Raw genomic sequence first — 72,089 nt, forward strand, 5'->3', positions numbered from 1 at the left:
ATCTTCTCTATTTATTTGCTGCATTGTATTCATTTTCAAAACTGAAATTTTCAGTTAAGTGGGAACAACCTTTATGTGGTGAAGCTCTCGTCACACTCCATTAACCCTCAAACTGTCTCTTTCAACCCAGAATCACACCAATTTCATATCAGTACTTCCCAAACTGTCCCATCATTTTATACCTCTCTGCTACTGTATTCTTGTAGTCGGTCTAACAAAACTAGGTTTGCTCATATTCAGATCATTATTTCACGACAGAAGTATATAATGAAGACTGTTTTTATTTCAGCCAAGCATTGATTAATAATTATCTTTACAATAACACAATTTTGTTTACCGATATGTAATATATACGAATGTCCCTATGTGTTTAGTGGGTAGGCTTCTCCCAGTGCTAACTCGCACTGCCTCTGATAAAATGGCAGACAATGTCCTCTGAGATGAAATCCTCTCAGCACACCATCGATTCCCGCGCAGTACGATAATTTCCTCTCGCCAGTGGAAAACATCATGGTGGTGCTTTCTGGGATTGCACAGATTCTCACTTTGCACGCTCAAGCACTCTGAGATTTCTTTGAAAGTGAGCGGAACATTGAGGGTACTCAGGAGTGAGTGCGGTAGCAAAAAGATGGTAAACACATTCAAAATTTCAGGTATCAGCTGGAGGTAGTTGTCTCCTCTGTTGGCTTCTGCTGCAGAGTTCGCAGGCACCTTGCCACATCACATCCATGGGTCTGATTTGTGGATGTAGCGACTGGGCTTTCTCGCTATTTCCTCGCTGACCTGCAACTAATGAGAACAAATGGAAGAAGATTGTTACATGCAATGAGCAGTGTACATGCATATTTTGCAAACAAACTTGATCCCTTTCTAAAATCAAGCATGTTGTGTGTTTAATAATATGTCATTCTGTGTGACTACTCAATCCACAACCTTCTTAAAATTTCTGTGCTCCTTAAATTCCAACCTCTTGCAAATTCAAGGATTTAATCATTCCATCAATGGTAAACATACTTCCACATGAACAGGCATAAAGGCTTTGGAATTTCTTCGCCAACCCTCTGTGTTTGATGTTTTTATATAGACCAATTAAATGTCAATATAGAAATGTATGAGTTTGTACGCTCATCTGAATGAAGTTGAGGATGAAAAGGATTCCAGGGTACAGATATCCAAATCACTCCAAGTACTAATGCAGATAACTAAAGGATCGCGAGTGTGGTGCTGGATAAGCACAGCCGGTCAGGCAGCATTCGAGGAGCAGGAGAATTGATGTTTCAAGCATAAGCTCTTCATCAGGAATGATTCTTTCCAGCACCACAAACTCAACTCTGATCTCCAGCATCTGCAGTCCTCATTTGCTCTCAGATTATTAAGACTCAAAGGATAGAATTGAAAATCAGGGATGCTATATCCATTTTATGCAGGACTTCGGTTTGGTCTCCCTCTGACTGCCAAAAAAGGATTTAACACACTGTAGAAGGTGCAGTAAACTGATATAAATAAAAAAAGACACATAAAAGATAAAAAGAATGATACTACATTGATCAGAAACACACATTTTAGCTATCAGGGAGGATTGTACAGTGTGGGTTTATTTTCCCTTTAAAGTTTTGAACATGAGAGGACAGATATAGGGAAAGTATATCCACTTCAGGGGGAAGATCATACACAGAGGCGCCATCTTTACTTGGTCTGCCTTGTCTGTGGTTCCAGATCCACAGCAATGTAGCAGACTCTTTAACTGGTCTCAAAGGAGAAGAAGAAATAGGTAATCAATGCTGGCATTGTTAGGTACAGCCACATACCAAGGAATAATTCCAAACAAATAGAAAATGGAGACAGTCCAGGAACAAGGTACTTGATCTGCCACCTTGATGCATTGCTTAAGGCATTGCTAAATAGTGTGAGAATATCTTACTGTGTCAAAGATGTTACATCAACACAAACCATTACTCCTGCAAACCCTAACACATTGTTTGTTTTGCCTGCAGCACTTTGCGCTGGCTGCACAGGACCAATTTCACAGAAGGTTGTGGTGGGATCTAACTAGGTAAGCATGGTAGTAATATTTCCAATGTTAAGCACTGCTCTTGTTTAGTTGTCAACGGTTAAACAACAAACCACCCTTAATACCCTACCAAGACTGCCCGGAACGGACTGGACAGTAATAGCAAGGCTCAATTCTGTACTCCAGTTACCAGGGTCAAGTGATAAGAGTTACATTAGTAGCAATAATAGCCATAGACTGAAACACAAAATCTCCACACTCCAGCATAGTATAAAGTGTGCATTGTTGGAAATGCTGTCCTTTTTGATCTGTCCACAAAGGATCTGATGAGTATTTTGGCCATTATTTATTTCTCAACTAAGGTCACTGAAACAAGAGCTCATTTTCATTGCCTTCCTGCTGTTTTTTGGAAACTTGCTGTGGACATACTGCCCACATTACAGGCATGACCACAATTAAAAAGTTTCCAATTGGCTGGAAAGCACTTTGGGATGTCTTGAGGTCAGGAAAGGTGCTACAGAAATGCAAGCTCTTTATGTCTTTTAGCTGTACGATTGCAGAGCTTTATGATATTTAAACTTAGTGCTATTAAGAGTGAACTTTGTATTGTCGGATTAGGGTCCAGATAAAAAAGATGCACATCCTTCCAAATTGAGACACGATGGAAGGGCTGACGTTTCTCTGCTCAAAACCAAATAAGCAACACTGTGACAAAAGTATTGAGTCATTGAAGTGAAATCCCATGGAGTAAAACTGGGGCAGTATGAAAACAAAGCTGGCTGTGGTCGATGGTGATTCGAGGAAGGAACTCAGTGCGGTTCCTCCTTTTCCTGATGTATATTAATAATCTGTGACTGCAGAGGTTGGGAGCCAGGCGACTGGAGAAATTCCTGTCAGCGACTCAAAAGGTTTTCTGGTCGTTAATTAGGTGACTGGAGAGATCCTGGTCATAAGAGTAAAAGCCCATGGGATACAAGGTGATGGGTTGAGTTGGATCCAAATTTGGCATAGTAACAGGAAAGAGCTGAAAATGTGTTGCTGGAAAAGCGCAGCAGGTCAGGCAGCATCCAAAGAGCAGGAGAATCGACGTTTCGGGCATGAGCCGTTCTTCAGGAAACCTGAAGAAGGGTTCATGCCCAAAATGCCGATTCTCCTGCTCTTTGGATGCTGCCTGACCTGCTGCGCTTTTCCAGCAACACATTTTCAGCTCCGATCTTCAGTATCTGCAGTCCTCACTTTCTCCTCCTTAGTAACAGGAAACACAAGGTTAATGGCTGACCTCGTGAGTGGAAAACTGTTTCAAGTGGTATAGCGCAGGGTTCGGTGTTGGGACCTCTGCTGTTTGTTTTACACATTAACATTTGGACTCGAATGGGAGGGAGCACAACTGAGACATTTGCGGGCAACACAGAAATTGGCCATGTAGTGGATAGTGTACAGGACAGTTGTAAGCTCAAATGATACAGCTGGGATGGTGCAGTGGGCAGGAATGTGGCCGGTGGAATTCTGTGTCGAGTGTGAAGTCAAACAGGAAAAAGAAATACATAATAAACAGGAATGCACTGAGATGGGGAGATGAAGGGAGGGATCTTGGTGTGCATGAGCAAAAGTCCCTGAAGTTACCAGAACTAGGCATATGGAATGCTCTCCTGGAAGGCAGAGGTATAGAATTTTAAAAAAAGGATATAATGGTATAACACACTGGTGAGGCCACAACTGGAGTATTGTGCACAGTTCTAGACACTCTGTGCCCCAATTCTCGACTGTCCCATGGAAGCAAACATCGTCTCAGCCTCCACTCCATCAAACCCTATCTGAACCCTACATTTTAATGTGATCAGCCTCAATTTTCAATTGATCTAAACACGCAAAGCCTTTCCTTTCAGGAATCTGCCTAGTGAACCATCCCTGAGCTGCTGCAGATGCAATGCATATTGCCCCCTGAAGGGCTTTCGTGGGGCAGTGGCAGTGTGCCTACCCACGAGAGCTCGGTTCAAGTCCTGCCTGCTCCAGAGGCGTGTAATAATGTCACAGAGCAGGTTGATTAGAAATATTTGTCCCTTTCTAAATACTGAGCCCCAAAGCTGTACTCAGTTATCGAGATGTGGTTTCGCCAATGTTCTGTATCTTTGCAGCATGATATTTCTTACATTTATACTCCAACCTTACAATAAAAGCCAAAGTTCCACTTGCATTCCCAATTACTTACTGTACCGGTGCATATTTGTAATTAATTTACATAGATGCCTCTGTACTGTCCCAATCTGTAGTCCGTATTTTAGTAATATTTTGTTTTCCTTACCAATGTAAACAGCCTCACATTGTATTTTAAAAGATGTTGCCAGTCCTGCTGAGTTGCAACTGTACCCTGTTCTTATCCCATATTACATTTCCTTCAAGAGCACCTTCCAAACCCACCCCTCAACACCCAATGGACCAGGGCAATATATACATGGCAAGACTCAAGCCACTCATCCTCTTCACTGGAGAAATATCATCACCCCCTGCCCTGTCCCTGGGTCAAAATGCTCTTTAATCTTATAGTTCAGTGCAGCTCACCATCACTTTCTCACAGGCAACTAAGAATGGGCATTAAATGCCCATTAGCTCCTGCTCCCCATCCCATGTATAAATAAAAATTAATTTCACCAGTCATTCCACCAAATTTTTGCCCAGTCATTCCACCAATGTATTTCCCTTTACAGGCTACATCCTCCTTACAACTTGTGGTATCTGCGGGGGATACGTTCCAAGACCTATCACGGACGCCTGAAACCAGTTAAATGGGTAATGTTCCTCCCCAGCTGCCCCCTGGTCCCAGGTTCTGGAATGTTCCATGTAATATGTTTGGGCTGTGGTAAACCGCGGGTAACCGAAACTGCGGTAACTGGACCCGTGGATACAGCAGTCGGCCTGTACTTATATTTGTGACAGCAGCAAATTTGGCGACAATAAACCCCATTATTTTATCTAAGTCTATTAATATTGATTGTAAATAACAGAGGTCTCTGCTCTGATTTCGGTAGTTACAGCTTCATAAGTCATAGAATCAGAGATTTACAACATGGAAACAGACCCTTCGGTCCAACCCATCTATGCCGACCAGATATCCTAACCTAATCTAATCTGATTTGCTAGTACTTGGCCCATATCCCTCTCAACCCTTCCTATTCATGTCCCCATCCAGATGCCTTTTAAATGCTGCAAAATGTACTAGCCTCCACCAATTCCTCTGGCAGCTCATTCCATACATGCACCACCCTCTGTGTGAAAAAGTTACCCCTTAGCTCCATTTTATATCTTTCCCTCTCACCCTAATCCTATGCCCTCTAGTTCCGGACTCCACCCACCTCAGGGAAACTACGTTGTCTATTCACTCTATCCATGCCCCTCATGATTTTATAAGCCTCTATAAGGTCACCCCTCAGCCTCCAACGCTTCAGGGAAAACAGCCCCGGCCTATTCAACATCTCTCTGTAGCTCAAATCCTCCAACCCTGGCAACACCCTTGCAAATCTTTTCTGAACCCTCAGTTTGCTGGTTTAAATCAAATGGACCTATTTATCCCAAATGCAGGATTGGCAAACTAACAGGAGGCAAAGTGGGACCAGCTAAACTGTGTAACTTGCAAATTCTGCTGTAGGGCGAGGAAAGAAGTCTTTTTCTCAGAATTGGGTATTTTACTGTGGTAATAGCTGGTCATAAAGAATCTCCCTGAAAATGCCTTTTCTTTTGAGTACCTCATTAGCATTTATTTATTTATTTATTCAAGGTTTATTAGATTATTGTAGATTCTTGGACTTAATGCTAAACCCCAAAGGTCTGAATCTCCTGTTTGGGACTAATCATACTGGCATAAAGAATAATCACTAACGTAGGGGGCAAACTAACAGGGTGAATTGGACAAAACATAATATATGATTTTCCATTATGAAGATATGATGATGTAGAAGGTCAATATGGATCAATCTTCTTTTCTTCAATCCTCCAGGCTGACGCTTTGGTAACTTTACATATATTTCAAACACACACACGATTCATGATGTTTCATACAATTAACTTGTGCCCGTACAATTTGCTAATTTGCCACAAATATGCCACCAAGATAAGGGATAGGAACAGACATTATGGGAAGGTATTTAATTTGGGGAGATAAAATTATACTGCTATCAGACAGGAGCTGTGGAGTATAAATTGGGAACAATTGTTCTGTGGGAAATGCACAACAGAAATGTGGAGGCTACTTACGGAGCACTTGTTGAGTGTGTTGGATAACTTTGTCCCACTGAGACAGGTGAGGAATGGTAAGGTGAAGGAGCCTTGGATGACAAGAGAAGAGGAGCTTTCGAGGAATACAGGGTAGCTAGGAAAGAACTCGAAAATGGACTAAGGAGAGCTAGGAGAGGGCGTGAAAAAGCCTTGGCGGCAAGGATTAGGGAAAACCCAAAGGCATTCTACACTTACGTGAGGAATAACAGGATGACCAGAGTTTAAAATCACACAACACTAGGTTATAGTCCAACAGGTTTTGTGTTGTGTGATTTTTAACTTTGTACACCCCAGTCCAACACCGGCATCTCCAAATCAGGATGACCAGAGAAAGGGTAGGGTTTATCAGGGATAGCGGAGGGAACTTGTGCCTGGAATCTGAAGAGGTAAGGAGGCCTTTAATGACACTAGTATTCACTAGACAGAGGGACCTTGTTGACAGTGAGAACACAGTGGACCAAATTAATAGGCTTGTACAGATTGATATTAAGGAACTGGATGTGCTAGAAATTCTGGGAAGCATCCCCAGGGTCGGACCAGATGTATCCAAGGTTACTACGGGAAGTGAGGAATGAGATTGCTGCACCTCTGGCGATGATCTTTGCATCCTCGCTCTTCACGGGAGTAGTACTGGATGATTTTGGGGGTGGGGAAGCAAATGTTGTTCCTTAGTTCAAGAAAGGAATCGGGAATTACAGACCAGTCAGTCAGTCTTACATCTGTGGTAAGCAAGGTATTGGAATGGATTCTGAGAGATAGGATTTATGGTTATTTGGAAAAAACAATTTGATTAAAGATGGTCATCGTGGCTTTGTAAGGGTCAGGTCATGCCTCACAAACCTTACTGAGTTCTTTGGAGGAGGAGACAAGTTGACGAAGGTCGACCAGTGGATATGGTGTATATAGATTTCAATAAGGCATTTGATAAGGTTCCCCACTGTAGGCTCATTCAGAAAGAGCGGAGGTATGGGATACAGGGAAATTTGGCTGTCTGGATACAGAATTAGCTGGCTGAAAGTGGTAATAAATGGAAAGTATTCTGCCTAGAGGTCAGTGACTAGTAGTGTCCCGCAGGAATCAGGTCTTGGGCCTCATCTCTTTGTAGTTTTTATAAATGACGTGGAAGGGTGAGTTGGTAATTTTGCTGATGACACAAAGGTCGGTGATGTTGTAGATCGTGTTACAGGCTACAACAAGACATTGACAGGATGCAGACCTGGGCTGAGAAGTGGCTGATGGAATTCAGCCTGGATAAATGCGAAGTAATTCATTTTGGAAGGTTGAATTTGAATGCTGAATACAGGGTTAAAGACAGGATTCTTGGTAGTGTGGAGGAACAGTGGGATCTTGGGGTCCACATACATATATCCCTCAAAGTTGATAGGGTTATTAAGAAGGTATTTCGTGTTTGGGTTTTCATTAACGGGGGATTGAGTTTAAGAGCCGTGAGGTTTTGCTGCAGCTCTATAAAACCCTGGTTAGACCACACTTGGAATATTGAATCCAATTCTGGTCGCCTTGTTATAGGAGAAATGTAGGTGCTTTAAAGAGAGTGCAGAGGAGATTTACCAGAATGCTGCCTGGACTAGAGGGCATGTCCTATGAAGAAAGGTTGAGTGAGCTCAGGCTCTTCACATTTGAGAGAAGGAAAGAGAGGTGACTTGATAGAGGTGTACAAGGTAATAAGAGGCATAGATAGAGTAGATAGCCAGAGACTTTTCCCCAGGGCAGAAATAGCTGCATCATAATTTTAAGGTGATTGGAGGAAGGTTTAGGGGAAATATCAGAGGTAGGTGCGTGGAATACACTGCCTGCAGTGATAGTAGAGTCAAACATATTAGGGTCATTTAAGTGACTCTTGGATAGGTACATGGATGACAGTAAATTGAGGGGTGTGTAGGCTAGGTTGATCTTAGATTAAGATAAATAATCGGCACAACATTGTGGGCTGAAGGGCCTGTACTGTGCTGTACTGTTCCATGTTCTAAAAGGCGAATTCTAATAATTGTAATCATAAAAATGTCAAACTTCAGCAGCACAGTTAATTAATGCAGGCTGGCTTATAAATATACTGTGCTACTGTAAACTTCACAACTTTAATAACTGCTCATAGACTGAAAGACATAGTGATAACTCTGTTCAGGATAAGCTACTAAAGGGGAAGAACAAACTTATCCAGGAATTGAAAGCAATTAGCTGTGCCTGGGAAAAAGGAGGAGACAAAGCTATATAAAGTAAACTATTTTAACAACTCCTTGATAAATAGCTACCCTATGCCACAAGGACAAACAGTTACCTTGCAGAACTTAAGGAGTTAATGATGGGAAAGCTGTGTCTTCAAACAGACAGTCAACACCAAATGTAACAAGGAACAAAGGAAGCTGCTTCTGATAAGAAGGCAAGCTGCAGACTAACACTACTTTGGAAGAAATAATCTAAAGGACCATCAATAATGTCATCACACCACAAACCTGCAGGATGAAAAACTGTACAGGAATTGAACTCTAGGATTCTTTGGGGGCAGAAGTCTAGAGAACACTGCACAAGGATTGAACCCTGGACACATCCAGAGAAATAGACACTGTCAGTGGGAATTACAGCTAATTTACACCATTAATTGGATAAGAGTTAAATTGGGTTGTGAGGCTTCACTTGCTTACTTGAGGGCTCTTATTTTGGTTGCTACATGCAATAAAGTTTAAATCATTGTTTCAGCACTTGGCTGTGAAATTCCTGAATAAATAGCCAGATTACAGGTTGCTTGTGGTAGTTTACCTACAACACTACATTCACTGACAGATCTCGGTGTTAACATTGCTTCAGGAGATCAGAGATAGAGACAGTCAGTCAAAATCAAGCTGAAGGACTCATTTCATGCTTTTCACAATATGTAGATCTGGTTCAAAATGACCTCCATTCCTTATTACATATTAAAAGGCCCTCAATTAAAGGGCTGATGCTGTCACCACCCCCCCCTCCCCCCACCCATTGCAAATTTCTTGGTGCAAAAACAGCAGTTTAAAATAACTAGAATCTCCATGGTTTACTGCTACAGCTTGTGATGTTGAAATAGCAGACAGGAAGTTCTCCAGGAGACTCCCGGAAGCATTTACAGGTTATATTTTCACGTACCGTTCTGTGCAGCCACACACGGTGAGTTTTTGATCCGCGATGATTACTGCTGCGGGCTGCTGCCAACTCTGCAGAGAGACAGCGGAGACTCGGCTGAGATTGAAGAACAGTCTGTTGCAAAGGTCTCCATTTCTTCATGTGCAACGTCTATATCACTACTGCTGCAGTCCCAAAAGGCTTTCCAATCAGCTCCCAGACTTGTCACTTCAGCAGTTTCATTGACCACTTCAGATGCTGGACTGTGGGTTAAAGCTGTTGATAATGTATTCGGTAACTCAGAGAGAACGGTTTCGCATTTTTGGTGACCCACTCCTTTCATTTCTATTTCGGTGCTGTCGGCTACACTAGGCTCAGATTTCCTCCAACTTGCTTGCCCGTTGAGAAGTTGCGTTGAATCTTCAGGGTAAGGTGCATCTTGATTTAGGACTGTACACCAATCATTGCTACTCATGCATTTGCTCCCCATTCTCAGAGATGGTAGGGTCATCTCTGTGTTGTCAGCCTCAAGTTGTTTGCCCCCGTATTGTTGAGTTATTTGGCACCTGCTATTTTTAAGGCAAGCGTTTGGCCTGTAGGTTTCGAGTGCTGTATTATGTGAAGTGACGTCAGCCCAGCTACCATTGCTGTCTTCATCAGTCAGCAGGGGGTGGGACCTCAATATACTCTCTAACAGCTCAGATTCACGTTCCTCGAACACAATATCGTCTGTTGCACTGCACCAGTTACTTAATTTTCTTGGCTGAGATCTTTCTTTATGACGTTGCCCCCTGTCAACTGTTGCAGTGAACCCAAAATGGAGATAGTGTGCATTCCATGCATGCACGTTACCAATCGACTCTGCAGGCCTCGCTACGGTGTACAGGTTAAGTCCACTGTGGAGCCATTCAACACTAGACTTAAAATCAAATCCTTTCTCCATCTCATGGTGCTGTTCAAAGCCGTCCCCAGAAGGACACCAGAAACGGAAAATGGACTCGGTGGTGGTTTCCAACTCAGCCACATTTTGGAATTCATTTTTGCTAAAAAAGTTCTGTGTCATCAGGTCTTTGGAATTGAAACAACAGAGGGCAGCGGCTGTTTCATCTTGTCCACTTGAGGTATCATTTACCTCAGTGGGATTTTCATTAGAACACCCACTTCCAACCGGCAACTTGGAGAGTTCTGCAGAAACTGCTGTGTTAGTTTTGCTCGCATACTTAACACTCCCAGGGTTTTCATTCAATTTTACCTCGAATTGGTAAACATTATCGGAATGACCAGCCACTGTGCTGAAGGCTTTTGTATCGGCCAGTTGGACAAAAGGATCACTTACAAAAGGCACATTATTCTGACTGGGAGGGGAGTCAGTAATGAAGTCTCTCTGTTTGCCCTCATCTAGACTTGAGCCAGCCCGGATTGGTCCATTCACCTCATGTGGGTCGTGTTCTACTTGTGTTGTGGAGAAATTGCTCGCTTTGCCAATGGATTGCACAAGCTCGCGGCCTGTTGTTACCAACGAGTCAGTAGCGAGATGCACGCCATTGATGATTTTCCAGTGCTCCCAGTACTTGGAGAGTGAGAATACAAAACTGATCCTGATCCCTGATAGCAAATCTGTGTCAGCATCATTCGAGACGGCCACTGTTCCACAGCCTTCTTTTCGGAGCAGGGAGCCACCTCCATGCGATGTCTGCCCAACAGCCATTACTTCCCCGTTGCTACTCGGAGGGAGAGCATGGATTCCCCGAACTGGCCTTTGACATTTCAGTGTGAATCTTGAGGCTAGAACACCGCGTACCACAGACAGAGGGTGATAGCTATCCGTACTGCTTGACACACAGACTGGTGAACTTTCAGCTCCTGCCGAGCTCTTGACATTCCCGGCCTGAGGGAAGAGCCCTGGCTGTTCAGAACTTTCTTCGCTGCCTGGTATTGGACTCCCCTGGCAGCTCCAGGCCATTGAAATCGAAGTCACCATACTCCCAGAGGTCCCATTCTTAATGCCTGGCTGCTTCCTCAATCCTCTACACAGAACAAAAGGTCCATCGGCCACATGGTGCTTGTTCCTCACTACACTTCGATCAGATGCATTGCTGCTTAAGCGTGCAGGTATGGCTGGAACTCGCTCAAGAGATGAACCATCTGCCTCACTCCTCGATGCAGGTCTGCAGTTTTGAACCAAGCCCACAGAACATGGATCGGCAACTGGATTTATTAACGGTGTCAAACGCGCCGATGGCACATGGGGGGTGCTGCAGGGTGAGGATAGTAGACCATCACTGTCCGCAGCAGAGAGAGATAGAGTTCCCTGCATCTGTTCAACCTGCGCAAACAATGGAGTTCCATCCAACAGAGCTGGAGCACGTGAAACCGAAGGGGGGGACTGGTTTAATTTGCTTGCAGTGTGGAGACTCATCGAAGGATTACTCCCTTGGCTGCTTGCAACACCACGTTCTAACTTGATCACAACATCTGCATGTGGGTGACGTGCTGTTGGGGCACGAGTGAGATGATGGGCGAATTTTTCATCGACTTCCTGAGTGTCCCCAAAGCTCAACAGAACTGAGCTGGCGACTGAGCAGGGCACCACCTCGGGCAGCTCAGTTTCCTGCAATTTGTCCTCTTCCGTCCTCTGAACCCTGGTCACCACCGGACTTTGAACATTCCTCGCTTGCTGGTTTGTTTGATAAACGGAGCTCGATTGGTTTACGTCCGCAGGATTTTGTTTACCGCCTGCAGAGGTGCTTTGGTATTCCTGGAAAGGAGTGCCAACCTCCGCAGTCTGCTGTCCAGGACTGAAAGGAATGTCTGAGGAGCCTCTGGCTTGTTTGGGCCCTGTAGAGCTGAGACCAAGCGTGCCGAACACTTGCTCCTTATTATTCGATACTGCTGCATTAAACGACGGTAGAGTTAAGTCTAGCTTCTGTTTTACTTCTGGACCAGATGGATCATTTGACAAAGAGGGAGCTGTGTTCTGTTCTGGACTGGTTACATCAGGAGACGAAGAAGTTAGAATTGCCACACTCGGTCCTTCATTGTCTTCTGGAATGATACCTAAAGAACGTAAAATGAATTCTAAGGTATCAGATTCTTTTGTCAAAACACTCTCAGAATTTGGTATTGAGTGGAGTTCCTCAACCACCTTTTCTGGGGATGCGTTACTTACCTTGTTACCATTTGTCATGTAGATATCAGAGGAGGGAAATCCATTTACTGTCTGGATTCCTGCAGATACCTCATTGCTGGCTTTACACTGGAGCCCTGCCTGATCAACTAGGTTTGATGGAGCACTGAACAGTTTAGACGATTCAATAGGCAAGGCAACGAGTTGTTCTGGAAAACCCTCCGAAGGTGGAACTGAAGCATCACCCTCTTGATCATTTGAGGTTGCATTTGAGATGTGGACACCCACACGAGAGGCAGCCTCCTGCCCTCCGCTGAATTCTTCAGCTCTCACTGCTAGAGTCAAGTTCCCTTGGAAGCTTTTCGAAGTTGCATTGGTGAGGTGGCTCTCCATGATAGGCTCTACTCGTGCACAATGGGGAGACAGTGGGCTGCATGCATTGTTCGCAGGTGGCAGGCTGCTGGATCCTTGGCTTGAACATCTCGGCCAGTGCAGTGTGTTGGCGGGTTTTGTCGTCGGAGACCTCATGGCACTCGGGACGGATACAGGCTTCTCTTGATCCACTGAGGTTGCACGTAGAGGTGATACCAGCGGTCCCTCAGTGTTGTCTGCGGATTGTGTGAGAAGTGCAGCTTTCTTGTTGTCAAAGGTCTCGGGTGAAGAGGAAGCTTCTGGACTTTGGCTGCGTTGAACTCTTGAATGAAGGCGAGTGACAGGGCTCGATGCATTCCACTTAACAAGTGGGGGAGATTCATCATGCTTAAATTGTCGTGCTGCTGCAGCGTTCTGCGAATTTGGCAATGCATCTGCACTCGCATCCCAAATATCCTGGTGATCAGCCTTCTGGGAAGACTGGTTGTCACAAGCTGACTGTACGGCATTGATATCAATTTGACCCAATTCAGAAGCTGGTTGAACATGGTTTGCAGAATCTTCCAGCTTTTGACGTTTCGAATTTCCATTCATTTTATTTCCATAAGAAGTTCGCAACATATCATACAAGGCTTTGATGTCTTTTTGACGTTGCTCATCATGCTGAGAGGTATTTATTGGAGGACTGGTTTGATTCATGTTTGATGTACTTGAGGCGTCCAGTGACTGAAATGAATGATTGTGCGCTCCATCTTGTTGATTTGGTCCAAAATAATTGGGATCGACAGGCCCAGAACTGAAAGGCTTGGGACTCTTTAAACAGTTAAATGAGTAATCTTGCACGTTACGCTCAACACCTACAGCCCCACGGCGAGTGTGGGGATACAAATTCCCTACACTATCTAGACAAATAAAGCTTTTCTCTTCACAGCCTTGCAGAGATGAGCTGATTTGTTCCATCGATGAGTGGCATTGGTAGTGTTTTAGCACATGGGGAGGTAAAACCTGTTGCTCACTTTGTTCGGGAAAAAGAGAATGGCCACCCACATTTCTGTTTTGCGTACACTGATATTTCAAGGATGAACTGCTGCTCAGATTCCTGCCATTTACATAACTAGCAGAGTTTGTGTTCTGTGCGGCGATCGGACAGGATTGCACTATTGCAGGATTTTGCTGGGGTGACACATTCACTTGACCTGCCCGTAAATTCGCGCACGCTATTCTTTTCCTTCTATCCATAACCTCAAACGCAAAAAGCAAGGCCTTCAACTCTCCAAATGTAAGTTCTTCAAGAAACCTTAGCACGTCATAACTCCTCCTCTTCCGAGAAGGCTGGGAATTCTTTTGAGAATACACACTGGACAGGTATTGCGCCCGGGAAGCAAATTCAGAATCTATCTGGTGATTTTGAGACGTTCTGTGACTAAAACTGTTGAAATGAGGATCTGTTGGCGGGTCAGAAGTGACCTGCCAACAATCTTGACCGGGAATCCGAGTACAAAGTCCACCTCCACCTGACGTCATGCTATGAGTACGGCCAAGTGTTGCTTCATGTCCATGGTTCGTAAAGTGCTTTCCAGTTGATGACTCTAGAGCTGAGATATTGTTCCTACTCAGCGCCTGCATTCCCTTTCCCTGCTGGCTTATCGCAAACATACGTCTGTCCGTGGGCACTTTGCAAACTTTAGTACGCACGTTATGAAATGGGCCCGAATCACAATAGCTGACATTGGAAGCCTGTTGATTTGCAGTATGCATGAAAGATCCAGGAGCCTGTTGATACTTGGCACTTGGGCAGTTATTCCAACAATTCTCCGTGGGCCGGGACACAAATACCGCCCTACTGTCTGACTGCCCAGGAAGTTGCTCTGAAAGAGGCCACCTCTTGTGGTTTGGGAGAGGTGGTGTCGCCCAAGAGGCGAGCGAGCTTGGAGTTCCAGGCTGTACACCAGCAGAAGCAGGGATTGGGGATGATGGGAAATTCTTGATGGCTGCATGGGTCTTTTGGTTCCAGCACACCGGCCCTCTCTGAGAAGGGACAAACTCCAACGGAGTTCGAACAGAGGCTGGATCTGACCACATTGATCGATCTTGCAAATAGTTAGATTGGCTCTCAGTTGGCCGGCACTGTGGATAGGCAGGTCGGAATCGACTTTTAGTTTGGGAACCCCCAATTAACGAACGATAGAATGTGGTGTCACTCAAAGGTGATGATAGTTCAGCTGAAGAAGAGGCAAGTTCGGTGATGTCTTCATTTGAGTTGCTTGCTGCCAATTCATTTGCAAAATAGTTAGGTCCGCCACAGACCTTCCAAGACTGGTGACTGGATGAGGATGATCCATTATTGGCACACCCAGATCTCCAAACAGTCTGGTGCGACAGTGGAGATGATGCCATGAGCTCATTCTGATTGTCAAAAGCCTGGTGAAAACAGTTATTTGGTACCCAGCTTTGCATCTTTTGCTGTTTTAACTTGCACCGGATCAGCTTGCTCTTTTTGTTCTGATCTGAAGGCTTCCTGTGAAGAAGAATAAATCAGAACGTTAATTAAGAGAGAAAAAGATAATCGGAAACGGAAACAGAAATGGCTGGATAAGCTCAGTGTCTGTGGAGAGAAATCAGACCCAAGGTTTCCTCAGAACAATCCTCATTAAAATATGGATCCTGCCACAACGACCAACGTTTTCACAGTTTTCGGTGTTGATTTGAGGTCAACATTCAGCACATGTTCATTTTCGTTCTGACCAATTACACTGTAGTTACAGGCTTTGGCCACAAGATGACAGTGTGAAGCAACTCCCATGAGCTTCCTCCCAGCTTGACCTTACTCAGCTCCAGGTACCTCACTATTTAAGGTATAAAGGGAGAGAGTTCATCAATCCTGAGCCAACTCACTATCGACGATACTTGTGCCGCCATCTCTCTCTACCGGACCCAACCAAGGCCATGGAATTTAAAAAAAAGGGCAGTAGCAGTATGGATACAAAATTAGCTGAGAGAGGGGTAGTGAACAGGGAGCAATTGGTGAATAGGTGTTTTTTTGGGGCTGGAGAAGGTTTGTAATGGAGTTCCCCAGGGATCGATACTGAATTGGGTTCTTGCTTTTCCTGATCTTGGTAAATAGGGGATAATTTCAAAGGTTGCAGATAACACTTGTTCAGGTGAAAATTGTAAACTGCAATCAAGGAAGTACAGAACTTCAAACAAAAGGATATTAACAATTTGATAGACTGGGTGCATAGGTGGCAGGTGCAGTTCAGTGTGGAGAACAGCAAGGTCATATATAGAATCATACAGTGCAAAGCCGTCCACATCAATCCTCCAGAGAGTATCCCACCCCTCCCCCAATCCTAATAACTCTGCCTTTACTGCCGAAACATCGATTCTCTTGTTCCTTGGATGCTGCCTGACCTGCTGTGCTTTTCCAGCACCACGCTCTCGACACTGATCTCCAATATCTGCAGTCCTCACTTTCGCCTTTACTGTGGCCAACCCACACAACCCTGGACACTATGGGCAATTTAGCATGGCCAATCCCACCTAACCTGCACATCATTGGACTGAGCACCCAGAGGAAACCCATGGAGACAATATACAAAGTTCACACAAGGTTAGAATCGAACCCAGGTCGCTGGCGCTGTGAGGCAGCAGCTTTAACCACAGACACCCTGCCACCCCGCACTTCTGATTCAAAACACACATGGGAGAGACAGTTTAACTTGCTTCAAACCACTCCAAAGCGATCTCTGCACGCAAGTCAAAGATCAAGGTTTGCACTGCACCAAGAACTTGCCTGACAAAGCAACCACAGCTCTACATCCTGTTTGTTACACAGAGCATTGTAATACACACACAAAAATTCACTGCTCAAAAAGACATTTATTATGGGCACCTTTGGTACATCTGCTATTTAGCTCCCAATTTCCATGATAATATTCACAGATTACTGATCTGACAAGATGTAGCCAGCTCCCAGCACGACATTATAAGAACAATAGGGGTTAATTTACATTAGCCTCTTCCAGTTTAGTCGATCATCTTTTGAGATAGTGTGAACCAGTGGAAGGATTTGCAGAAAGATTTACAGTCTGTGACACAAATGCTCCTTGCTGTGGCCAGAATCACCTCGAAGGAGCATGGTTAGTCCTCTTATGGAAACTGTTTCTGTAGGGTTGCACCAACTTTATCATGAGTAGGAGATGGCAGCCACATTAACCAGACCAGAACATCCCACCGGATCCCACTGACTTCAGAGCAAACCACACACTGGGCTTTGTTTCTTAAGAGACAGAATTTTAAGCAAATTATGAAATGGAGACCATTCAGCCTATCAAGTCTATTTACTTGCCTCCCATTGGGTTGGGGGAAGGGGGGTGGTGGTGAGAGAATCACCACATGTACAATTTCTGAATGGCCTCCTCTTGTGGTATATGAAAAGAGCTTAGTTCTGAACACCAGAGGCACCCAAAATCACAAAGTTACATAAAACACTATGCTCTGCTGCAAAGTCGGATTTGCAACGTAACACAATTAAACATACCATTTCACCAAGGAGGAGGAAATGTGCACTATTAATTACTGTGCATGATGCTGACCTTTTGAAGTTATAATTCATTAAATTAAACAGATTCAGAGTGGGAAATTAGCAGATAATGGCAGTGAGATCCCAAACACCAGTAATCAAGAGTTATCTTGAATAGCAGGGAGAAATGGTATGGCCACAGTGCTTTAAATTGGGTGAATATACAGTCCTGTATTCTGTATTCGTGAAGCTCTGCTAAAATCAGGTTAAATTAAATTGTTGTCTTGTCTGAAATTAGTGCATTCAATGCAGGAAAGGCTCCATTCATTAACATGCATTTCAGCTCACTGGTACAGATTGCTGTCCAGTGAATGCAATGATTAGCCATTCTATTGCAAGGTGGTCTATCTATTCACAAACCACTCTGCTGCCCCCATGTGCTGTTATGCCTTTTGTTATTCAATTCCTCTGCTTTCCACCCTTCTGGTTTTCCACTCTGCTCATTTTTTCTGCTTCCTGCTCAAAAAACCTGTTACACCTAAGCTTTCTATTTTTGACAATGGTTTAACTGATGTGAAACATTAACTCTTTTTTTTCCCCCTCCGTGGATAGTGCCAGACCTGCTGGGTTTCTCTGAGTTTATTATCTGATCATGGAGATGTACAGCATGGAAACAGACCCTTCGGTCCAACTCGTCCATGCTGACTAGATATCCGAAATTAATCTAGTCCAATTTGCCAGCATTTAGCCCATATCCTTCCCATTCATGTACCTATCCAAGATGCCTCCTAAATGCTGTAATTGTACCAGACCCCACCATTTCCTCAGGCAGCTTATTCCATACACACACTACCCTCTGCATGAAAAAGTTGCCCTTTCAGTCCTTTTAAATTTTTTTCCCTCTCATCTTAAACCCATGGCCAGTAGTTTGGACTCCTCTACCCTGGGAACAAAAGACCTTGACTATTCAGCCGATTAATGCCCTTATGATTATATAAACCTGAGAAGCTCCCTCCTCAGCCTCTGACACTTAGGGGGAAAATAACCCTGAAAATAATCAACCTCACCCGCACAACCCTGGCAACATTCCTTGCAAATCTATCCTGAACCCATTCAAGTTTAATACATCATTCCTATAGCAGGGAGACCAGAACTGAACACTGTATTCCAAACGTGGCCTCACCGTTGTCCTGTACAGTCGTAACATGACCTCCCAACTCCTATACTCAATGCACTGACCAATAAAGGCAAGCATTTGGGCGGCACGGTGGCTTGATAGTTAGCACTACTGCCTCACAGCACCAGGGTTCTGGGTTTGATTCCTGCCTGTCTCTGTGGAGTTTGCATATTCTCCCCATGTCTGTGTGGGTTTCCTCCCACAATCCAAAGATATGCAGGTCAGGTGAATTGGCCATGCTAAATTGTCCATAGTGATAGGTGCATTAGTCAGGGGTAAATATAAGGTAGAGGAGTGCGCTTCTCTTCGGAGGGATGGTGTGGACTTGTTGGACCGAAGGGCCTGTTTCCACACTGTAGAGAATCACCACCCTGTCTACCTGCAACTCCACTTTCAAGGAACTATGAACCTTATCTGTTTCTTATGGTCCCTGTCTGATTGCTTTCTGTTTTTCCTGTGACTTCAAAAGTCCAACCCGTCCATGCCAACCAGATATCCCAACCCAATCTAGTCCCACCTGCCAGCACCTGGCCCATATCCCTCCAAACCCTTCCTATTCATATACCCATCCAAATGCCTCTTAAATGTTGCAATTGTACCAGCCTCCACCACTTCCTCTGGCAGCTCATTCCATACATGTACCACCCTCTGTCTGAAAAAGTTGCCTCTTAGGTCTCTTTTATATCTTTCCCCTCTCACCCTAAACCTATGGCCTCTAGTTCTGGACTTCCCGAACCCAGGGAAAAGACTTTGCCTATTTATCCTATCCATGGCTCTCATAATTTTGTAAACCTCTATAGTTCCCTGGCCTGTCCTTACCGCCCTTCTTAAACAGTGCCACCACGTTTGCCAACCTCCAGTCTTCCAGCACCTCACCTGTGACTATCGATGATACAAATATCTCAGCAAGAGGCCCAGCAATCACTTCTTTAGCTTCCCACAGAGTTCTCAGGTACACCTGATCAGGTCCTGAGGATTTATCCACCTTTAACCATTTCAAGACATCCAGCACTTCCTCCTCTGTAATATGGACATTGTGTAAGATGTAACCATCTATTTCCCTACATTCTATATCTTCCATATCCTTTTCCACAGTAAATACTGATGCAAAATATTCATTTAGTATCTCCCCCATTTTCTGTGGCTCCACACAAAGGCCACCTTGCTGATCGTTGAGGGGCCCTATTCTCTCCCTAGTTACCCTTTTGCCCTTAATATATTTGTAAAAACCCTTTGGATTCTCCTTAATTCTATTTGCCAAAGCTATCTCATGTCCCCGTTTTGCCCCCCTGATTTCCCTCTTAAGTATACTCCTACTTCCTTTATACTCTTCTAAGGATTCACTCGATCTATCCTGTCTATACCTGACATATGCTTCCTTCTTTTTCTTAACCAAACCCTCAATTTCTTTTTCTGGATTAGTAGTGCTGGAAGAGCACAGAAGTTCAGGCAGCATCCGAGGAGCAGTAAGATCGATATTTCGGGCAAAAGCCCTTCATCAGGAATAAAGGCAGTGAGCCTGAAGCGTGGAGAGATAAGCTAGAGGAGGGTGGGGGTGGGGAGAAAGTAGCATAGAGTACAATGGGTGAGTGGGGGAGGGGATGAAGGTGATAGGTCGGGGGCAGGGGGAGGGTGGAGTGGATAGGTGGAAAAGGAGCTAGGCAGGTCGGACAAGTCTGGACAAGTCATGGGGACAGTGCTGAGCTGGAAGTTTGGAACTAGGGTGAGGTGGGGGAAGGGGAAATGAGGAAACTGTTGAAGTCTACATTGATGCCTTGGGGTTGAAGTATTCTGAGGCAGAAGATGAGGTGTTCTTCTCCAGGCTTCTGGTTGTGAGGGAGCGGCGGTGAAGGAGGCCCAGGACCTCCATGTGTGTGGTTGATTGGTGCGGGTGTCCCGGAGATGTTCCCTAAAGCGCTCTGCTAGGAGGCGTCCAGTCTCCCAGAGGAAACTGCATCGAGAGCAACGGATACAATAAATGATATTAGTGGATGTGCAGGTAAAACTTTGATGGATGTGGAAGGCTCCTTTAGGGCCTTGGATGGAGGTGAGGGAGGAGGTGAGGGCGCAGGTTTTGCAGTTCCTGTGGTGGCAGGAGAAGGTGCCAGGATGGGAGGGTGGGTCGTAGGGGGGCGTGGACCTGACCAGGTAGTCACGGAGGGAACGGTCTTTGCGGAAGGCAGAAAGGGGTGGGGAGGGAAATATATCCTTGGTGGTGGGGTCTTTTTGGAGATGGTGGAAATGTCAGCAGATGATTTGGTTAATGCAAAGTTTGTAGGGTGGATGTGATCATCAGGGGTGTTCTGTCCTTGTTATGGTTGGAGGGGTGGGGTCTGAGGGTGGAGGTGCGGGATGTGGACGAGCTGCATTGGAGGGCATCTTTAACCACGTACGAAGGGAAATTGCGGTCTCTCCCTACACCCACCCTCCTCTAGCTTATCTCTCCACGCTTCAGGCTCACTGCCTTTATTCCTTTTGCCCAAAACGTTGATTTTACTGCTCCTCGGATGCTGCCTGAACTGCTGTGCTCTTCCAGCACCACTAATCCATAATGAAGAAGGGCTCATGCCCGAAACGTTGATTCTCCTGCTCCTTGGATGCTGCCTGACCTGCTGTGCTTTTCCAGCAACACATTTTCAGCCCTCACTAATGCACCTAACCCATACATCCTTGAACACTATGGACAATTTAGCCAATTCACCTAACCTGCAGATCTTTGGATTGTGGGAGGAAACCCATGCAGACACAGGGAGAATGTGCAAACTCCCCACAGACAGTCACCAGAGGCTGGAATTGAACCAGAGTCCCTTACGCTGTGAGGCAGCGGTGTTAGCCCCTGATCCCATCCAAGCTGCTGGGAGGTTCTGTGCAAGTTGAATGTACCAAAACACTAAATTTCACAGTGAAAAAAATACTAGGGGAGCATTGGGCCTAGGCCCAGCCATCTCCAGCTGCTTCATCACTGATCTTCCCTCCTTTATAAAGGGCAGAAGTGGGGATGTTTGCCCATAGTTGCACAATGTTCAGCACCACCTGCACCTCCTCAGATACTAAAGCAGTCCATGCTCAAATTCAACAATATCTGGACAACACCCAGGCTTTGGCTGATAAGCGATTAGAAATATTCACACCACACAGATGCCAGGTCATCTGCATTGAGAGAACCTAACCATCTTCCATTGATATTCAATGACACTAACATCACTGAATCTCCCACCTACAAGATCCTAGGGGTTACCATTGATCAGAAACTGTACTGGATTAGCCATATCAAGATAGACGGCATGTTCATGATTTCTCCCAAGTCTTCTTTACCCATTGACCCACATATGATAATGGCACCTGGGAAAGAGGGAACTGATGCATATAAATAACAAAATAACAAATAATTGAGAGACAGAAATAAAAACAGAAATGGCAGCATCTGAGGAAAGAAATTACAGTTAGCTTTTCGTGTTGAGTGACCCTTTCTCAGAACACAGTGTCTGAGGTGGAAGTTGGGGTGAGGGTGGGAGGGGGCGTGGAGTATGCTGAATTTGTACTGCAGAGCTCAACTGATCCTATTAACTTTTAGACTTCAAATGACTTCAGTTGTGAAGTGATTTTTAATTCCAAAGGTCTGGTTACCTTGATTCTGAACCTAACATGATTAATGCGTTTTAACCATCCTATTGGTAAAGGTACACAGTGAATGCAACTGTAGGATGGTGCGCTACATAAGATTGAATGTTATATTGATAAATAGCGGTATTGTTACAAATATGCAAGGGAAGTGGTTCTTTGGGAACTGAGAAGATGAGTTTATCTTGGTAATCACGTGAGAACTGGAGAAAAAGAGAACAAACCGTGCAGATAAAACAAAGAATTGCAGATACTGGAAATCTGAAATTCAGCAGATCTATAGAGGGAGATAGACGGTTAATGATTTGAGTACAGGGACCCTTTGTCAGAATTGAAGTTACAAAGTATGCAAGATGATCAAAACCATGAGGAGGCAGCCTAGAGACAATGATTTGGAGATACCGGTGTTGGACTGGGGTGTACAAAATTAAAAATCACACAACACCAGGTTATAGCCCAACAGGTTTAATTGGAAACACTGGCTTTTGGAGCGCTGTTCCTCCATCAGGTGGTTGATGAAGGAGTAACCACCTGATGAAGGAGCAGCACTCCAAAAGCTAGTGCTTCCAATTAAACCTGTTGGGCTTTAACCTGGTGTTGTGTGATTTTTAACTTAGAGACAATGACCAAGGCTCAAGAAGGCAAGTCCAGACCCGTCCACAGCAGATCACGTGTAGCAAGCACTGAGTATTGTATAACATACTGTGTCCTGAGAAGACCAGTCAGGACTGGGGCTTTTCTGGCACAATGGCAGTGTCTCTGCCCCGAGGCTAAATGGTCTGGGTTCAAATCCTAGCTGCTCCAGACACATCTGAATAGTTTGATAAAAAATATCTATATGCCTGAAGGAATCAACTAAATTATTAGGGTTCTAGTGGCACTGATGTAGTATCCCTACCTCTGAGCCAGGACACCCAGGTTCAAGTCCCAACTACTCCAGAGTTTTAGAAAATATTGATAGTTTCCAAAAAAAAGGCTAGTTCATGACAAAGTAGACTTATCGACTACTTAAGAGACTGGGAGATGTGAACTGATCACTCTATCCACTCTGACTTTCACAAAGGCAGACCTTGTACACAAGGACATTTGAGTGTTGGTTCCTATAGGCATGATGTGCACCAGTGAGTTGAGTCTTACCCAGATTAGCTAACAAAATATGCTAGTTTTAGTGTGTGAAAAACAACTCACTCATCTCCTGACTCTCCAAAACCTGTCCATCATCTACAAGGCACAAGTCAGGAATGTGATGGAATACTCCCCACTTGCCTGGAGGAGTGCAGCTCCAACAACACTCAAGAAACTTGATTCAATCTGACCGGCTTGGCAGCCACCACCTTCAGCAATCTCTCCCTCCACTACCAACAATGGTAGAAGTGAGTGCCATCTTTAAAAATCACTGCTAGATCTCAAAGCGCCTTAGACAGCAGCTTCCAAACCACCTACCATCTAGGACAACAGACATATTGGAACATTTCCACAATCTGTGCAATCCCCACCAAGCCACACACCATCTAGAGTTGGCCCTAAAAAAAAAAATCGCCATTCCAACACTTCTCGCTGGGTTGAAATCCTAGAATTCCCTCTCTGACAACAGTATATATCTACACCACTTCAAAGGCTGGGGCTCATCAGCATCTTCGCGAGAGCAATAAATGATGGACAATAACTACTGTCCCAGCCAGCCACATCAAAATTCTGTGAATGAATAAGACAACCCTGATTCACTATGCTTCCTTGAAAGCAAAATATTCCTGACATTACCTCTAGAGACAAAGGTTGCATAGATAACATTAAAATTCAGCAAGAATTAGACGAAGGACTACTTTGTTATAACAGGGCTTGTATGAAAAACCGTCACAGAATCTTGCTTTCAAGAGGAGGCACCATGAGCTGACTAAACAGGGAATGTTCATAATCCCTCAGGTGTTCTTTATACATGGGGTTTCTAGGAACAAGATCAAAGGGCAACGTCTGTGTGTAGCCCTAAAAATCAATGAAATAAAACCGCTTGCCTTTATTGACCGGTCCATTGAGTATAGGAGTTGGGACGTGTTCTGCCAAAGGGTCCCTCAACCTGAAAGGTTCACTCTGATTTCTTTCCACAGATGCTGCCAGACCTGCTGAGGTTTTGGATGTCATGTTGTGGTTGTACAGGACATTCAGCGAGGCCCTTTTGGAATACTGCATCTAATTCTGGCCTCCCTGCTATAGGAAAGATGTTGTGAAACTTGAAAGGGTTCAGAAAAGATTTACAAGGATGTTGCCAGGGTTGGAGGGTTTGGGCTACAGGGAGGGGCTGAACAGGCTGGGGCTGTTTTCCCTGCAGCGTCAGAGGCTGAGGGGTGGCCTTATAGAGGTTTATAAAATCATGAGGGGTATGGATAGGGTGAATAGCCAAAGTCTTTTCCCTGGGGTGGGGGAGTCCAGAACTAGAGGACATAGGTTTAAGGTGAGAAGGGAAAGATTTAAAAAAAAAGGTTGAGGGGGCAACTTTTTCATGCAATGAGTGGTGCTTGAATGAGCTGCCAGAGGAAGTGGTGACAGCTGGTTCAATTACAATATTTAAAAGGCATCTGCTGGATGGATACATGAATAGGAAGGGTTTAAAAGGGATGTGGGTCAAATACTGGCAAATGGGACTAGATTAATTTTGGATATCTGGTCGGCATGGCCGAGTTGCACAGAAGGGTCTGTTTCCGTGCTGTACATCTCTATGACTCTACACTGCAATTCCAAATAAAAGTATTCAACTTAAGCAAAGCCAATTACATTATATCAGTGGAAGTGAAGAACTAGCAGATACTGTTGAATGGATTAAAAGATATGGCACTAATTAAACAGTGGGGAGTATTTCAGAAACAGTTTAAAAATGTACTAATAAAATGCATTCCTTTGAAAAGTAAAAATTCAGCAAAGAACAATTGACCCATGTTCTACTAAAAGAGGTTAAGATTAGTTTTAGATTAAAATAAGAGACTTGTAAATGCTGCAAAGATTAGGAGGAAGTCTGAGGATTGGAAACTAACAAGTGGCTATCAAAATGTAGATAAAAATGGGAACAATAAAATGAGAGTAAGCTAGCCAGGAATATATAAAAAAAAAGCTTTTACAAGGTAGAAATCATTTTGAAAGTAAACATTGGGTCAAAGGAATCAGGAACAGGAGAAATCATCCTGGGGAGTAAGGAAAAGTCAAGACACTAAACAAGTATTTTGTCTTTGCCATCACAATAGAAGACACAAGCAGAAGGTCACTCAAAAGCTGACATGAGTTTGGAAATTAAAGGTAATTAATATCAATCTGCAAATGAGAATCCCAAGAAACTAAAACCCAACAAATCCCCAAAGCCCTTCCTCCTAGGGTTTCTAAAAGAGCGAGCTGTAGGAATGGTGGAAGCCATGGTTATGATATTCCAGAATTCACTAAATTCTGAAATAGTACCAGCAAATTGGAAATTAACAAGTGGAACACCATTGTTGAAGGAGGGAGAGGAAAAATCAGAAATGTCAAACTCCGAAACTGGTGTCAGTCATTGGGGAAGGTAGTCTTCTTTAGGAAAAATATAGGATCCCCACAGCGTGGAAGAAGGCCATTCACCCCATCGAGTCCACACTGACCCTTTGTGCGCATTCCACCCAGACCCACCTCCTTATCCCCATAATCCTGCACATCCCTGTTCACATCTTTGGACTGAGAGAGGAAATTGGAGTATCTAGAGAAAACCCATGCAGAAAATGTGCAAACTCTACACAGACAGACAGACAATCACCTGAGGGTAAAATTGAACCTGGGTCCCTGGTCCTGAGGCAACAGTGCTAACCACCATGTTGCTCCTATAGTAGATATAGAATGATCAAACAAAATCAACATGACTTTACAAAAGTAATATTCTGTTTTGAGAAGATTCAAGAAGGTTCCACACGAAAGACTGCTGCATAAGATAAAGATGCAGGCTTTAGGGGTAGAGTATTAGCATGGATAGAGGATTGGTTGACTAACAGAAAACAAGGAGTGGGGATAAATGAGTGCTATTCTGTTTGGCAATCAGTGACTAGTGGTGTGCCTCAGGAATCTGTGTTGGGACCACAATTATTCACGGTGCATAGAGATGATTTGGAGTTGGGGACTACGTGTAGCATGCCAAAATTTACAGATGACACTAAGATGAGTGGCAGAGCAAAACGTGCAGAGGACTGTGGAACTTTCCAGAGAAACCACAGATACTTTAAGTGATTGGAGAAATGTCTGGCAGATGGAGTGCAATGTTAATAAATTTGAAGTCATCCATTTTGGTATGAATAACAGTAAAAAGGACTATTAGTCGAATGGTAAAAAGTTACAGCATGCTGCTGTGCAGAGGGACCTGGGTGTCCTTGCCCATGAATCACAGAAGGTTGGTCTGCAGGTACAACAGGAAATTGGGAAGGCAAATGGAATTTTGTCCTTCATTGCTTAAAGGGATTGAGATTAAAAGGAGGGAGGTTATGTTGTAGCTGTATGAGGCACTGGTGAGGCCACTCCTAGAGTACTGCGTGCAGTTTTGGTCTCCTTACTTGAGAAAGGATGTACTGGCACTGGAGTGGGTGCAGAGGAGGTTCACTAGGATGATTTTGGAGTTGAGGGGGTTAGTTTATGAGGAAAGACTGAGTAGACTGGGATTATATTCATTGGAATTTAGAAGAATGAGGGGGAATCTTATAGAAACATACAAAATTATGAAAGGAATAGATAAGATAGAAGTAACGACATGGACCGGTTGGACCGAAGGGTCTGTTTCCATGCTGTACATCTCTATGACTCTCTATGACTCTAGAGAGGATGTTTCCACTGGCGGGTGAAACTAGTACAAGAGGACATAGCCTCAAGATTAGGAGGAGCAGATTTAGGACTCAATTGAGAAGGAACTTCTTCACCCAGGGGGTTGTAAATGTATGGAATTCCCTGCCCAGTGAAGTAGTTGGCACGACTTCAGTAAATATTTTTATAGCTAAGATAGATTTTTTTTAAACAATAAAGGAATTAAGGGCTATGATGAGAGGGTGGGTAAGTAGAGCTGAGGCCATGCAAAGATCAGCCACGATCTTACTGAATGGCGGAGCAGGCTGGAAGGGCCGGATGGCCTACTCCTGTTCCTAGTTCTTTTGTTCTTATAACATGAGACTAGTCGGCTACATAAAGGCGATCTAGTCGATATAGTACATTCTGATTTCCAAGAAGCATTCACTTAAGCATCAAAGTAAAGAAAGATACAAGATAAGGGCTCATAGAGTTGGGAGTAAACTGTTAGCACAGGTAGAGGATTAGCAAATGGATAAGAAGCCAAGCATAGAGATGATTGGGTTTTTCTAAGTTGGCAGGCAGTAAATACTGGAGTGTGCAATGACCAGTGCTGGAGCCTCAGCTATTTACAGTCTGTGATAATAAGTTAGAGTCAAGGATAGCAAGTCTGCTGATAAAGGCATGGGGAATGTAAGTGATGAGGAAACAAAAGATTGACAAATAGATAAAGAAAGGCAAGTAACACGATTGCTCCCGGGATTGGGTGAATTGAGTAAATTGAGTGTGTACTCTTTGGAATTACGTGTGGACTCATCATAATATTCAAAATTCCAAAGAAGCTGAACAGGATAGACAATGAGAGATTGCTTCCTTAGTCGAGGAACTGGAATATGGGAACACAGTCTGACGATAAGAGGCTGCAACATTTGGCTTAATGTGGTCTTTAAGGTCTGATCAAAATAATTAGAAGAAGACACGTGCACTTTAATATTTTAGCTAATTTACTGGGTTAGAATAGTTAAATACATATATGAATTATGAATTGTTAGTTTATACAATTGATGTATATTCAGCTAAGTAGTTGGATTAAACTACCGAACCATTGAGTCTCACCATGCCTTTGGCTTTTTGGGAACTTTGGTGATGAAGGCACATGGAGCTCTGTGGCTGATACCATGGCACTGGCCTTGTGAACTCCAGCATTATAGTGAAAGTCCAGAGAGTGGGGCAAAGCCCCCTGCATTATTATTATTGTGAATCTAAAGTTAGGGGCTGGATCACCACTTCATAGAACTTTCAGTCCTTTTCCAGGAAACAAGTTGAAAAACACTTCCAGGTGGCCCCATGTTAACTTCAGTGTATTCTGTTTTCAAGCCAGCCAAGGTCATGCCGTTATCTCCCACCTCGAACAGGCTGTTTTTACACAGTATTTTCCCATTTTATTAATCACGTCCAATTAACACTTAATGCCATATCATTTTTAAGTCCCAACACAACAGAAGCTGATCATTTAGAACCAAGATGGGGAAAATTCTTCATTGATTGTCTTTTCCCTAGGATGGGGGATTTCAAGACCAGGGGGCACATTTTTAAGGTGAGAGGAGAGAGAATTAAAAAAACGAAATGAGGAGCAAATCATTTACACAGAGGGTGGTTCATGTGTGGAACGACTTTCCTGAGAAAGTGGTGGATGCGAGTACAATTACAACACTTAAAAAAACATTTGGATAAATTCATGAATAGAAAATGTTTGGAGGGTCTAGTTTAGTTTAGGATTATGGTTGGCATGGAGTAGTTGGACTGAAGTGTCTGTTTCCATGCTGTATGACTTTATGAGGTTGCCCATCTGTGGACTGCTTTCTTGAAGAGGGTTATGATTGCTCCTTCAAATTCTGAGATAGAACAGAATCTGTAGAGTGGAATCAGGCCATTTGGCCCATTAAGTGCACAACCATTCTCCAAAGAGCATCGCACCCAGACGCACTCCCCTAACCCTATGATCCTGCACTTCTCATGTCTAATCTACCTAGTCTGCACATCCCTGGACACTTTGGACAAGTTAGCATGGCCAATCTACCTGACTTGCACATCTTTGAACTGTGGGAGGAAACTGGAGCACTCAGAGGAAATCCAAGCAGACACAGGGAGAATGTATAACCTCCACACAAACAAACAGGTACTGAGGGGTGGAATTGAACCTGGTTCCTGGTGCTGCAAGGGAACAGTGCTAACCACTGAGTCACCGTGCCACCCAGCGATGAACTGATGTTTGGTCGCTTGGAGTAAATCAATGGATATGGGAAGCAGAGAGAAAATGGAGTCAAAGGTGAAGACCGGTCACAGTCATGCTGGACAGTGGAGTAGGCTCCACAAGCAATTAGATCAATTCCTGCTCCTATTTATGTTTGTAATCTGTGGATTGATCATGGAGTCCATCAACAGGGGTTCCAGGAACTGAGAGTGTTCAGAGGCTTGAAGGTATTTGGAAAGGTTCGTCAGACACAAATTAGGAGAATGCATTTAGCAGCGGCTGTGAGTGTCCGTGATGGTTGTTGAGGGGTTTCTGATTATTACTGGGATAGAATTCAGGCCCTGTGTCAGAAAATACATTAAAGTGCAGGATAATGCTTTCATTAGTGAACACATAGTTCCTCACTCTAACAGGAAATGGAGCGGGCAATAAATCCTAAAGTGTTTGGGCTCAGTGACTTTTGCAATCCATTGGAGCCCTCTCCCAATGCAAATTCCTCATGTTTTCACCCTGCCCCCACATCCCTTTGTTTCCAAACATAGTATAACATCTCAGTAAGGTCTGACTTGGAGAGCAAACCAGTGATATCAACACAGGTCCAACCATTCAATTCAACTAGCGATAGCAACAGAGAGGCTGGCCTGGGAGATGTAGTGTTGAGTCTTCAGTACAGGCAGAGAACTGTGGGAGAAGCTCCTAGTATCAGAGAAAAGACAGACAGAGACAGAAGCCAGGGAGTGGGAGGAATGGAGAATGAGAGGGTTGGAGGGGGAAAATGGAGAGAGGGGCTGGAGAGAAAGAAAATTCAGAGAGTTTTGAGAAGAAAAATCTGAGAGTTTGGGGCAGGAGTGCTTTTGTTCACTAAACAGAAGTCAGATTGTCAAACACACACCTGGGTTTGTAGACAGGCTAGATGGCAAACTAACAACAAAACTTGGCTCACTACACACTGCTTTTCACTCAGCTATTTGACACAAGATTGCTCCGTCATCTCAATGCAAATTACCAAGATGGAACGATGCCAGCTGGTGAGACTTCCGAACCCCACACCCACCCACCTCCCCCTCTCCAAAACCCCTCTCTAAACTCTGCTCAAAAATCATGGATCAGTGGTGACTGAGAGACATCCACTCCAATCATTCCTGGCCGCTGTGAGAAACTAAGCTCACTCACATTAATAATTTCAGTCCGAGACAAGATCTGAAGCAACAGTATCGTTTATTATACTCTTGCAAGAGGGGGTCTCTACTTGGTAGGCACCCCAAGTTTAACAAGTGCACAACTTTTGCACAATTCATTTCTCTTTCCCTCCTCCCCTGTTTACATTTCCCACTACTCTAAACCCGGCGCCCATTAACCTTGTTTATCTCATGCCTCATCCGGCCTTGTGCCTGATAAAGTGCAGGTTCTGCTTGGCCTTTTCACCACATCCCTCTGTGGCCTACTGTTAGCGTACATCCTCCTTCACTGCCAGCTGCTTCCGGGATTGCTGAAGCAACATTTCCTCCCATTCTTCGCCCACACTGAGCCTAATGACCTCTTGATTGTGGTCTTTTTTTTTTGTTTTTGCAGAAGGGGGAAACAGATGCTTATAACTGTTTGTACAAACATATCTAGCTTAACCTATAACGCCCTCTCCCCCTTTCATGATTCAGCCTTCTGACTTTTGCAGCCAACAACATTTGCAATTGCCCCTCACAGAAACTAACAACAAAACTTGGCTCATCAAACACTGCTTTTCGCTCAGCTATCCGTCATCTTTAACGCAAATTACCAAGATGGAACTATGGCACCTGGTGAGACATCCGAACACCTCCCCTCCCCAAAAACCCTCTCTAAACGCTGCTGAAAAATCATGGATCAGAGGTGACTGAGAGATACCCACTCCAATCATTCCTGGCCTCGAAACTGCTGTTCCCCCAAAAGTCCGATCGATCTCCACTAAAACACCACAGCCTGACCTCCCACAACAAGTTCCTCAAGCAGCAGTAGGAACACAGCCCAGAGAAACCTGCAGCCAGTCTAAACCCCTCTCCTCTAGACAACAGGATTCTCCAGGGGGCGAGAGATACCTATAAAGAAGCCCCGCTGGTTTGGCTGGGAGGTCAGCCCGAACTTAATACTGCATTGATTTTACTTGCGTGCATTGGTTTTAATTTGTGCACGACAACCCTTTAGCACTCGCCCTTTTACAAACTGACTCCATCAGTCGGTAACAAACTGCGCTCGTAACAGTGGGGCTTAATGTTTTTTTGTTGCAATCTCCCACAAACACACGGAAATACACACAGATCCCAGCCCCAGAGCCTCCGGTGACAAAGACATCTGTCACTCCTGCATTCAGAATCACTTTTGTCTTAAAAATATATTTTTAAAAAATAAAAAACAAAACGAGCCGACCAGTGCATTAAACTAAGGGAGAGCAATCTCAGGTTTACTGTAGTACAACACCTCAACCTATAGATACGGACCAGCACAGAGGGGAGCTGCAATTACTTTGAAACACTGGGGAGCTGTACCCTAATCCCACACTGCAGCACCTTCAAACCAGGAAGGCAAGTTATCTCGAAATTTAACAATTTCACTTGTAACTCCAGCTCTCTTGCCAATCTGAAGATTTTTTTTCACAAATCCGCTGCAACTTCTTTCATACAGTAGCTTCACTTGGCAATAGTTTATGGCAATTTACAAAACAAAAACACAACAAATAATGCAACTTTTATATGGATGTAACAATCAGCCCAATTCTTACCGGATCCTATTGCCTGTTCCATATGGTTTGGGAAATGTCTACTGCTTTGAAGCCTTTATTTCCCCGTCGTGACATCAGATGTCACATGACTGTGGCAAGCCAGAGAGATTTATTCAAACATCTCTCTTAAATGAAGACCTCGAGGGTTAGCATTTCCCAGTTGCCTTACAGACACAGTGCAGAAGGATCATCGTCACATTTCTACTCTTCTGTTGTTAGAATACTGAATGGACTCACAAACTCTTAACACTCACCTATACCTATGTTTTGGTTTTTGCTGCTGTTTACCTATTATTTACTTAACTATGCTATTTTACTCTGCGATTTGCCTGGATTGCCCGCAACACAAAGCTTTTCACTGTGCCTCAGTACATGTGACAATCAATTCAATTCAATTCACAGGAGCTGCCGGCTGCACCACTGGTTGGAGAGGGTCTGGCTGTAACCTCAATTCCACAAGCCTGCCTATCCCTGACAACGTTTCACTCTGTCCCCACCATGTTTTGTGAGAATCTATCCACCTTCGTCTTAAAATTATTCAATGGCTGCGCTGCCTTTTGAGGAAGATAATTTTATTTCAAAGATAGTTCCAGTTTCATAAGCGTTATGTGCACATTCAGCCTGTTGGGGGGCAGACGTGTGCCCTTTCGTGCAGTGTGTTTGATGGCGGGAGGGGGTATTGTACCATCTTCCCACTTCCACTCTACCCTTGTAGTTAACTCCTATCTGCAAAACATGCCCTGTCAACACCACCTCCTAGCAACCCCCTTGACATCTCCTAACATATGATGACTCTTCTCTGAAAGGGGCAGCATGGTGGCCTAGTGGTTAGCACTGCTGCCTCACAGCAGCAGGGACCCAGGTTCAATCCCAGCCTCGGGCAACTGGCTGTGCGGTGTTTACACATTCTCCCTGTATCTGTGTGGGTTTCCTCCCACAATGGGAAAAAGAGAGGGCTGGAGAACATTTTGGGCATGAGCCCTTCATCAGGAACCATGTGATTCATTCAGATGAAGAGCTTATGCCTGAACCATCAATTCTCCTGCTCCTCAGATGCTGCCTAACCTTCTGTGCTTTTCCAGCACCACTCTCTCGACTTTCTTCCCATAATCCAAAGATGTGCAGGTTAGGGTGAATTGGCCATGCTAAATTGCACATGGTGTTCAGGGGTGTGCAGGCTATGTGCATTAGTCATGGGTAAGTGTAGATTAATAGCATAGGGGAATGGGTCTGGATACGTTACTCTTTGGAGGGTCGGTGTCACTTGTTAAGCCAAATGGCCTGTTTCCACACTGTAGGGATTCTATGAAATGCTTGAATCTCTCCATCCAACAGACAGCTCTCCAGACTAATACTCATCAGCCCCACAGCTGCCTGAAGATTAGCAGCCATTAAGAATGCTGAATAGAAACAGGACCTTCCTGCAACTGGGTTAGTTCGAGAGGCAGCACATCTGATGTGAAAGAATAAAGGTGGAAAGAAATTGGAAGGGTGCGAGAAATTCACCTAAACGTTATTTCTCAGTAAAACCTACAGCAAGATGATTCCTTCTCAGGACAAGATTCTCCAGATATAGCATCATCACTAATGTGAAATTACACATGCCTAAGTGGTGCCATCCGAAGATCCCCGAGATGCCAACTAGCACCAGGGTACAATACTAACTCAGGTAAGTAAAACCACAATCTGATAAGTTGAAATCAGGCCCAAATCTTCAAATCTCACTGGACATGGTATCTTGACAAAACACATTGGTCAACTTGACTGTTAGCCAGCCTTAACTTTTCAGAGTAGAATCCTAAAGTCTAATTCTCTCTGGCTGAAGTTGAAGGAAATTAATTGTGAGAATCACCCAATTCTTAAGGCTCCAAATGAGGAGTCACATTTGTAAAGTGACCACATCCTGGTCTTTAAGTGGTCATTTTAAGGGCTTAATTTGATGGTGGCCTAAAAGGTCAAGCATGGGGCAACCCCCAGAGAACATAATTGCTGGAAAAGCTCGACAGATCTGACAGCGTCTGTGGAGAGAAAGCAGAGTTAATGTTTCAGGTCCAGTGACCTCTCGTCAGAACTGAGCTCTTTTTTGTTTCTGACATCCAGCACTCGCAGTTGGTTGGTTTCCTTTCAGCCTGGAGAACATTATTCAGGTCGAGTTGAGAATGCAACAGGATTTAGGTATAGCACCACTCCCCCACAATAAAATGCCCCTCTCCACCACCAAGCTGACCACCATAATGTGAGAGGCCTATGTGAATGCATTATCATGCATTAACATTATGATAGCATCTCACCTTGTTGATGCGTGGTTTCCCATTCTTCCACCCGCAGGATAAAAACAGGATGGCGGCAATTCCAAACAAGAAAGTGAGAGAGGTAACTGGTGACTCCAGCCCGCCATTTACTCCTCCAGTCCTGAGGTCTTGGCTACTAGGTGCCAACATCTCAGGGCATGCTCTGTGGGCAGTGGTGGCATTCCCTAACCCTTAACTCCCATCCACCAAGTCCTCCAGGATTCTATCCAGGATCCAGGCTTTTACAAAATTATGAGGGGCGTGGATAGGATAAACAGACAAAGTCTTTTCCCTGGGTTTGGGGAGTCCAGAACTAGAGGGCATAGCTTCAGGGTGAGGGGGGAGAGATATAAAAGAGACCTAAGGGGCAACTTTTTCATGCCGAGGGTGGTACATGTATGGAATGAGCTGCCAGAGGAAGTGGTGGAGGTTGGTACAATTGCAACATTTAAGAGGCATTTGGATGAGTATATGAATAGGAAGGGTTTGGAGGGATATGGGCCAGGTGCTGGCAAGTGGGACTAGATTGGGTTGCAATATCTGGTCGGCATGGATGGGTTGGACCGAAGGGTCTGTTTCTGTGTTGTACTTCTCTATGACTCTAGAGAAGTCTCATTGGTCTGGGGCAATTGACTGGAACCGGGCAGGCCTGCCAACACTTTAGTGAATTGACTGTAAAGATGGTACTATCATTAGGGATCCCAGGAGATCCTGGCAGTGGGGTCTGGGAGACCATGATGTGTGCCATGCCATTGGGGTTTGGTGTATATGAAATGCAGCAAGTTGGGGAAGTTGTCTGAGAAAACTCATATGGAGAAAAGCTCGCCAAGATTGACTCTTAGCCAGTTTTGGTAGAACCAAACCCACAATGTTCATTAGTTACTATAAATAGGGACTCTTTATGGTCTAAACACTTCACATATCTGACTTTCTGCCCCTTAGCGAGGTGTAGGATACAATCCAGCTTGTAGCATTCCCTCCTGATTTCTGAGTTCTGAGAAAGGACCCAAAACATTAGCTCTGCTTTCTCTCCACAGATGCTGCTCGACCTGCCAAGCTTTTCCAGCAATTTCTGCTTGTGTCTCTAATTTCCAGTGCCCATTGTTCTTTCCCTTTTTATTTGGCTACTCTTATTTGTTAAGGTTTCATTTTTAATTTTGTGGCGATTTCCTCATTCTGATGTTGAGACTGGAATAATTGCTCATTTCTCTTCTTCTCCTGAGGGGCAGGGACTGAATTATTTATAACTACAATTTTGCCATCGATGTCCTGTAAAAGGAAGTAGAGTAAGGTTTTAGTTATTCTTTACTGTTTTTATAAATGTTGGCCTGACCGGCTGTGTTTTTCCAGCACCCCACTCTCGACTCTGATCTCCAGCATCTGCAGTCCTCACTTTCTCCTAACTCTTTTACAACTATCAGAATCCAGTCTATCCTGGCTGCACATTCCATCTAAAATAAATAGAAAGAACTGCAGATTCTGGAATTCTTGAGTGCTGGAGAGACACAGCAGCTCTGGCAAACTTAGCTGTAACATTCCTAATGAAGGGCTTTTGCCCGAAAAGCTGATTTGCCTGCTCCTCAGATGCTTGTCTCTAATCTCTAGCATCTGCAGTAACCACTTCCACCTTGGTTGTAACATCCTCACCCCCTGCACCCTGTAAGGACCACATTCCATTCTCCCAGTTCTCTATCATATCTGTTCTGATGATACTACCATCTGTGGATGGGTGGGTGGGTGGGAGGGCGGGCCCAGAAAGGTCCATCTTTTTCCTAAACAGAGGATTCTCCAACACCATGGTTGACAGAGCCCTCAGCCATGTCCAACCCATCTCCTGCATTTTGGCTCTCAGCCCTTCTCTTCCCTCCTATGTCCACAATAGGGTCCCCCTGTCCTCACCTACCATCAGTATCAACATCCAAAGGACCATAAGCCACCATATCTACAGTAGGATGCCACCACCAGACACATAGTTCCCTCGCCTCCTTGACAGTCTTCCGCAAGGACTGTTCCCACTGGGACATTCTGGTCCACTCTTCCTCCATTCTCAACATCTCCCCAAGGCATTGTCACATTCAATCACAGAAAGTGCAATACTTGCCTGTTTACCTCTTCCCTCCTCACTATCTAAGGCCTAAGATATTCCTACCAGGTGAAGCAGTGATTTGCTTCACTCAATCTAGCCTATTGTATTCGCTGCTCACAATGTGACCTTCTGTACACTGGGCAGACCAAACACAGACTGGGTGACTACTTTGTAGAATATGTTGTCTGAAAAAATGACCCTGAGCTTTCACTTCAGCACACCACTGTGTTCCCTGATCAACATTTCTGTCTCAGGCCTGCTGTCGGGCTCCAGTGAGGATCAGTGCAAGCTGGAAGAGCAAAATCTCATCTTCCATCTCGGTATCTTAGAGCCTTCAGGATTCAATATTGGATTTAACAATTTCAGAATGTGATCACCCTGCTCCGTGTCTGTTACCCTCCCCCTGTGGCCCCAGGTCTTGCTCTGCATGGGTTACTCCAGTACAGGCAAACCCGTTTTCAGTTAATTTACACTTACACTTAACTTGTGTAGCATTTCTAGTTCCCTTGGCTTATCATCAGTTATCTCTTTGTTTGCTTATCCTTGTTTTGCCCTCTGTTTTTCTCTCTCTGGAGTCTGTTTCCATGGACTCTCTATTCAGCCTCTCTCCCAACCCCATCATCAGCATAAATCCAGCCAACTTTGTTTTAACTGGCACTTTAATAAACTGACCTTTTCGATAAACCGACAAAAATTATATGATTCAAATACTGGATGTTTACTGTATCGCAATCTCTGTGATGTGCGAGTAGTCAGTTGAGCGTGTCAATGAGAAAGCTCTCTGCCGGTAAGTTTTATTTGAGGCAAAGTTGTGTTATTATTTCAGTGATTTATGTTGTAAGTAAGGTATAAAATGAATATGCATACTACCGCATTACGTTTCTATTAACTTGGTGTGAGTTTTATATTGGTTAGGAGTTGGAAGGTCATGTTGCGGCATTAAGGACATTGTTTAGACCACTTCTGGAATATAGTGTGCAATTCTGGTCTCCTTGCTATAGGGAGAGGCTGAATAGGCTGGGGCTGTTTTCCCTGGAGCATTGGAGGCTGAGCGGTGACCTTTTAGAGGTTTATAAAATCATGAGGGGCATGGAGAGGATAAATAGACAAAGTTGTTTTCTTGGGGTGGGGGAGTCCAGAACTAGAAAGCATAGGTTTAAGGTGAGAGGGGTAAGATTTAAAAGGGACATAAGGGACAACTTTTTCATACAGAGGATGGTGTGCGTATGGAATGAGCTGTTAGAGGAGGTGGTAGAGGCTGATACGATTGCAATATTTAAAAGGCATCTGGATGGGTATATGAATAAGAAGGGTTTGGATGCATATGGGTCAAATACTGGTCAAGTGGGACTAGATTTCTTTGGAATGACTAGTCAGCGTGGATGAGTTGGACTGAAGGGTCTGTTTCCATGCCATACAAAATTCTATGACTCTTGATCAATCAGATTATTTGACCAATCAGACCCACTCTTGGTCCCACAGGTACCGATTAATCAAAAGTTTGTTGTCCCACCCTTTCCCAGTTATTTTCAGTTCCACCGAGGGTCACTAGATTCAAAATGTTAACTCTGATGTACTCTGTACAGATGCTCCCCGATCTGCAGTATTTTCCCCAGCACTTTGTATTTGTTACCCATTGCATGTAATTTAAGAAATTTGCACATCTTACAGCCTTTACCTATCCTACATTATCAGAGGACATATGACTGTGAAAAGCAATAGAGCACAAAGATATGTATCCAAACACTGATTGTCCTCTTCATAGTATTCCAGACCTTAGATTCCTTCTATTAAGATTACTTGCACAGATGCTGCCTTCTGAGCATCCCTGTATCAGCAACATTTCACTGCTTTGTCTCTTCTGTACATGGAGAAAATACCCATGAGGGTGAAAGTTCATGTGCTTTTTTTGTTTAAAATGGCCTGGGTAGTCCTGATTGTTTAACAGGCCAAGTACAGCTTCAACTGCAAACTGAGTGAAGAGGCTTAGACTGAGTAATCAAACTCTAGGACAAGGGAGTTCAGTGCATTGTTGAAAATCGCCACGAGGGAGGTTTAATGTTGGCAAGAAGCAATCAGTTCATTGTCACCTTCAAAGAATTTACATAGAATTTTACAGAAATTCATCTGCACAGATAAAAAGCTATTTGGCTCAACTATTTGTGATCCATGAACTAAGGATTCTGGGTGATCCAAGATGGAGGATGGGAAACATTTCTGGCTGTAACAGCTGCTCCTGTTCTGAGGTATTTTAGGTGTTGGAAGTGATTTCTTCAAATTCCAGGAGCAGCAATTACTGTTTTATATGTTGTTGCATTGTTGTGAATGAGCTGCCAGAGGAAGTGGTGGAGGCTGGTACAATTGCAACATTTAAAAGGCATCTGAATGGGTATATGAATAGGAAGGGTTTGGAGGGATATGGGCCAGGCGCTGGCAGGTGGGACTAGATTGGGTTGGGATATCTAGTTGGTATGGATGGGTTGGACTGAAGGGTCTGTTTCCGTATTGTACATCCCTAGACTCTATGACTCTATGACACCCACTCCTACCCCTACCCTTAGCCACATACCCCACATTCCTTTCTCCTGCATATCGGCATTAAGTTTCTTAAATCTATCCATGCTATCTCTTTTGACACTTCATGTGAGAGGTATCCTGGAGACTAGAACTATATAATGGAAATCAGAAACAAGAACAGAAATTGCTGGAAAAGCTCGGCGGTTTTGGGTTCGCCTGAAAGGTTAACTCTGTTTTCTCTCCACAGATGCTGCCAGACCTGCTGAGCTTTTACCAGCAATTTCTGTTCTTGTATACATTCTAAGAACCAAGCTCCCTTCAGTAGGAAATGGCTGTTTCACGTATAAAGAAATGTCAGTTTCAAGAGGAAACAGCCAGTTGGATGAGGGGACCCGACTGCATATTCACAAATGGCAGCATTATAATTCATGTACCAACCTGTAACTTTTTGTTTTGTTCACGGTATATTAATGCTGATTGCCTGTCCTTAATAATTCTTGAGAATGTGGGTTGTGAGCTGCCTTCTTAAACTACTGTTGTGTGAGTGCTGCAGATACAGCTTCAACCATTTTCCATTGCATTGGGAATGAATACAATCAGTGACAAGCTTCCCTCCTGGTACCTATTGACTCCAGGATTCCTTTACACTACAACTCAATGCTAAAATTCTCAATTCATCCACAAAATTCAACTCTTTAGTTCATCTTTGAATCAAGGCTAGATTGAGGTGTGGAATCCAATGGCCCATGTGGCTCTAAGCTGAGCATCAGGGAGCATGCCATTGCTGAATAATTGCCCCTTGATAGCACTGTCAATGACACCTTATGTCACTTTGTAGATGATCAAAAGTACAGGTAGTTCTCCTATAATGCTGCATTCCAGCGTAACCTTGCTTAATAAAAGATTGTTTAATATACATAATCGGGCTTGTGGGAAAAGTGGGGTTAGGGTCAGATCAGGAAAAAATATCACTCACAATCACTCAAAAAACACCTAAACGCCTAACACAAAGTACTGCACAATCCGAATGAAGGTATATTTCATATTTATCAATGAAACAAAAGTAAATTTAACACAGTACATTTAACAAATATTGTTCATGCAGAGACAGAGGGTTTTCATTTGTATAAGGTAGACTCCCTCATTCCTGTTAAGTGATCTGTATCACATATTCTCTCCTTATGCTCCAAAGGCTTTATAATATTGAGCTTCTCTTCCAGTGTTATATCCTACCTTCGCCACCCACAATTTTATCATCAGGGCATTTCTTGTGAACATTTTTGTCACGATGACCCTCCATTTTTTTAAAATCAAGGATCATTTAGGAATAGCGTACCTTTAACAGAAAGCTGCTCTCTGTACAGTATCCCCTCACAGAAAGCTGCTCTCTGTACAGTACCCCCCTCACAGAAAGCTGCTCTCTGTACAGTATCCCTCACAGAAAGCTGCTCTCTGTACAGTACCCCTCACAGAGAGCTGTTCTCTGTACGGTACCCCTCATAGAAAGATGCTCTCTGTACAGTCCCCCTCACAGAAAGCTGCTCTCTGTACAGTACCCCCCTCACAGAAAACTGTTCAAGTACGGTACCCCTCACAGAAAGCTGTTCTCTGTATAGTACCCCCCTCACAGAAAGCTGCTTTCTGTACTGTAACCCTCACAGAAAGCTGCTCTCTGTACAGTACCCCCCTCACAGAAAGCTGCTGTCTGTACAGTACAGTACAGCAGCTGTACAGAAAGCTGCTCTGTCGACAGCTGACACTGGCGCAATAGCCACTGCTGATATTGGTGTTTATGCAGAACAAAGCATGTGAAACACTCACCGCTGGAATTGTGCTATTGCCAACAGAGATAAGCATTCTCGAAATTCCTGTTCCACAATTATAAGCAAATCATGCTACTTGAGCACATATTATTGGAGAACTACCGGTAGTCTGAAGGAGTAGTAAGTAGAGATATACAGCACAGAAACTGACACTCCGATCCAATTTGTCCGTGCCGACCTGAAATCTTAAATTAACCTGGTCCCATTTGCCAGCATTTGGCCTGATCCCTCTAAACCTTTCCTATTCATGTACCCATCCAGGTGGCTTTTAAATGTTGTCGTTGTGCCAGCCTCCACCACTTCTTCTGGCAGCTCATTCCATACACATACCACCCTCTGTCTGAAAAAGTTCCACCTTAGGTCCATTTTACATCTTATTCCTCTCACCTTAACCTATGCCCCCTAGTTTGGACTCTCCCACGCTGGGGAAATGGCCTTGATTATTCACCCTATCCATGTCCCTCATGATTTTATCAACCTTTATTAGGTCACCCCTCAGCCTCCAACACTCCAGGTAAAACAGCCCCAGCCTATTCAGCCTCCCTCTTTAGTTCAAACATTCCAATCCTGACAACATTCTTGAAAGACTTTTCTGAACTCTTTCAAGTTTCACAACATCTTTCCTATAGCATGGAGACTAGAATTGAATGCAGCATAACAAAAGTGGCCTCAACAATGTCTTGTAATTGGCAGAGTTGGATTTGTCTTGCTTCTTGTGGAGAGGACATAACCTCAGCAATTTTCCACACTGTCAGGTCAATGGAGTATTGTAGCTAAACAAGTTTCTGCATAATTCAAGAGCCACTGACTATATGTATTGAAATGTGCAAACATAGTTGTAATATACTATTTTGCAAATAAGTGCCAGACAATGGAAAGGAAGTGACCAATTTAGTGAAGACATTAAGGTGCTAATTAATGAAAATAAAATGCACCAAAATGCAGCATTTGAATCAGTGCCAAGAAACTAGTGAGAAAGCATTGCAGAAAAGTGTGGGACTTTAAAAGGACCTTGAAAACCTCACTGTTGGAAAATAGCCAAACAGTTTGGTATGCTTGCCTGTATTGGTCAGAGTTAAAAATCACACAACACATAGTTCAACAGATCTATTTGGAAGTACAAGCTTTCAGAGCATTGCTGCTTCCTCAGATAACTCGTGGGGCAGGATCATAGGACACAGACTTTATAGTAAAAGATCAAAGTATCATACAACTGATACAAAGTATTGAACAAACCTAGATTGCTGTTAAGTCTTTAATCACTTATAATGGGGATACAGGTTTTGAGTGATTAAGCGGACTATAACCTGATAGTGTGTGATTTTTAACTTTGTCCACCCCAGTCCAATACCGGCACGTCCACATCATGTACTGGTCAGTGCACTGAGTAAAGGAGTTGGGAGATCGTGTTGTACAGGCCACCTTTGGAATATTGTGTGCAGTTCTGATCTCCCAGCTGTAGGAAGGATATTATGAAACTTGAAAGGGTTCAGGAAAGATTTACAAGGATGCTGTCAGGGGTTGGAGAGTTTGAGCTTTAGGGAGAAGCTGAATAGGCTGGGGCAATTTTCCCTGGAGCACCGGAGGTTGAGGGGTGATCTTATAGAGACTTATGAAATCATGAGAGGCATGGGTAGGATAAATAGACAAGGTTTTTTTCCCTGGGGCTGTTCAAAACTAGAGGGCATAGGTTTAGGGTGAGAGGGGAAAGATATATTTGGGACCTAAGGGGCAACTTTTTCACGCAGAAGGAGGTACGTGTATGGAATGAGCTGACAGAGGAAGTGGTGGAGTCTGAAACAATTACAACATTTAAAAGACATCTGGATGGGTATATGAAGTGCTGCAAATGGGACTAGATTTATTGAGGATAGCTGGTCAACATGGATGAATTGAATCAAAGAGCCTGTTTCCATGCTGTACATCTCTGTGACTCTATGACCTGTAAAATAAAAAAGACAAATGAACTGTAACCCTCAAGCACTGATAAAGCGATCATTCTGATCAGAGTGATAATAAAAATTTTTATAATGATTTTGTGGACATACAATTGACAATGTTAGCTTCTTGCTCTTTCTCTCTCTCTCTCTCACACTCTCTGTGCTACAGAATTGAACTCGAGACCTAAAACAGCCAATACTCACACATACATAAACACAGAGACACAGGTCATCTATTGTTGGACACAGGAAAGGTCTTGCTTAATACTAACTCCCCTTGAAGATTGAGACAAAAACATTCTAAAGAAATAGTATAAGAATGTGACTATAGTTTTGAAAACAATATTATTTGGCTGATTAGTCAAAAAGGTTTAAAGGTGGATTTAAATAGTTAGTATAAATTTAACATAGAACAGTCATAACATAAGTGTTCTAAAGACTCACTATTAGCATATTGGAAACCAAGCCACTGCTATTACAAGAAGCATCATAAAAGTTAAAGGTTTTGAAATAAACACATCAAACTCACCAAATTATCTGATTTTCAGACCCAAATGGATGGAAACCACAGGCCAGGTTTCTATACTTAGCAAGAATTATTATTTATTGGAACAAATTACCACAGGTAAACAGTTATAGAGTCATAGAGATGTACAGCACAGAAACAGACCCTTCGGTCCAACTCCTCCATGCTGACCAGATATCGTAACCTAATCTAGACCCATTTACCAGCACTCGGCCAATATCCCTCCAAAGCCTCCCTATTCATATACCCACCCAAATGCCTCTTAAAAGTTGCAATTGTACTCGCCTCCACCACTTCCTCTGGCAGCTCATTCCATACACGTACCACCCTCTGTGTAAAAAGGTTGTCCCTTAGGTCCCTTTTATATCTTTCCCCTCTCACCTCAAACTTTGTTATAAACCATCAGCATATATCACTACAAATTAAAACTTGCCTCCCCTTGTAAATGCCCCCTTACACTCGCAGAGACAGGTAGGGGAAAACAACTAAAAACCAAAAGAACCGCAAAAACTATAAATCAGAAACTGAACCTGAAATTGCTGGAAAAGCTCAGCAAGTCTGGCAGCATCTGCTGAGAGAAATCAGAGTTAACTTTTTTAGGTTGAGTAACTCTGCTTCAGGACTGGGCTAAACAACTTAAGAATAGATTAGATTAGATTACTTACAGTGTGGAAACAGGCCCTTCGGCCCAACAAGTCCACACCGACCCGCCGAAGCGCAACCCACCCATACCCCTACATTTACCCCCTACCTAACACTATGGGCAATTTAGCATGGCCAATTCACCTGACCCGCACATCTTTGGACTGTGGGAGGAAACTGGAGCACCCGGAGGAAACCCACGCAGACACGGGGAGAACGTGCAAACTCCACACAGTCAGTCGCCTGTGGCGGGAATTGAACCCGGGTCTCTGGCACTGTGAGGCAGCAGTGCTAACCACTGTGCCACCGTGCCGCCCACAAATAGAAGGAAAACTAGGAAAGCGGTTCAAATTTTTGTTCACCAGGAAGTTCCTTTCTGCTGAATTGGTTCTTGCTGATCAGTAACTTTCCTTTTCCAAATACCTCCATAGGTTTACAAGAGGCATAAGGTAACTGTTTCAGTTATTATGGCTTCACAGCATCAGGGACTCAGGTTCAATTCCAACCTCAGGTGACTGTCTGTACGGAGTTTGCACATCCTCCTCCCCATCTGTGTGGGTTTCCTTCAGGTGCTCCAGTTTCCTTCCACAATCCAAAGATGAACAGGTTTAGGTGGATTGGCCATGCTAAATTGTCCCATTTTGTGCAGGGATATGCAGACCGGGTGGATTATCCATGGGAAATGCAGGGTTACAGGGAAAGGGTAGGGGTCGGAATGGAATGCCCTTTGGAGTTTCAGTGCAGACTCGATGGGCTGAATGGTCTCTTTCTGCTCTGTAGGGTTTAGATGATTCAATGACATTAATTAAAAATCTCAGCCTTCAGCGACCTCTGAAGGTAAGATGAACACGAGACTTGCCCACATTCAACAAAGAGACAGCTCATGGGCTGGCAGAGAGCTGGTCACCTCTGTTTATTGTCTTGCCAGCCCCAGGCTATTCAGTTGGCTATGAACGAGTCACATGGTTATTGGCAGGTTCTGGTCACCAATCCATAAACCAATCAACATCTCGCTGCCAACCAAAGCTCCATCTGAACACAGAATCTCTCAGCTCCAGTTCTAGAGCTGAGGGATTCTTCCCTAATTTTCTAGAGTCAGATACATTAGGGACATTTAAGCAACTCTTGGATAAGCACCTGGAAGATAGTACAATGAAGGGTATGCAGTTTGGTTTGATCTTAGAGTAGGATAAAAGGACGGCACAATATTGAGGGCTGAAGGGCCTGTACTGTGCTGTACTGTTATATGTTTTACATTCAGTTCCTTTGCAAACCAAACTTGAATTACTGCTTGTTTAAGTAGCTGTTTAAATAGTGTTTTCCATGAGTAACAGGTTACTTACTTTCAAACCATATCACAGAAAACTGTCGGGGCCAGTTCATCAGAGATGTTCAAGAGGGAGCTGGACGTGACCCTTGCGGCTAAAGGGATCAAGGGGTATGGAGAGAAAGTGGGAGTGGGATACTGAGATTGTATGATCAGCCATGATCATATTGAATGGTGGTGCTGGCTCAAAGGGGTGATTGGCCTACCTTTGTTCCTGTTTCCTATGTTTCTATATCAAATCATTGGTTTTAAAACAGTTCTAATTTTCGCCCATAATTTTTTTTAAACAGCACAAACATAAAAGGGCATGGTCTTTACAGTATCTTTGCCTACATAGCTATCACTTGGTATTAAGGGAATATAGCGTTGAGTTTTTACATTCCTTAAAGTAGTCACTATCTGCAAAAGTGAAGTGATTGTCTTTGAGCATCGTATCTTCTATAATTCAGCATTCGTTCCTACAACATAATCAGAAATGGTTCTCATAATAAATATTCATATGCAATTGTAAAAGTTGTCACCCTATAATTGTATATTCAGGAGCCCTCATCTGGATAACAATATCTTAGAATTCGTTAGTTGGGATTATAATGTTGACAAAGTTTAAACAGAATCGTTTCTGCTACAATATATTTTCGATGCATTCTACCCTGAGATTGATTTGAAAGCTGCTTTGGGGGCAGGAGGGGAAGAGAACATTTCATTTCCAGGACCAGTCTACAGCTGATAAAGCTGACTATCTAATCCTTCTGATGATGTGAAGATGCTCTTCATTGAGGCTTGAAGCTGACAATCAGTTTGACTGAAATTGTTGGAGAAACTCTGCAGGTCTGACAACATCTAGATTAGATTAGATTACTTACAGTGTGGAAACAGGCCCTTCGGCCCAACAAGTCCACACCGACCCACCGAAGCGAAACCCACCCATACCCCTACATTTACCCCTTACCTAACACTACGGGCAATTTAGCATGGCCAATTCACCTGACCTGCACATCTTTGGACTGTGGGAGGAAACCCACGCAGACACAGGGAGAACGTGCAAACTCCACACAGTTAGTCGCCTGAGACGGGAATTGAACCTGGATCTCTGGCGCTGTGAGGCAGCAGTGCTAACCACTGTGCCACCGTGCCGCCCATCTGCAGAGAGAAAGCAGACTTCATAGATTGGATCCAGTGACCTGTCTTCAGAACTTACTGGGGAGGTTTACCTTGCTGTGGGGAATGAAGATAGTAGAATAATTAATAATACCAGAATTAAGCTTTCTTTTGAGATGAAAATAGAAGCAGACCACTTGTATAGACTGTTGGTATTTCCTGGAGTGGTGTTACATGGGTGACAGCAGCTCTCTATTTTCTTATAAAAAGTTAGCCATATGAAACTTGGCTGTACAGAGGTTCATGTGAAATAAGATTTGACTTGTGACAATGCAGTAATCTTTAGAATGCAAATCACTCAAACAGGGCCCAGACATTCTTCTGCAGCTCAACAGGCGGAAGAGCCCTTGCTGGCAATTTTATTTGTAACAGATACATTTCCCTTCCCTGTGATGCCAATATAAACTTCCTGATGCACTTCGCTTCATGTCAAAACAAAGCTCTTTCCTGTGGCCAGTCTCAGTAAATCAGGGAATTAAGTAAGTACACAATGGGAGAGTGGGAACAAGGGAAGGAGATACTTTGGAAGGACAGCAGACTTATGTAAGAGCCAACCACTGAGAGCAGTGAATTTTAACTTCTATCTTTCCCCTGCAGGTGAACTTCATGGGCTAGATTTGCACAGATGTGACTCTGCATGTCTTTAAGTACGGCAGGTAGGCTTCTGAATGAGTTTTCTTTCCATTAGCATGGCAAGACTTCCCATCATCATCATATGGCTTACTTGTTCTTGAAGTATCACTTACTGGACCAATGAGTGGGGTGGGAGGATGGGAAATGTATAAGCAGTGCAGTATGAATAGGAGAGAGAGGTGAAAGAGTGTGAGGTGTGAGGGATGGAGGACCTGACAGCATTTAGTACCAAAGTGACACGGTCCCAGGTATGCCTTTTAACTTGCCCACCTTGTCCTTCCCTGTGGCAGTATGTGGGGTCAGCAAGCCCAAGCCCACATCTCAAGACTGAAAATAATACGTGCAGAAGCCAAGTCCATGGTGTCGGGAGATTTCCCTAATTTGTTAGCGCAAATCCAACCCTCGAGGTGCTGTGCTATCCTTTCAACAAGTTGCTGGGAAGCTCCCCCTGTTGTCTGGGCCAACATCTAACGCAGGAGCAAAGGTGGCATGTTGTTTTGGGATCTTCCTGTGCACACATTTCCTATAACAGTGGCCATTCTTCAGAAGTAATTAATTGGGTGTAGAGACCTTGGGGATGACCTGAAATTTTTTTTGTCCATCTTTTGTAAAAAAATGTCTTTTCATTTACAGGATGTGGGCATTGCTGGGTGAGCATTTATAGCCCAGACAGCAGTTAAGAGTCAACTACGTTGCTGTGGGTCTAGGGTCACATGCAGGCCAGACCAGGTAAGGAGGATGGATTTGGTCTCTGAAGGGTATTAGTGGTCAGATGGGTTTTTCCTGATAATCGCCAATAATTTGTGGTCATTGTTTGACTCTAATGCCAAGTCTGTTATTGAATTAAGAATTCCACTATCTGCCCAGGGATTCAAACTCAGCTCCCTACAGTATTACTGGGTCTCTGGTTTAATAGTCTCGTGTTAATTACACTCAGCCATCGCCTCCATGTCTCAATGCTTTCTTATAAAAACAGACATCTTGAGTAATATCTCTTTGTGTAATTATGATACATCTTCAATACGTCATAGAGTCATAGAATCATACAACATGGAAATAAATCCTTCGGTCCAACCAGTCCATGCCAACCATATTCCCATAAACTAAACTAGTCCCATCTGCCAGTGCTTGGTCCATGTCCCTTCAAACGTTTCATATGCATGTATGTATCCAAATGTCTTTTAAATGTTGTAACTGTATTTTCATCCACACTTCCTCAAAGGTCTGAGCAATGAAAGTAAGCATGCTGAATGCTTCCTCATCATACAGTCTACCTGCATTGCAAATTTCAAAGAATTATCTATCTGAACCCTTGGGTCACTCTGTTTGACAACACTACCCAGGGTCTTAACATTAATTGGAGAAGTCCTGCCCTTGTTTGTCTTATCAAAATGCAATACCTTGTATTTATCCAAATTAAACTCTATCTGTCACTCCTCCTCAGCCCATTGACCCAATTGATCGAGATCTCTTTGTAACCTTAGGTAACCTTCTTCATTGTCTACTACATGACCAAAATTTGGCACCATCCACAAACTCACTAACCATGCCTCCTATATGCTCATCCAAATCATTTATATAAGTGACAAGCAAACGTGGACCCAGTACAGATCCCTGTGGAATGCCGCTAAGTCACAGGTCTCCAATCCGAAAACACCCCTCCACCACCACCCTCGGTCTCCTACCAAGTGTGATTTGTGCCCAATCTTCTTGATTCTTTTCTTCACACATTAAACCATAAGAACCTCTCTGTTATACAAGTGATCCTTTGGTGGCACAAAACTGGAGTATGCTTTTCAGTAGGTCCTCATCAGGACAGAGCTGAAAATGTGTTGCTGGTTAAAGCGCAGCAGGTCAGGCAGCACCCAAGGAACAGGAAATTCGATGTTTCGGGCAAAAGCCTTTCATCAGGAACTCATCAGGACAGTCCACAAGACAAAATGGATGTGTTAAAAAGAGATTCTGTGGGCTTGGCAAGAGAAAATACATTGGACACTATTACGTAAATGTCGAGACACAGACATCCTGTGGTTTCTGTGGTGCAAAGACGTCTGGTTTGAATACAACTGTCTTTTTGAATGATGAGCGCCATAATCACATAGTGAGTCATCAACATCATCATTTCAGATAAGGATGACTCCCTTCCATCCTCAGGGTGAGTCTGTAGGTGGCTGTACAGACCAATATGGCTTCTGTAGGCTCTGATACACTTTTGTGGCAAAAGGTGGTTGTGGGAAGGGGTTGGTGTGGCACTGGTTTGGCAGCATGCTCCTTTTGTTGTTTTCCCCTCTGCTTCTGCTTTTTCCCGATGGCAAGTCTCGAGGTGCTCCTCCCTGGGTGCTCCTCCTCCACTTTGTATGGTCAGGTGTCCGTGGGAATGCCACACTTGGCCAGGGCGTCCTTGAGGGTATCCCTGAAGTGCTTCCTCTGTCCCACCTGGGGCTCGCCTGCCGTTTTGGAGCTGCCAGCAGAGCACCCGCTTGAGGAGTTTCGTGTGGGTCATGGGGATGATGTGCCCAGCCCATCGCAGCTGATCAGAGCGGTCCGTGCCTCGATGCTGGGGATGTTGGCCTGGTTGAGGACTCTGGTGTTGTTGCATTGTCTTAATGCATTCACAGGATCTTGAGCAGGCAGCATTGGTGTATACTACAATGGCACCTTGAAGTCCCTGCTGTAAAGACTCCATGTCTCAGAGCCATACAGGAGGTGGGAACCCCCATCCCAGCTCTGGAATCAACGAGCTTGGTGTTGGAACATAGTCCCGATCCAAGGGATCATTGTGGTGTGAAGCCTTACTTCTGTTGCTGGTGTGGGAATAACAAACACTATGGTTCTCTTCATTTTAACCATTGTCTTTAACTCAGTTTGTGTTGCTGATGCGTACTTTGGTGCAGTTGGAAAAAGAACCCTTCAAATATCGCGGGGGATTCGATCGTCCAGGAACCCTGAACCTTAAAGCCTCCAATCAGGAGCTGAACACGAAAACATTTCCTTAGTCATACCCACACTTATAACATTCGATCAGTAAACGGAAACATACAGAAATTGTCAGGAAAGCTGTTTTTCATTGGAAATGCTGCTTGCTGTGCCTGAATAGGTAACACTCTCATTCTGAGCATTACATTGTGGATTCCAAATCCGAGATTCCGCTGTATAATACAGCCTGACGCTAGTGGTGAACTGAGGGAGTGATACACTGTCGGATGTGCTGTTCTTTAGGTTGACAATTTGAACCAATGCTCTCTCTTTCCTCTCACGAGGGCACAAAGGTTTATGTGGTACTGTTGCAGAATTGTTACGGTGCAGAAGGAGGCCATTTGGCCCATCTTCTTAGTCTGTTCTCCCAATAACCATCTCATTTCATGTCAATCTCCCACCTTCTCCCAGGAACCATGCACAATCTTTTTCAGAGAGCCATTTCACCAAGTCTCTACCCACCTCTGCCTGATAAATATTTAAAGATTCGGCATCCGCTGCCTTTTGAAGGAAGGAATTCCAAAGATTCTCAACTCACAGCGAGAAAAAGAGGTTTTCCTCATTCCTGTCTTAAATGGGTAGGAGCTTGTTTTAAATTTTGACCCCCTCGTTCCAGATTCTAGATCAATCAGTCGATAGTTTTAGATTGTCCCACAAGAAGAAGCATCTTCAGAGAGTCGGTGCCGACTTGATGGGCTGAATGGCCTGCTTCCAAACTGTAGGGAGTCTATGAGTCAGTCTCAGAGGAGCTTGAGCTTTTCGCACTGGGTCCAGCAAGCCATTCCGCAAATCCTGTCTACCCTCCAAGGATCTAGCCTAACTTCTCTTGTACACAAGTGAGTCTGCTCTATTAAATTCATTTAATCCAGATGAGGAAATGTGAGAGCAGACACAGATCTTTTCCTTAATAAGTAGGTTTATTCTCGGAATGCTGCGTTACAGACCTTTCCATCCTACTTACCAAGTGCCTTTCTACCTGTGCTCAAAATACAGAATCAAACTGTATCCTCTGCTTATTTATCCTTAACCTTAAAACTATGATTCATATACAATTAATACACACCTCCCCTCAAATTCCTAATTCCTGTCACTGACCTGAAACCATGTGCATGTGTAAAGTTATCAAGCTCACAACTTAGTATTCTTTTAAATGTTTATTGTAACATACAAACTTCAGGGGACTGTTCTCTTCAATTCTGATCAGTACACACTTTACTAATCTTTCCCCTTCAAATAATGACCTCATTCTCTTTTAAAAGCTGTGAGTGAAACCTCTTCCAATCTCGGACAATGTAACACATCACTTCATTTTTAAAAAAAGACACACTGACCTTGTATAATCCCCATCACTGCTCTGGTACATGTCAATAGACCTTGGAATGTTCTGAAACAGCACAGCTGTACCTTGTGATAGATTTTCTCCTGTTTCCCAGTATGTTCACCATAAAGCTATGGTTTTTAAGTAAGACTTGAATCTTGCATCAGTTCTACATCTTGGGTTTGGGAATGGTTGTACTGGTGGTTTTGATGGGGAAACTTCTGTGCCTATCAGCATCCTTGGGCTGATGAATGAGTTTTACCTTCTAATGTGATTTAACGGTCAGCATTTGGAAAGGACATGGGGGCCAATTCATAGAATCCTTACAGTATAGAAGTAGGCCATTTGGCCCATTGAATCCACACCGACCCTCCAAAGAGCATCCCAGACAGACCCACCCTATCTCTGTAACCCACATTTACCACGGCAAATCAATCTAGCCTCCACATCCCTGGACACATTGGCATGGCCAATCCACCTGACCTGCATATTTTTCAACTGTGGAATGAACCCATGCAGAATGTGCAAACTCCACACAGACAGTCACCTGATGCTGGAATCAAACCGGGGTCCCTGGCTCTGTGAGACAGCAGTACTAACCACGGAGCCACATGCTGTCCAGAGGTGTATTGTAATCATAGTCATCATTCCACAGAATCCCTATCCTGTGGAAACAGGCCATTCGTCCCAACAAGCTCACACCAACTCTCCAAAGAGCATCCTACCCAAACTCATCCCCCAACCCTATCCTATCCTATTCCAGCAACAGCCATGACTAATTCAGCTAACCTACACATCCCTGGACATGGTGGGCAATATAGCATGGCCAATCCACCTAACATGCACATCTTTGGATTGTGGGAGGAAACCAGAGCACCCAGAAGAAACCCACGTGGAGACAGGGAGAATGTGCAAACTCCACACGGACAGTTACCTAAGGATGGAATTGAACCCAGGTCCCTGGTGCTATGAGGCAGCAATGCTCCGAGTTCCATAAGTCCCAGTAAACAGTTTGGACCACGGGGTCCAGTGGTCAAGACAGTTACTTGAATCTGGCCCCGTGTGATCTGACAGTACCAGTTATTTCTTGCTTAATGTATGAAGTCAACCCCTGGTGTCTTGTGCCCCTGTTGTGTGTCAAACTTGGGAGATGAAACTCAGCTGATTTCAGCAATGATCAATTTACAAACTGCAGTCGCTTTGAACTTACAAATGTTGCCTCTGGTTAAGTTGAAGGAATTCTGCTGAAAGGCTGGTAACATTCCCAGGAAGTATCCTGAGCCCGCCTGAAGACTGAGCCCCTCCTGATGCCGGATCCCAGTAAAGTCACAGGCCTTCCAGCCGGAAATTCTGTGTGTGAGCCTGTGCAGCTAAATATAGAGAAACCCCAGGAAAGCCACATAGCTGTGTTAGCCAGCTGCTAAACCTTCCTGTGCCCCAAGCCTTTCTCACTTCCTTTTTATTATCAGAGTCGGAAATCCTCCAGCACACAAATAGGGAGATCTGTACTCTCTCTCCCTGTCTTATCTTTGTTTTTTCAGGTATTTATCTAAATGCTTCAAGTCCTCGTCACCGAGCCCCCTTTGAAGGATTCTGAAGTCCACTCCCTACAGCTCTCTGTCATTTTACCCCCCCACCGCCCCTCACCCCACCTGGCCATGGCAGGTGATGGTCTAGTGGTATTAGCTCTAGACTACTAATTCTGAGAACCAGATAATTTTCTGGGACGCAGGTTCGAATCCCACCACAACAGTTGGTGGAATTTGAATTCAATAAATAAGTCTGGCATTAAGATTCTACTAATGACTATAAAATCATTGTTGGGAAAACTGACCTGGTTCACTAATGTCCTTTAGGGATGGAAACCACCATCCTTTCCTGGTCTGGACCGCATGTGATTCCAGACCCACAGCAATGTAGTTGACTGTTAACTGCCCCCTGGGCAATTAGTGATGGGCATTAGATGCTGGCCTAGCCAGTGATGCCCTCATCCATGAATGAATATTAAAAAACACATTCCTTTAAACTAAGTTCAGTTCTGAGGAAGGGTCACTGGACCTGAATGTTAACTCTGATTACTCTTCACTGATGCTGCCAGACCTGCTGAGCTTTTCCAGCAACTTTTGGTTTTGTACCTTAAAACCTAACATTTTTTGTCATCTCATTGAAGTTTATAAGATTCTGACTGTCTTGACAAGGTGAATATGGATGTCATATTTCATTTAATAATGTCGCTGTGAAGCGCTTTGTGATGATTTATTACCACAAAAGGGGTTATATGAACATAAATGTGTTTATTGGTAATAGTGCATCTGCTTCCATCACCCTTTGATGCTCTGCATTCCAGATCACCATGACTCGACTTACAGTATTTCATTCTAATCTTAAGTCTGTGCTGGCTGCCTACTCTCCCTGCTATCAGTGGAGAACAGTTTTATACTATTCATTCCATGAATGCCCTTCAAGAGAATCCAGTGTCCCAGCCTCTTGCCCTGCAGAACTCCATGAAAACCTTTTCTGATTGTGACTGTCTCTATTTGATCTCCCCGAGTTACCTCCCTTCACTCCAAGGCAAAGAATTGACAAGCTGCTGTGAATTTACAGCAATTTGTGTGTTTGTTTTCAATTTGTAGTCTTAAGGCATTGGGATTGTTCTGCCTTGTACTAATTAAATTTCAGAAAGACACAAGTGTAAGAACAAAAGAGAGCACTAGAAAGGGCAAATTCGTCTAAGGGTCCCCATTGGTTATCAAGAAATGCAGAAAACAAAAGTCAGTCGACATAGAAGAGAAGGGACAGATTTATTATCTTCCTTAAACTCTTTGCATAGAACTCCTTAATCATGGAAAAACGATAAAATAATTAGAATTGAGAAGCTGGCTTTGATTAATATCAAGGTTGAAGCTGAGAGGAACTAAGATTTTTCATGGCTACATTAGTAAAACAGACAACATAATAGTTTGGGAGAAGATTTGTAGCTCAGGTGCTCGTTGTTGTGGTTCTGTTCACCGAGCTGGGAATTTGTGTTGCAGACGTTTCGTCCCCTGTCTAGGTGACATCCTCAGTGCTTGGGAGCCTCCTGTGAAGCACTTCTGTGATCTTTCCTCTGGCATTTATAGTGGTTTGTACTTGCTGCTTCCGGTTGTCAGTTCTTGCTGTCCTCTGCAGTGGCCGGTATATTGGGTCCAGTTCGATGTGCTTATTGATTGAATCTGTGGATGAGTGCCATGCCCCTAGGAATTCCCTGGCTGTTCTCTGTTTGGCTTGTCCTATAATAGCAGTGCTGTCCCAGTCAAATTCATGTTGCTTGTCATCTGAGTGTGTGGCTACGAAGGATAGCTGGTCGTGTCGTTTCGTGGCTAGTTGGTGTTCATGGATGCGGATCGTTAGCTATCTTCCTGTTTGTCCTATGTAGTGTTTTGTGCAGTCCTTGCATGGGATTTTGTACACTACATTGGTTTTGCTCATGCTGGGTATCGGGTCCTTTGTCCTGGTGAGTTGTTGTCTGAGAGTGGCTGTTGGTTTGTGAGCTGTTATGAGTCCTAGTGGTCTCAGTAGTCTGGCTGTCAGTTCGGAAATGTTTTTGATGTATGGTAGTGTGGCTAGTCCTTTGGGTTGTGGCATGTCCTCATTCCGTTGCCAATATAATAGTAGTGAGTAAGGCTTCATTAGGAGTATTACATCTTTAGCAAGTGTGATACAGCTCAGTTGTTTCTGTAAAGTAATCTGTTGGGAAGTAAATTCAACTTACATCTACATAGACTTGCATTCAGAGGATGATGTGATTGAAGTTTTTAAGATTCGGACTGCTCTTGGCAAGATGGATGTGGAAACTATATTTCCTCTTGTGGGTGAGCTCAGAACTAGGAAGCACTGTTTCAACATCAGGTTCGTAATCTTAGGACAGAGAGGAGGAGAAGCCTCACTTTTCAGGAGGCTGTGCAATTTTGGAACTCTGCCTCGGAAGGTGGTGGATGCTGGGTTCATTGAGCAGTTAGAAGACAGAGGAGGATGTATTCCTAGTCAGCAAAAAAACCCAGGTTTGTCAGCAATGTGGAATTAGATAGATACATAGATGAACTATAATCTTGTTGATGGTGAAGCAGGCTTGAAGGGCTGAATGGTCTACATTTGCTCCTATTTTGTATGTTCCTATGTCTTGTCTGCCAACTCGCGATACAAATTAAACTGGCAGATCCACTCCTGCCTGAAAATTATTTTTACTCTGGATTGTCCTTTGAAGGAACTTAAAACTTATGGTGAAATGGTCACTGTTCCCTAAATGTTTCCTGTATTATGCTTGATGTTCTAACCTGCCTCATTCTAAAGAACAAGATTTTTCTCATTCGGCTAAAAACATCTTGCTGTTGGGAATTTTCCTGAACATACTATAGGAACTCTTCTGCTGCCCCACCACCTGCTGTATATTTGGATAATGAAAGACCCCCAAATCAATCATTCTTTCCCCTCTGTGCAATTGCCAATTAAATCTGTTCCTCTACAGCTACAGGCTGCACCGAGCAAGGGAATTGCACTGGTTTTGTTCCTCAGTTCAAGCCAAATGGAGTTTAATTCAGATAAATGGGAGGTGTTGCAAATCAGAGCAGGACTTATACACCTAATGGTAAGGTCCTGAGGCATGTTACTGAACAAAGAGACCTTTGGAGTGCGGATACACAGCTCCTTGAAAGTGGAGTCTCAGGTAGATAGGATTGTGAAGAAGGCGTTTGGTATGCTTTCTTTTATTGGACAGAGCATTGAGTTGGGAGGTCATGCCGCAGCTGTACAGGACATTGGTTAGGCCACTTTTGGAATATTGTATGCAATTCTGGTCTCCCTGCTAGCAGGAGGATGGTGTGAAACTTGAAAGTATTCAAAAAAGATTTACAAAGATGTTGCCAGGGTTGGAGGATTTGAGCTAGAGGGAGAGGTTGAATAGGCTGGGGCTGTTTTCCCTGGAGTGTCGGAGGCTGAGGGGTGACCTTATAAAGGTTTATAAAATCATGAGGGGCATGGATAGTTTAAATAGCCAGGGGTGGGTGAGTCCAGAACTAGAGGGCATAGGTTTAGGGTGAGAGGGGCAAAATTTGAAAGGGATCTAAAAGGCAACTTTTTCACTCAGAGGGTGGTGTGTGTATATACTGAGCTGCCAGAGGAAATGGTGGAGGCTGGTACAATTACAACATTTAAAAGGCATGTGGATGGGTACGTGAATAGGAAGGATTCAGAGGGATATGGGTGAAGTGTTGGCAAATGGGACTAGATTAGGTTAGGATATCTGGTCAGCATAGACCAGTTGGACCGGAGGGTCTGTTTCCATGCTGTACATCTCTATGTCTCTATATAGTTTCTGCCCACAATCACTATGTCTCTCCATCACTGTAATGTCCTCCTTAATCAATACTGACACCCATTCCGCTTTCCTTCCTTTTCTGTATTTTCTGAAAATCTTCACAATGGCTCTGTGGTTACCACTGCTCAGGGTTACGATTTGATTCCTCCCTCAGATGACTGTCTGTGTGGAGTTTGCACATTCTCCCCATGTCTGTGTGGGTTTCCACTGGATCTTGCCAGGGTCCAAAGATGTGCAGGTTCAGTAGATTGGCCACACTAAATGGTCTGTGGTGTAGGCATGACACCCATGAATGGGGTGGATCTGGTTGGGATTGCCTTTGGAGGGTCAGTGCAGATTTGCTGGGCTGAGTAGCCACTTTCCACACTGGAGGGATTTGATGATTAAATCTTGTATCCAAGAATAAAAGAGTAAAATGCATGCCTATTTTTGAGTCAGGTCTCTGTACCGTAGCATCGTATTTCCACATAGCAATGTACACCTTTTACTAATCTGATCCAGCATTCTCATAGTAACTACAGTGCAACATAATGGTAAAAATGTGAAGATTTGAAATTACTGCATTGGATGCAATGGTTCAGAATGTTCTGGTCAATGTGTTACTTGTGCACAATGTCATGTCTTAACCTGAAAGAAAATAGACGTTGGAATTAAACTGTAAGATATATAAACACAGTTAGGCCATTCTGCCCATCAATTCTGCTCTGCCATTCAGGCATGGCTGATATGCTTCTCACTCCCGCCGTCGCCCTGTAACCCTTAATCCATTTACTCATCAAGAACCTACCAACTCAGTCTTAAATGCACTCATTGCCACAGAAGGCTGTGGAGGCCAAGTCAATGAGTTCCACTGATTCACCACCCCCGGGCTAAAGAAATTCCTCCTCATCTCATTTCTAAAGTTAAGATTAGAATGGCACTGGAAAAACACAGCAGGTCAGGCAACATCCGAATGGCAGGAAAATTGACATTTTGGGCAAAAGCCCAATTCCTGATGAAGGGCTTTTGTCCAAAACGTCGATTTCCTGCTCCTCAAATGCTGCCTGACCTGCTGGGCGTTTCCAACACCACTCTAATCTTGACTCTGATCTCCACATATGCAGTACCCATTTCTGCCTCACTTCTAAAGTATTGTCTCTTCTCTGAGACTGTGCTCTCAGGTCATAGCTTCTCCTATTCGTGGAAACATCTCCATGTCCACTCTATTCATGCCTCTTAGTTTTCTCCAAGTTTAAATCAGATCCTGTATCATCCTTCTGAACTCTCTGGAGTACAGACCCAGAGTCATCAACTGTTCCTCATATGACAAACCCTTCATCCCCAGGATCATTCTTGTAAATGTCTTTAGGACCCCCATCCAATGCCAGCATATCCATCCTTATATATAGGGCCCAAAACTGCTCACAATATTCCAAATGCAGTCTGACCAGAGCCTCAGCAGTACATCTCTGCCCTTGGATTTTAGCCTTCTTGAAATGAATGCTAACATTGTAGTTGCTTTCCTAACTGTCAACTGAACCCGCAGGTTACTCCTGAAAGAATTCTGAACTTGGACTCACAAGTCCCTTTGTCCTACAGATTTCTGAAGCCTTTCCCCGTTTAGAAAATAGTCTACACTTTTATTCTTCCTAACTAAGTGCGTAACGTCACACTTTCCCCATATTGTATTCCATCTGTCACTTGTTTGCCCACAATCCTAACTTGTCCAAGTTCTTCTGCAGCCTCCCCACTTCCTCAACACTACTTGTCCCTCCACTTATCGTTGTGTCTTCTGCAAATTTAGCAGAAATGCCCTCAGTTTCTTCCTCCAGATCATCAGTGTATAGCATCACTAGTTATGGTGTCAACACTGACCCCTCGGAACTCTACTAGTCACTGGCTACCACACTTTATCCCTACCCTCTGCCTTCTGCCAGCCAGCCCAACCTTTACCAATGTCGGTACCTTGCCTCTTATACCATAGGCTCTTACTCAGCAGCCTCCCGTACAAAACCTTATCAAAGGCCTTCTGTAAATCTAAATAGATGATTCCCACAGGCTCTTCTTTGTCTAACTTGTTCATTACATCCTCAAAGAATTCTAACAGATTTGTTAGGCATGACCTCCCTTGATGAAGCTGTACTGACTCTGCCCTATTTTGCCCAATGCTCCGCAATCTCAGCATTAATAATGAACTCTAAAATCTTACCGAAGTCAGGCTAACCAGCCTATAGTTTCCTGTCTTCTGCTTCCATCACATGTTAAACAGTGGTGTTAAATTATGCATTTTCCAGTCCTCTGGGACCCTCCCTAACGCCAGTGAGATTCCTGAAAGATCACCCACAATGCCTCTACAATCTCCTCAGCTATCTCCTTCAGAACTCTGAGGTGCAGTCCATCTGGTTCAGGTGATTTATCCACTTTCAGACCTTTCATCTTCACCAGTACTTTTGGTGACTTCCACCATGAAGACTGATGCAAAGTACCTATTCAGTTCCTCTGCCATTTCTTTATTCCCCATTACTTCAATTTCCAGCTGTCCAATTTTCACTCTTGATTCTCTCTTACCTTTTATATATCGAAGAAAAACTCGAGCAATCTTTCTACTTACAACGTTGGTTGCTACATGGACCATGACAACCAGACCTTTTTTTTCCCCACTCCGAGTTCCTCTGCAGTCTAGATGAGATATCCTGAACCCAGGCACCAGACAGGCAACACGGTCTTTGGGACTCTCGAACCTGGCTGCAGAGAAAGTATTTAATCCTCTGACTGTACTCACCCTGATTGCTACTCAATTTCTCTTTTCTGCTCCCTCTTGAGTGGCTCTCTGTACCATGGTGCTATGGTCAGTTTGCTTATTTTCCCTATAAACCCCACTCTCACCCACACAACCGGCAAGAATCTCAAACCAGTTAGACAAGCCTAATAGCTGAGGGACCTTCAGCACTACCTCCTGGATTCCTCTACCTGCCTTGCTTGAAGTCACACCCTCCTGTCCCTGACCACTGACCATATTTGAAGTAGTTAATCTAAGTGGAATGACTGCCTCCTGAAACACCGAGTCCAGGTAACTCTCCTCCTTCCCCGATATGTTGTAGTGTTTGAAGCTCAGACTCCAGCTCATCAACTCTGAGCCAGAGTTCCTCAAGCAACCACCACTTGTGACAGATGAGGTTATTGTGAACCACAGTGGGGTCCCCCAGCTCCCACAGCATGCAGTTATAACACACCTCCTGGTCTGGCATAGAACATAGAACATAACAGTGCAGTACAGGTCCTTTGGCCCTTGATGTTGCGCCAAACCGTGAAACCAATCTGAAGACCATCTAACCTACACTATTCCATTATCATCCATATGTCTATCCATTGACCATTTAAATGCCTTTAAAATTGGCTTGTTTTGTAAATACTTATTTCTTAATTTGATTTGTAAAAATGCCATACTGGTCTTTTAGTTTGTAGCATGTAAGTGTTTCCCCAGTTTACCTTCGATCTGAACATAACCTGTAATAAATAGTCAAATTAACTGCTATTGTCAGGAGTGTGGTGCTGGAAAAGCACAGCAGGTCAGGCTGCATCCGAGGAGCAGGAGAATCAACATTTCAGGCAAAAGCTCTTCATCAGGAATGAGGCTTGTGGGCCAAGGGGACTGAGAGATATACATGAGAAGAGGTGGGGCTGGGGGGTGGGGGGGAAGGTACCTGAGGGTGCGATATCTGGATGGAGGTGGGGGTAAAGGTGATAGGTGGAGGGATGGTGGAGTGGATAGGTTGGAAAGAAAATTGACAGATGGGACGTGTCATGAGGGCGGTGTTGAGCTGGAAGGTTGGAGCTGGGGTAAGGTGGGTGGGGGAGGGGAATTGAGGAAACTAGTGAAATTCACTGGGGTGTCAGCACCACACATTTGACTATAATCTCCAGCATCTGCAGTACACACTTTTGTCAAATTAGCAGCTATTACCAACCAATGAGCTTAAGGTTTACCTGCGATGTCACTCTTTTGTGCTGGGCCCCGATCCTGGGCTTCAATTTATCCGGTTTTTAAAAAATAACAAAGTATGAACCAAAAGAAGAAGCAAAAATGCACCTTTTCCCCTCTGCGCTTAACTCCCACGCTGCTCCAAATTCCCTGAATACATCTTCATTCCGGGTGTGGCTCACCCCTAATGTGATCTCTCCTTCCTGACTGCGTGCAGTTGATTTATCATACACATTCAGCATGCCCTCTCTTAGACAGAGCTGATGGGATTCACACTTGTTAAACTACAACAGTAATCGACATCGACTGAGGGTCTATTCAGGCCTTGTGTGATTAACTGCCCCTCAGTCAGATGAGTCAGCTACCTTACCAACCTTTCAACCACACTACGACATTTTACACTTTTAAAACAGGGAAAGAAAAGCAAGATTTACCCTCGTTGGTTCCAAATTACCTGACCTATATCTTCATTCTGGATGTGACCCCTCTTTCCTGCCTGTGTGCAGCTTGGAAGATGTCACAAAAAAATACAGGTGGGGTGTGCATGGGGAAGCCCGTTTAAAAATAGTTGCTTTGGTCTGGAAAAATACATTTCCCGAGATGGGTATTGTTAGACTAGAGATGACATGATTCTAACAAAGCCCCAAGCAGAATTGTTATCTTTGTGCTGATTCATCCCTTCCCCTCAGTGTGGTAGCCTCAGTGACTTGGGGGGGGGGGAGGGGTGATGTGTGCGACTGAGCTATGGGGAGGGAATATCCCTGGCAGGTTGAAAGCTCCTGAGTCTAGTCCCAGAAGTGCAGGTGTGCGTGTGTGGATGTTGAAGTTAACACAAGCTAGAATGCCTGGCTTGCTTATCCAGCCATGAAGAATTTCCTGTCAGTGGGAACAGGTTGACTTTTCTCTCTTGACTTTTGATTAGACTCATCCCATGTCGCTTCTAATTTGACAGAAATTCTACTTAAATCTGAAATCCAGACTCACAACAAGTCATCTGCATCTGATCATGTGCCAACTGTTTACCTTTTCAAATCTCTCCCTGTCTTTCCTTGATACACTACTCCTTGGGGACTATAGTTCTACAGATGCAAAACAGCCTCCAGCAGTAACACTGTTACAGCAACGGCTGTTACAGAGCCAGTCCTTCGTTCACACAAAAAAAAATGCTGTCACTCCTCACCCAGTGTCATTAGAGAGTAAGGGAGTTCAAGATTAGAGGGCACAGGTTTAAAATGAGAGGGGACCTGAGAAGCAAGTTTTTCACACAGAGGGTGGTGCACATCTAGAACGAGCTGCCAGAGGAAGTGGTAGATGTGGATACAATTACAACATTTGAAAGACATTTGAACAGGTACACAAATAGGTTTAGAGAGAGACACAGGAGAAAGTGAGGACTGCAGATGCTGGAGATCAGAGTTGAGGGTGTGTGGTGCTGGAGAAGCACAGCAGGTCATGCAGCATCTGAGGAGCTGGATGGACGAGTTGGGCTGAAGGGTCTGTTTCCATGCTGTATACCTCAATGACCTTATGACTGGAGGTCCTCTGAGACCTCAGGTTTGAAGTTCAGTTATATCCAGGATAGAGGTGGCACTAGCAAGTTTCCCAGCCCCACACATTGTTGTGGACATGCGGCTGGGGTATACTATTTAGCACAGTGAGGAGGAGAAATTACTTCACCCAGGGAGTGGTGAGCCTGTGGAATTCTCAACCACAGAAGCTGCAATATAAAAAGTCTTTTCTTTACCCACCTGATATAGTGCTTTCAACATTGCACCTCGAGAGGTGTGGATCAGCCTTGGAAGATGTAGATTGCAGATTCTCCAAAAAGGTGCTGGGTTTTTGGTAACTCCAACAGTTTAATGTTCTGGTTCTCTGTAAATCCAACTCACCTAACCGGTTGCTTTTAGTGACTTGAATCAAGAAAATTTAAAATAACAACCACAAAACACAGAGCTTGAAACCTCAAATGCAAGTACTATAATTATCACTCCAGGGATCCAGATGTGAACCTTGATGTAGGGCTATCTCTTGGGTTTGTTTTACAATCTAATTGTGACACATACATGATTTGTACAGATGATTTGTACACAATTCTGATCATGGGATATATTGATTCATTTTAACTTTAAAATGTCATGACCAGTTTCCTGTTTAGTGTCAAGCTATAGGCAGCACAATGACTCAGTGGTTAGCGCTGCTGCCTCACAGCACCAGGAACCTAGGTTCGATTCCACCCTGGTCTATGTGGAGTTTGCACATTCTTCCCGTGCCTGGGTGGGTTTTCTCTGAGTGCTCCAGTTTCTTCTCACAGTCTAAAAATGCACAAGTTAGGTGGATTGGCTGTGCTAAATTCCCCATAGTGTCCGTGGATGTGCAGGCTAGGTGAGTTAGCCGTGGGAAATTCAAGGTTACAGGGACCGGGTGGGTCTGGGTTGGATGCCATTCAGACAGTCAGTGCAGACTCGATGGACCAAATGGCTGGCTTCCACACAGAATGGATTCTACGATTCTATCCACACGCTTCTTTCTCAGTATGTTAAGAGCCAGGGGGTGTTGCAAATGGCTTCATGCTTCCTTTCACACTTGTTATTGGAATGAATCCTACTTCTTGCTTCAAGCCTAGTCAACACTGGATCCTAAGTGAACAACTTACATTTGCTGAATTTGTCCGCATCTCTGGTACTTTCAACATCTTCAATTTGCATTCAAGAAGGAACTCCATATCAACACATTTCTCATCCTCCACTCTATATTTGGTTGTTTTTAGTCAAAGTTATTTCAAATATTCATTTTCATAGATTCCCAGATTTGAATTAAAATCAATCAGTCTGCCTCGGTAGTTAATAAACCTATTAATTTGTAAAGACCAGCTTATCCCATAGAATTCCCTACAATTTGGAAACAGGCCATTTGGTCCAACAAGTCCATACTGAACCTCTGAAGAGTATCCACGCAGACCCATTCCCCTACATTTCTCCTGATTAATGCACCTAGCCTGCACATCCCTCAACACTATGGGCAAATTAGCATGGCCAATTCATCCTAGCCTGCACATCTTTGGATTGTGGGTTAGGAAACCCACGCAGACATGGGAAGAATGTGCAAACTCCACACAGACAGTAACTCGAGGCTGGAATCGAACCTGAGTCACTGGTGCTGTGAGGCAGCAGTGCTAACCATTGAGCCACTTTGCCATCCTAACCACATGACCTTTGTCTGGGTTAGTCAGGAACAAAAGGAGACAGAGACAAGGATTCATCTTGTTTCTAAGTTTGTTCTAAATCATTCCTATTAATTTGGCACAAGATAGCATGTGACCTTCTAATTTCTTTTTTTTTCAAAAATAAACTTTATTCATAAAATATCTTTTTATACACACTTAGTTACTAAAGCAGTTCGGTTCTGCACATTAGCATATGAAGAAACAAACGAACATTGGAGTTTGTCTAACAAACAAACCAAAGGCATTTCTGACATGTACGACACTATATTTACAACTATTTGAAACATCGGGAGGGTCCAATAACTGAATGGACTCCCATTAACTTCAGCTGAAAGACCTCAGAGGGTGGTCTTTCCCCTTGATGGCAGCTTCCCCAAGCTTTAGCGGATCCCTCAGCATATAGTCCTGGTCCTTGGAATGTGCCAGTCTGCACATTCAGTTGAGGTCAACTCCTCACTCTGGAAGACCCACACATTTCGAGCAGACCAAAGGGTGTCTTTAACCAAGTTCATGGTCCTCCAGGCGCGGTCGACATTTATCTTGGTGTGCGTCCCAAGCCACAGAGCGTGGAACACAGAGTCACGAAGCTGCTCGGGATGAACCTCGATAAAAGCCATTGCATATTTCTCCAAACTTTCTTTGCAAAGGCACCTTCCAGAAGGAGCTGGAATGTAACAGTCTCAACAAAACAGCCTCTCCACCCTCCACAGCTGCTTCGAGGGCAATGTGCAGTGGTGCAGAGAGTCTGGATATACAAGAAGGATCTGACGGGGAGTGCCTTTCTCACCATCAGCCAACTTGTTGGTAAGCTCTGGTGATATTCTACCTTGTGAGAGAGATAAGGCTTTCAGCCAGAGGTGTGTGTTGTATTTTTCTCAGTCTCTGTCTGAGTAGTACAGCAGTGACTCTGACCTCTCACCTACTCCCACTTGCCCAGCAACAGCTATTTCACCTAGTTTCCCCGTATTTTTATAACCTACATATACTCTGACAGTTTCCCTCCTTATCGTTAAAACATTTGCAAAACTGTTTCTTTTTCTCTCATTCCTCACCATCCTCAAGGTCACTTTGCTTATTATTTTCAACTGTCCCGTTCCATTTTTATCTCGACTGAGCAATTATAACTGACATGTTCTTGTTTGTAGTCACACTGACTTGGGAATCTGAACATTTCCCATAGACTTTTGTTTATCAAGGAAATTTAACCCTTCCCACGCAGCTCAATGTTGCTCCAACCTTAACTTTAGTTAGAACATGGATTCATTAGCAGGATGCTTATGGTTTCCCATCTGTGGAGATGGAGTTGAAACAGGATGGTCTTGTAAAATGCAACATGTGGCCCATCCTTTGCGAATTGTCTGTCCTTAATCTGTCTGCCATTTCACAAGAAGAGGAAATTACTGCTGATGCTGAAAACAAAAGCTGTTGGAGATCGCAGTGGGTCAGGCAGCATCCATGGAGACAGAACAAGCTAACCTTTCAAGTTCAGATGATTTTTCATCAGAGGTGATGTGAAGTGTGAAGGGGGCAGCATTTATGCTATAGTTGGGGACGGCAGTGTGGAGTGCTGGGGAGAAAGGATGTTGATAATTCAGATTAAGTGATTGGAATTTGTGGGCGGCACGGTGGCACAGTGGTTAGCACTGCTGCCTCACAGCGCCAGAGACCCGGGTTCAATTCCCGCCTCCGGCGACTGACTGTGTGGAGTTTGCACGTTCTCCCCGTGTCTGTGTGGGTTTCCTCCGGGTGCTCCGGTTTCCACCCACAGTCCAAAGATGTGCAGATCAGGTGAATTGGCCATTCTAAATTGCCCGTAGTGTTAGGTAAGGGGTAAATGTGGGGGTATGGGTGCGTTGCGCTTCGGCGGGTCGGTGTGGACTTGTTGGGCCGAAGGGCCTGTTTCCACACTGTAAGTAATCTAATCTTATCTAATTATTCTGAATGTGAGAATGGCAGAACAACGGCATGTCGAACTGCCAAACTGGAGAGAAGAAACAGTCTCACTGGGGTTGGGGGGAGGGGAGAGAGGACGTGGTGACAGAGAATGTAACAAGCAAAGCTAAAACAGAGGGAAAGAATGTGTTCACAATTTGAAGGTGTTGAACTCATTATTGAGCTCAGGAAGCACTATAACCTGGAGTTGTGTGATTTTGAACTTTGTACACCCCAGTCCAACACCGGCATCTCCAAATCTTGAGCTCAGGAGGTTGTAAAATGTCTATGGTCTGAAGATGAGATGTTGTTCCTCCAGTTCATGCTGTAATTCACTGGAGCACTGTAGCATGCCAAGGACAGACATGTGGGCAAGATGCTGTGTTAAAATGACCAGCTACGGGTAGGTCAGGGTCATGCTTGTGCACGGACTGGGGGTGTTCTGCAAACCAATCACTCAGTCTGAATTTGTTGTCTCCAATGTAGAGTAGGTCACATTGGCTGCAGCAAATATAATACTCAAGATTGGAGGAGGTCCAGGTGAAATGCTGCTTCACATGGAAAGACTGTTTAGGCCCGTGCATGGAATTCCTGCCCTTCAGTGTATTGATGCTTTGATGTGCACTCACCTCCATTGCTATTACACCAGCGAGGGATCAAACCTCCCTCGAGGCCATGTCCCACAACCCCAACCACCCAATTAATGATGCTCACATCCCATGAATAAATACATTTAAGCAAAAGAACGAGATTAAAAAAAAATTGAAACCAAAGGAGAGAGTGATGTTCAAAAAGGCCTCAGCTGTAATTATTGAGATAGAAGTAGTTGACAAGTCTACCAGATGATTATACTCTTCCAATTTTAGAATTTGATTGATTTTTATCTTATTAATTCATTTAGTGATCTTTTAGGCTAGCATTTAGTGCCTGATCCTAATTGCTCTCAAGAAAGCAGCTGTCTTTATGAACAGCTGCAGTCCATGTGGTGTAGGTAACCCCAGAGTGCTGTTAAGAAGGGAGCTCCAGGAATTTGCCCCCACAATAATAACGGGGCAACAATATGATTCTGAAATTCAATGCCAAGACAGATTTACATTTAGCGCTTCTTTGTGATGGGACATATAGCAACATATGGACTAATGTGACTTGCTCCACCACTCAGTAAGAAAGTATCTGAGCTCTTACCTAACTCTATTTACTTGGCTTGACTATATGTCCCCTAACAGCCTTGGGCCAGCAGAAATCTAGTGATCCTACAGATTTGAAATGGTTAAATCGCAGGAAGCAGTGTTCCCCTGCTTCACTCCCGATTGACCTAGATTGAATTTAAGCTCATGACTATTTGTCTTAGACAACCTCACCGCCAGTGAAAAATGCTTATCTCTATCTCCTCTACAAATTTCTGTTAAAGGTCCAAAACCTCTCAAGCAAATTGTTACCTAACCTTTCATATTCCCAAGGATATAAGGCCAGTGTATGTAATCTTTCTTCTCAATCTAACCCTTGTAACCCTGGTCACATTCTGAGGAGTTAGTGCCCTATTTGCTTCAAATGTTACCTTTCTGAAATAGCTGCCCAGTGGCCGGTGTCCTGTCACCAAGTCACCCTTTATTTACTAGTGCACTGGCTGTGGCCAACCAGCTCGGACTCAGTCCTTAACTGAGGAGATTCTATTCACTTGGTTATAATTTAAAAAAATTTAACATTACACAAATTGACGAACACATGACACACGAACAGTTAACAGTCAAAAAAAACTACAAAGACATGGGGTCCCAAAAACAAATGTCTCAAGTCCCTCTAGAACCAACAGGCAAAGCAATATGGAGAGTCAAAAAGTGTGGTGCTGGAAAAGCGCAGCCAGTCGGGCAACATCTGAGGAACAGTAAAGTCGATGCTTCAAGTATAAGCCCTTCATCAGGAATGTGGAGGAGGTGTCCAAAGGGGGCTGAGAGATAAATTGGAAGGGGCTGGGGCTGGAGGGAGGGTAGCTGGGACTGCGATAAGTAGATGGAGGTGGGGATGAAGGTGATAGGTCGGAGCAGGGGGGTGGAGCTGATAGGTGGGAATGAAGTTGGACAGGTAGGACAGTTCAAGAGGGAGGTGCCGGGTTGGAGGGTTGGATCTGGGATAAGGGGGGGAGGGGAGGGGAGGGAGTTTAGGAAACTGGTGAAATTGTCATTGATTCCGTGTGGTTGGAGGTGGAAGATGAGGTGTTCTTCCTCCAGGCATCGGGTGGCTAGAATTTGGTGATGGAGGAGGCCCAGGACTTGCATGTCCTTGATGAAGTGGGAGGGGGAGTTGAAGTGGTTGGCCACAGGACGGTGGGAATTGGTTGATGCATGTGTCCCAGAGATGTTCCCTGAAATGCTCCACGAGTTGGCGTTCTGTCTCTCCAATGTAGAGGAGACCACATCGAGAGCAACAGACACAGTAGATGACGGGTTTAGAGTTGCAGGAAAATCTCTGTTGGATGTGGAAGGATCCTTTGGGGCCTTGGACAGAGGTGAGGGACGAGGCATGGGTACAGGAGTTGCACCTTTTGTGATGGCAAGGGAAGGTACCGAGAGTGGAGGGTGGATTCCAACAAAATTGACGGTATCGCAGTCCTCCAAGTAAACACAGCTAACAGCTGAAAAAGTGCACGAGAGGAAATCCTCACGCCAGCACCCCCAGCAAAACTAACTCTCCTCAGAGATACCCAAAACACGATGCACATATGGAAATACGATTCAGTCACAAACTACACAATAAGATACAGAGCAAACACATAGGTACAGGGCAAACCATGGTGGGGGGCAGAGTCCATTCCAAAACAGAGGACATTCACGAGGCAGCGTCCACTCACAAATGACACCAGGACTGCTCCCAGAGTTTGCCATCCGACCCAGAATCCACTTCCCAAACCGGAACCTGCCTCCAACAGCAGGATTTGCTCCCAATGGCAGGTCAGGCTCCCATTGGCAGGGTTCACACACTGCGCACTAAGGCCCGGCTCACCATGAGGTCTGGTCCATTCACTGCCACAATCCGCTCCCGGAGGCCTTGCCACCACCTCCCCCCCAACAACACTCCCCCCCCTCACCTCCTTCCCCACCCCCCCCTCACAACCTCCCCTCCCCCCCACACACACACACAATGAACCCACCTACCCAATGAGGTGGGGCCCACCGCAGAGGTTCAGTCCATGCACAGGAATGGAGGGCAGGGTAGATAAGAACAGCCGACTGTGGAACAAAGAATAGGTCCCACCGCCGAAAAACCTCTTCCATTCCCATATCTTCTGCAAAATCACAATACCACTGGTTGCAACTAGCCAGCTGCAAAGCCAGTCCCCGGGGAAAAGGGATCAACCCAGCAGTGCCATTGGCTGTAGCCAGCCAGGTTAACCTCAGTTCCTCAAGAAGGAAGGAATTACAGCTCCATGCATGAAAAAAGGCCTCACCAAACCATTGGCTGTGGCCAGCCAGCTCAGTTTCGGTCCTTCACTGAGGAGATTCTAATCTCTTGGTTACTTTGGTCAGCCAAGGCTTTCCTGATTGGCCCAGGTTAACAACCCCAATCAAGAACCTCACAGTAAGCTAGGTCCATCTAGTTCCAATTACTATACTTTCTAGGCTCAGAACTGTACACGGTTCTCCAGTGTCGAAGAGTGTGGTGCTGGAAAAACACAGCAGGTCAGGCAGCATCCAAAGAGCAGCAGAATGGATGTTTCGAGCATAAGGCAAAACGTCAATTCTCCTGCTCTTTGGATGCTGCCTGACCTGCTGTGCTTTTCTAGCACCACACTCTTTGACTCTGATCTCCAGGGTCTGCAGTCCTCACTTTCTCCACGGTCCTCCAGATGTTCTCTACGAAAGACCAAATACAGTTGTAGCAAAGCTAATCCAGATCATCAGATATAAAAGTTGACATTTCATTATTATTGTCCTGATTTATTTTAATGATTCACATTTTGGATGACTTGTGTATGGATCTCCTGAAACATTGAAATGTAGAAGGTAGGAGCAGGAGGAGGCCATTCTGCCCTTTGAGCCTCCTCCACCATTCATCATGATCATGGTTGATCATCCAACTCAGTAACCTAATCCTGCTTTCTCTCCATAACCTTTGATCCCATTCACCCCAAGTGCTATATATATAATATATATCTATCTATCTATCTATCTATACATTCAAGGTTTTGGCATCAATACCTCCTGTGGTAATTCCACAGGCTCTCCACTCTTTCGGTGAAGAAATGTCTCCTCATCTCGGTCCTAAATGGTCTACCCCAAATCCTCAGACTGTGACCCCTGGTTCTGGACAAAACCACCATGGGAAACATACTCTCTGCATCCACCCTGTGTAGTCCTCTCAGAATTTTATAAGCCTGTATGAGATCCTCCCTCATTCGTCTGAAAGCCAGCGAAAACAATCCTAACCTAGTCAATCTCTCCTCTTGCGTCAGTCCCATCGTCCCCGGGATCAGCCTGGTAAACCTTCACTGCTTTCCCTCGAGAGCAAGAGCATCCTTCCTCAGAAAAGGAGACCAAACCTGCACATAATATTCTAGGTGTAGCCTCACCAAGGCCCTGTATAACTGCAACAACACATCCTTACTCTTGTATGAAACTTCTCGCAATAAAGGCCAACATCCCATTTACCTTCCTTACTGCCTGTTGCACTGGAATGCTCACTTTCAGTGACTGGTGCACAGGGACACCCAGGTCCCACTGCACACTCCTCTCCCCCAATTTACAGCCATTCAGGTAGTAATCTGCCACCTTGTTTTTGCTTCCGAAGTGAATAACCCCACATTTCCATTTTTCCGCTAACCCATTTCAAAAAAGTCTATTCTCTGCTTGTAGAGAAAAAGGATGACCTCATACTGAACTGTACTGAAATCCATCTGTCACATTTTTGTCCACTAACCCACTTTAATGATGCCTCTTTTGTAATTTTACCCATTCATCCATGTAACATACTGTCGCTGGGTCAATATCCTGGAATTCCCTCCCTAAGGGCATCGTGGGCTAACCCACGGCAGGTGGACTGCAGCGGTTCAAGAAGGCAGCTCACCCCCACCTTCTCAAGGGGCAACTAGTCATGGGCAATAAATACGCTGGTCAGCCTGTGACACCCACATCCCACAAATGAATACAAAAAAAACTATGTTCCTAATTGTTTCATCGCCAAACTTGAATGTCTAGTTTTCTATTGCATTATCTAAGACATGAATAAGTACAAAGTTAAAAATCATACAAAACCAGGTTATAGTCCAACAGGTTTAATTGGAAGCACACTAATTTTCGTTGCTCCGAAAGCTATTGTGCTTCCAATTAAACCTGTTGGACTATAACCTGGTGTTGTGTGATTTTTAACTTTGTACACCCCAGTCCAAACACCGGCACCTCCAAGTCATGAATAATGTAAGTTCTAATAAATATCGGAATGATTATAATCATGATCCACTTCCAATTAATTATGTACATTCTCTACTCAATGTCTTTTACTTGCTGACCAAACTCCTGACCAGCTCAATGATCAAATTCAACGAAAGAAATATTTGTATTGCTATCACATCTCTACAGATCTCACGTCAAAGCATCTAACAGTCAATGAAGCAAAGTCGAAGAACAGTAACTGTTGGAGTTTAGGAAATGTAGCAGCTAATGTTCATACAGCATACTTCAGCAAATAACAAGCTCCTGAGGACTGAATCATGTAATGGGAGATGTTATTAAGGGTTAAATATTGGCCCAGATTGTTCTTTGCTCAGAAGTGGTGAAAGGATCTTTTACAGCCACTGCTGTCTACTGTCTACTCTTAAGGTGTAACTGAAACAATGCCACTTTCTCTCTGTAATGTTATATATAAATTGCCTGCTTTCTCCAGCCATGCACAGCATTTCTCCATTACTTTTTCTGTCTATTTGTCATACGTTAAACATCTTCCCCTGTGTCTATTCTTGAATGCTTTAAACTTATCAACAGTTTCCTTTTAGGAATCAGCAGCAGGTGACTAAATATTTGCTCGCTGAGCTGGAAGGTTCGTTTTCAGATGTTTTGTCACCATACTAGGCAACATAATCAGTGAGCATCCAGTGAAGCACTAGTATTAGTGACCCACTTTCTATTTACATGTTTAGGTTTCCTTGGGTTGGTGACATCATTTCCTGTGGTGATGTCATTTCTGGTTCTTTTTCTCAGAGCTCTCAAACACATTGACTTGGACTCCATTTACCACCTGAGACCAGTGCTTCACTGGAGGCTCATTGACGATGTTACCTAATATGGTGACGAAACGTCTGAGAACAAACCTTCCAGCTCAGCCAGCAAATTTACATTCAGAACCTCAATCTGAGCTACAAATCTTTTCAAAACTTGCTAGGTGACTAAAAAGCTAATAAAAA

At 44.1% G+C, this 72,089-nt stretch overlaps 1 protein-coding gene across 1 annotated transcript; it reads right to left on the bottom strand.

Annotated features, from left to right (window-relative positions):
- Positions 1-293: 293 nt before the first annotated feature.
- LOC132825008 (uncharacterized) lies at positions 294-32,065 on the bottom strand. Its single transcript, XM_060839999.1, has 3 exons — positions 31,990-32,065; positions 9,413-15,405; positions 294-789 (listed from the first exon to the last, which is right to left on the bottom strand). Exon 2 carries the CDS (start codon positions 15,342-15,344, stop codon positions 9,456-9,458), a length of 5,889 nt encoding a protein of 1,962 aa, XP_060695982.1. The 5' UTR covers positions 15,345-15,405; positions 31,990-32,065; the 3' UTR covers positions 294-789; positions 9,413-9,455.
- Positions 32,066-72,089: the final 40,024 nt, after the last annotated feature.

The sequence above is a fragment of the Hemiscyllium ocellatum genome, chromosome 19 (assembly GCF_020745735.1).
Source record: "Hemiscyllium ocellatum isolate sHemOce1 chromosome 19, sHemOce1.pat.X.cur, whole genome shotgun sequence".
Lineage (NCBI taxonomy): Eukaryota > Metazoa > Chordata > Chondrichthyes > Orectolobiformes > Hemiscylliidae > Hemiscyllium > Hemiscyllium ocellatum.

Coding starts and splice junctions, on each gene's coding strand:
- LOC132825008 (XM_060839999.1), bottom strand. CDS start 15,344: ATGCAAAGCTGGGTACCAAATAACTGTTTTCACCAGGCTTTTGACAAT.